The following is a 55,152-nucleotide window of genomic DNA, read 5'->3' as shown; positions in this document are numbered from 1 at the left end:
AAGCTCAAGTTTTTGTTTTCAAGGATGAAAATAATATGAGATTTTTTTTATTGAGGTTTATATTTTATTTTAATTAAAAAAATATTTTACTTTTATATTTTAAATCAAACACACCCCAAACAAATCTTATTTTTGGTAGAAGAGGAAAGAAAATTAGAGAGAAACAAAAACATGTATAACAAAATATATATTATTTTGGTTTAAAAACATGAAAAAAAAGAAAAAAAAATTCACTTTCAGAAATAAACGTTTTAATTTATTTTTATTTCAGATTTTAACTTTTTTTTCTCTCTTTTTTTTTCCTTCTAACAAAACAGAACAAAAAAAAAAAAAAACAGGGATTCTATAGAGAGAAAGAGACGGTATTATATTTTAGCCTTCTCAGAAATTCCACACTCCACTGAGGTGTGAAGGACAACAAAACAATAAAGACAAAAGGGACCCTTCACGCATTGTCGACAACGTAGTCATGAACAAGTCGCTGAAACCAGAAGAACAAGGGTCCAAACATTGAAACTCACTCCCATTTAAGCTGAACAAACAAACCCATTATGGTTCTGGTTTTTTCAGTGTTCCAAGAGGCAAGTTTTGGAATTTTCTGGGGGCTTCGTCTGGATTATTCTTCAATTTGAAAACCCACCAAGGGATAAGCAAGCGTTTCCTCGTTGCAACTTGCAACTTGCAATGCCTACTTCTGTTGCTGACCTGGTTTTGGTACGTTTCCCTCTTCTTCTTCTAAAGTTGTAACTGTTTTCATGTTTTTCTGCCTACTTTTTGCTGAATTGGCGGAAAAATCTTGAACCGTTTGGTTTCTGAGATTATAAAGAAAGAGGTTGAGGGTTGAGAGCTTCTTATCAGAGTTCTTATGTTCAAATCCTTTTCTTCTTTGCTTTGAATCCTCATTCTGTCTTCATTCAATGGCTTCTTCAAACTTGTCCCATGTGTTGTAAAATCTGAGGTTTGATATCTGAATGAGTCTAAATTTTTAAGATTTATTATTATTATTATTTAATCTAGCAATTTGTCTGTGACTACAACATTCTGCCTCTGTAATCATCATCATCATCACCTTTCATTGTTTCCAAATTCCTGAGATTGTTGTCATTATTGTTACATGGGATTTATGTTGCAAGAAGGATCGTCTTCTGTAAATTCTTCACCCCTGCAGTTCTTCTCCATGATGTCACTTTCACCTAGCTTAGGTTCTCCCAACAATCTCTTGTTTAGGGAAATGAAATCCGAGGAAAGGGGTTTATACTTGATCCATTTGTTGCTCACTTGTGCAAACCATGTAGCTGCTGGTAACCTTGAAAATGCAAACACCACACTTGAGCAAATTTCCCTGCTTGCTTCCCCTGATGGGGACACTATGCAGCGAATCGCGACATATTTTATGGAATCGCTTGCTGATCGGATTCTTAAAACATGGCCTGGGATCCACAGAGCCCTCAACTCGACCAGAATTACTTTGCTATCCGACGAAATTCTGGTTCAGAAGCTTTTCTTTGAGCTTTTCCCTTTCTTGAAGGTAGCATTTGTTCTCACAAATCAGGCCATCATTGAAGCAATGGAAGGGGAGAAAGTGATTCACATAATTGATCTCAATGCTGCTGAAGCTGCTCAGTGGATTGCTCTCCTTCAAGTATTGAGTGGGCGTCCCGAAGGCCCTCCTCATTTGAGAATCACCGGGGTTCATCAGAAAAAGGAGATTCTGGATCAGGTGGCTCATAGACTAACTGAAGAAGCAGAAAAGTTGGATATACCGTTCCAATTCAACCCTGTGGTGAGCAAATTAGAAAATCTTGATTTCGACAAACTTCGCGTGAAGACTGGCGAGGCACTAGCAATAAGTTCCATTCTCCAATTGCATACCCTTTTGGCCTGGGATGATGAAACCATGCAGAGAAAGTCTCCTCTTCTGTTGAAAACCTCAAATGGAATTCACTTGCAAAGAGTCCTGCCAATGGGCCAAAGCACATTGGGTGATTTGGTTGAGAAAGATATGGTTAATGGGTACACTCTAAGTCCTGACTCAACCTCATCTTCACCGGCATCTTTAACTACTTCCAATTCAATGAATATGGAGAGCTTTCTTAATGCCTTGTGGGGATTATCACCAAAGGTCATGGTTGTGACAGAACAAGACTGTAATCACAATGGTCCAACTCTGATGGATAGGCTACTTGAAGCTCTATATTCTTTTGCAGCATTGTTTGATTGTTTGGAATCCACTGTCTCAAGAACATCATTGGAGAGATTAAGGGTGGAGAAGATGCTTTTTGGGGAGGAAATCAAGAACATCATTGCATGTGAGGGATCTGAACGAAAGGAGAGACATGAAAAGCTGGAAAAGTGGTTCCAGAGATTTGATCTAGCTGGGTTTGGTAACGTGCCTTTGAGCTACTTTGGTATGTTGCAAGCAAGGAGGTTCCTGCAAAGCTATGGTTGTGAAGGATACAGAATGAGGGATGAAAATGGTTGTGTCTTAATTTGCTGGGAGGATCGGCCAATGTATTCAATATCAGCTTGGAGATCTAGGAAGTAAGAGAATTAAAGGGATATATTGATGTTTTTTTTTCTTTCTTTCTTTTTATTTGTATGAGAGTGTTTTATCCTTATGGTAATGACTATTCTTCAAGATCGTTTTTTTAGAGATACTCTATTCATTGCCTGGTAAAATCCCCACCAAGTAAGGAAATTGAGAAGACAAAAAAAGGGTAGAAGGACAGAAGAAGTAGAAGTTTCAATCGGGGTTCTGTTTATGGTTTCATTTTTTACAGCTAATCATTTTATTTTTTATGAATTATGAACTCCTGTACCCTAACTTGTACCTAGTATATTACATAATATAATGTGTTTTTGTTTATTTACTACTTGTTTAGAATAGTAAACAAATTGTAAGGTATTATTTGAGTTCACCCTTGGATAAAAATAATTTTCAGTCAGATTTTATTTATCTGGTGTGATTTGATTCTAGATTAGTAAGAGTTTATTTTCTTCTAATGAATCAGAAAAAATTGTTATTTAGAATAAGTTAATTTTCAAAATTCTAGGACATTTGTCGGTTCTCTTTCACGAATGTTGCAAGTTGTCTTTTAGTGGATTTAGATGAGTGAAAAAGCATTTTCATATGGGGTGCTCAGGAAATTTAAGTGGTTCATTCCTAATATGTACTATACCATACAATTTGTTTATGCTTTTGCTGCTTTAGTCATAGTGACGAGTGGTTAATGTCATGTTTGAAAGATTAGTGGATTATTGTCGTCCGATATTTCGTGTAGTGGTGACAGATGATCCTATTGGCTTAAATGCTTTTGTCTTTACTATGATACGATGCATCCCAACGCAGGCACACACACCCCAAAATAAAATCATGACTTCCTCCATGTTATCCTTTTCTTGTTATGTTTCATTGTTTTTCTTTTTTGGTTGGTGTGGTGGCTGTTGGAAAATTGGTGCGTGTAATAATCAATTCACAAACAATACATTTAAATAATTGGGGTGTGGTGAAGTTTTTGTCGTTGACTAAAATAAGACACTTTCTGAAAGTGCTGAGCGAACATTTGTGTTGTCAGAGAGGTAGTCAATTAATAATAGCAAGGTAAAATCTCTCATCACATAGACTTTTGTGAGAAGCACCAAGATCAAGAATCCTCCTCTTGAGCTCACCCTTTCATCTTTATCAAAATATATTTGTTTACAACTGTTTTTGACTATACATTCAAACATTTTTCATGGTTGAGATTCTCTAAGGCTTTGATAAAGCTGTAGGCATCTCAATCCTGGAAGAGGAACTTTGCTTTTTCAATTGGTGATAATTCTTGCGTGAATTGGGCGTCAGAATTGATTCATCAGGATTAGCCTTGTTGGGAATTTTTTTTAGGGGGAATCAACCTATTACAAAAATTAATATCCAAAACTTGATATAAAAACATATTTTAGATGCATATTATTACATCGGTATTACAGTTGTGTCCAACCCCTTTGCACGAGATACATACAACATAACGAGTAATACATAGTATGTTTGTGACATGATCTGACCCCTTAGGGAAATATTTTTTAGGAAACCAAATGAAGCCGTGAATTACACAATTTAGGCATTTATTGGTATGATTAGAAATAGAAATATACCATTTTAAGCTTTTCCAATTATGTATTATTTTCCCAATTTTGCCATAAAAAAAAAACAAAGAATTATGGGCACCTCGCGAGGGTGAAACAAGTGATGTTGGCAAACATGGGCCCACAGTTAAGCCTATCCACTGGGGAGACACACAAGCTTTCCTGCCTTTCAAGCATTTGGGTCAAAGACTAAGACAAGTTGGACCAATTATTCAATGGCCTAATCTATCAATACACTGCTTTTTATTAAGTCAACTTGATGTTTTATTAAATAGGCAGTGAGACTTTCATGATTTAATAGGTTTCGCATAAATTTTATCTAATACTAATATAATATATTTAAAATTTTTATCATTAATGTATTTGTATAATTTTTTGAACGACAACGAGAGAAATATAAAGAAAAAAGAAAAAAATTGTAATAAAGTAGCAAAAGCAAAAACAAATTGTATGGTACATATTAGGAATGAACCACTTGCCATTTTTCTAAACGTAAGTTCAAGCTTGAAATGCCAGAAATGGAAGTTATCATTAACTTTGATGTTGTACAATAATATACACTCAGTTTTCTGCTTATTATTAATTTATTTATTACATGTATATATTCCATTTTCAATGCGGTTCTTCCTTCCATCAGAAGACACTTATTCAAGTGGGAGAAAAGTTCACTTCATTGTCTTCGGCAGAAATTTAACAGCTGAAAAACAACAACAAAAAGTTCCATATCATCAATTTTTTTTTTCTTTTTTAAATTTCTTATTGACCACTAGATAATAAACTACACGCATATGCATTTATATATGTGTGAGAGGAGAACAAAAAGAGCGGTAAGATATGAAGTTGAGAAAAAAAGAAAAGATGTGAGCTATTTTGAATAGACAAAGAAAAGATAAAAATAGAATTGTTTTATTCAAAAATATTTATTGTATAAAAAACACAAAATTCATTTAATATTTATATTTTTTTCAATACCATATTGCTAACTATTACTCTAAAGACAATATTTAAAAATTAAAAATGATTTTTATTAAATAAAAACGTAATAAATATATATTTAATGTTGACAATCCATTTCAACTACAATTTTTAATAAAAACGTTTTTGTACTCACTGATTCCTTAGAACAATTGGTAGTAAAACCATTACAAGTAATTTTAAACAGTTAATAAAATGTATTTAATTCTTTAAAAAAATGTATTCGTGGACATACAATACATAACCCTTAACTGTATACAACTGAAAATCATATATAGTAGCATAAGTAATTTATAATTTTATATAAAAACAATTAAAAAGCATGAGTCGAGCAATGCATGGTAAGAATTCCACTAAACACCAGCAAAAAAGTTAGGAAAAAAAGGCTCTTCATGCAATTGTTTTTTATAAAAGACAGATTAAATTAAATTGAGAATAAACTCATGAAAGTAAAACGAGTTAGGTAGAAAATGTTACCTCCACATTGCATTCCGGGGGAAGGTTCAATCCACATGAGCGTCCAACAAAGACAAGCTTTGGAATACTCACAAGGCTTGCAATTTCTTTAGTAAGGAGTGTGCATGCGCATGTGATGAGGACATGACAAGGATTAAGGGTAAGAAACTTTTAGAAAAATTTGAAGGACCTATGGCAAGGACTAGAATAAAGAATGTCAAAGAAATTCTTCAACAAGTGTTAATCATGCTATTTGAATTTAGGTTCAAGTTACAAGTGGAGAAACTTTGGATTGTCAATTACGCCATGTTTCAAGAAGAATAGAGGGTGTCACCTTTGTTGAGTGATTTTATTAGCATTTTGTTAGTTGAAATAAAGGTCCAAACTTGTGTTAAAGTGAAATCAATTCTCTTTGAATTTGCATCATCTATGAACTTGTTTTAATTTGAAAAAATTAAGATTTAATAAGATGGAAACTCTAGGTTGGTGGCTGCCTCTTGGCTAACCAAAAGTTAAGCATTTTTCATATGTTTTTGTGTCTTAATTCTAGTTTTAATTAGGTATAGTGATACCATCCATTGTTGTTATGGGTGATCATTTGTCTTAATTCTAGTTTTAATTAGGTATAATGATACCATTAATTGTTGTTATTGATGATCATTTCATCTTCTCACTTTCGTAACACATTGCCCTTTTAATTTGCTGTAAATAATGTAGCGATAGAAACATTTGTTTAGAGTGAATGACAAATAAAGCGACCGTTTATGCTTTAGGCGGCTGAAAAGAAGCCAAAGGATGCAGATATGAATTTTGGGAGTTGCTATTCTCACCCTCCTTCATTTTGTTATTCTCACCCCTCAAGTGCTTTATATTTTTTCAACACAACAGACTCAAATCATGATTTGATTGTAACCAAAAGCGGAGGAGGGGAAATGGAAAGAGTGTAGGGAAGTGAGGATGGATAATTTTGTCCACTTACATTTTTCTGAAAAAAATGGAGTGACAGTAGCAATTTAGGGGTGTGAAAATAGCAGCTCCATTAATTTTTTGTAAAATGTTTAACTAGTCACAATAAGAGAAATCAACTTAAAAGTAAAAATAATCATTTTAATTTCCTTAAAAAGTAATAAAAAAAACTAATTTTATTATGTTCAAATAATTATCAAGGGAATTTCTTACAACAAAAATGTAAGATGCATATGAAAAATACAATAAAATAAGATGCCCTTGTTTGATCAATCTTTTAGGCTCACTTCAATCTGTTGCTGTCAAAATCACGAGCCCGAAAACTAATTTTACATTCATATGAGGTGTTTGTTAATGCAATGATGTTTCTCTAAGCATAATTATTTTTTATATTTGTTTTCTTTAACTTTTCGGTTCATTAGAAAGAAAGAAAAATCCAAATTAATTCAAAATTCAATCGAAAGATAAATAAAGTTTAATTAAGAATTATTTCTATTAAAGATAAGAAATATTCAAATAATTCAACCTTAATTTTAACCTTCTATACCTCATCACTTGATTAACTATTTTGTACATAACTACTCTAGTAAACAATAGTTATATGGCATTTTGCTTCATTGAAACGTGATTCATTAAAAAGTTTTTATAATTTCACCATTGTAATAACCAAAAATAAGTGTCAAATTCATATTATAAACAAAATAATAGATGTGGCATGAAAATGATTTTGGTAGAAACGTTAATAGATAAAGTGAACGATAGGTGCTTCAAAACACTTGTAGTCTTGTACTGATACAAACGCATGCACTATTCACGCATCATTGTGTCATTTATATTATGCGGCAAAAGAAATAACGGTTGAGATTGCACCAACAAACAATTTATTTTCTCCAATTCGTACACGTGCAATGTTCGCACACTAGTGGTTTCCCCTTTACATGAGAATGAGATGAGATATATACATAAGGAGTAGTAATATGTGGTGTGCTTTTTTTATACGGAATATGTGGTATGCTTGTGACACATGATGACCTTAAGGAAAACTTTTTAATTTGTAGAAACCAAATGAAGTCGTGAATTGCACAAATTAGACATTTATGGTATAATCCTTAAAAAAAGACATTTATGGTGTGATTTGAAATAGAAAATACCAATGATGTATTATTTTCTCAACTTCGCTATAAAAAAAACAAAGGGAGTTATGGGTCCTCGCGAGGGTGAAACTAGTTACAAGAGCATGGCCCACAGTTAACCCTATCCACCGGGGTGACACAAACTTTATGACTTTCAAGTGTTTGGGTCAAAAACGAGGCCCAGTTGGCTATTGCTTCCTGCACTATATTTTTGCTTTCCGAGTGACCAATTTGGACTGTAAAAATACATTTCTAATTGGTTATACCTTTCGGCTTCTGGAATAGTGATTTCGAAAGGTATAAAAAAAAAGTCTGAAAAGGTACAGAAAGCAATTTTTGGAAGCAACCAAGTTTGACCAATTATTCAATGGCCCAATTTATCAATACACTGTTTCTTTATTAAGTAAACTTTATGTTAAATAGGCAGTGAAACTTGTATGAATTTTTATTGTGGAAGAAGAGTTGGAATGAATTTTGATTTTTACATTAAAATTTGTCTCGCGCATCTAACCACCCTCGCGCGGTTTCATTCGCACAAAAAAAAAAAAATGGAGTTCGTTTTCAAGGAATGAATAATGATGATAATTGATAACACCAAATAACATACGTTATAATCTACGGTATGCAAAGAAGATATGGCTGGATGGTGTGGTTCCTTTTTATTCTATCGTTAATTCTTTTTGCAGGTGATATATATTTGATATTTCAAACTGGTTGATTAATCTCTATCCTAATTAATTAATTCCTAAGGCTTGGCCAAGGCTGTGTTATATCCTCTGGCAACGTACAAATAACTTGGTTTTCAAGTATATATTTTTTCATCAGACAACTTCAAAACTTTGACAACATAGTTAACGATTAATTACTTATTTAGTCATATATATATATGTGTGTGTGTGTGTCACACCATATATTGTGATAAGGATTTGTGATTTTCTTAACGTAGTTAATTAACTTCAAGCTTTAAATGGAAGTTATCATTAACTTTGATGTTGTACAATAATATTCACGCAAGTTTCTGCACATGTTATTAACTTATTTATTACATGGATATATATTCCATTTTATAAACAAGGTTCTTGCTTCCATCTCTGAGCATTAATTCTACTGTTTGATATGGAGAGTACTTATTTACTTATTTATTTTTGCAAAAAAGAAGGGTGCTTCGTACATCGGAAGACAGTTATTCAATAATAAGGCAGTGCAGTGCAGTTGGAGAAAATGTTCACTTCATGGCCTTCGGCGGAATTTTAACAGCTGAAACAATAACATCACAAGTTTCGTATGATCAGTTTTTTCTTCTTTTTTTTTTTGAATTTCTTATTGACAACTAGAAAATATAGTACAAGCATATACATTTATATATGTGTGAGGAAAAAAGAGGAAATACATAATATATAGAAAACGGTATGAAAAATTAACCACAAAAAAAAAAAAGAGAAAACTGAACGGAGAAATGAGGTTGATAAAAAAAATAGAGAAAATGTGAGCACGATTATTTTGAATAGTCAATGAAAACATTATAAAAAGTAAAAAAAAAAAAGAAGAAGAATTGATTTATTCAACAATACTCACTGTATAAAAAACAAAAAATATCATTTAATACTTAATTTTTCAATTAACCCTTAAATATATACAACTAAAAATCACAAATGAAAATGTTTTTGTAATGGCAAAAAAAAAATCATAAACTAAATGATGTAACTATTGAAAGGGTATATATAATTAAAAAGGATGAGTGGAGCAATGCATGGTAATAAGGTGTTACCTCCACAATGCATCCCGGGAGGAAGGTTGAATCCACAAGTGCGTGCAACAAAAACGGCCTTTGGAATACTCACAAGGCTTGCAACTTCCTTAGTAATAAGTTTGCATGCACATTGCACATTAAATTTTCTCAGCACTGCACAACACGCCGCTGAAGGCTTGATTTGTGGTCCCGACTTTTGCACATACTGTGAGCACTGTGCTATGAGATCCGTAAGACTTCCTCCACATTGAGCTGAAACCTCTTTTGTGTTGTACATTAAAGATCCAGCAACCACCAATATTGCCAAGGACAAATAAGTGCTATAACTTGCCATTTGTATCACAACAATGCTTTGAAATGCAATGCAATGAGTTCGTGAGCGTTTATATAGACGTGGGAATAGGATGAAATGCAACTTCGATTTTTTCGTATTTTGTTCTTTTAATAAGGTCTTGTTGTCACTACTGCAATGAACAAATGCTACTTCCAAATTCGAATTACCGTGAGGAACTGAATATACGCACATATACCGTAAAATTGAACGTATACGTGAAATTACCCGAATGTCATTCACATACATGCTCATTTACAAAAGGAAAGATATTCATCAAATTAAGGATATAATTGTCATTTCCATACTACTTACAGCAGTACATAGCATTCCTTCCAGTTACAACATGGGACAGCTCAAATAGATCTTATCCTCTTGTATGAATATATATATATATATATATATATATATATCAATATTTCGTTAACACTGAGAAAAAAAACTCATTGTTTTTTTTTTAATTTGTTGTAAATTAAATAGGGAGAGAAACATTTGTTTGAAGTGAATGACAAATCATGCGGCCGTTTATGCTTCAGGCGGCTGAAAAGAAACAAAAGGATTGAGACATGATTTTTAAAAAAAAATAAAATATATATATATATATATATATATATAGTTCATCTGAATAATACAATTAAAGAAAATGCACTTCTTTAACGACATTTATATCTTGCACTCTCACTGTTGCCTTGGACATCTCCCATTATATTTCAAAAAGCATATTTTAAAATGTAAATTTAGATTATGAAATGAACGTTGGAAATATAATGGAAGTTACATGATGCAATAATGGTTACCGGATACAATAACCTTGTTTGATCTATCCTGTAGGCCCAATTCTTTAATCTCTTGCATGAGCCCAAAAACTTGTTTTACTGTTATAAACCCAGTCTACCATATCCTACACCGGAGTGAGTGCAGACAACTGCTTGGCCAGCTTGGGGCACCCAGCATTATTGCTGGGACACAAAGCAGTTTTTGAAAATGCCGAAAACACCCTTATAGGTATTTTTGGTTACAAAATCTCACATCCTTAGAATAAGTTGTTTTCGTTATGATTTTAATATTTTTCATAAGTAACAAATTCAATATCTTTTAAATATTTGTTTCTATTTTTTTAAAAGTTAAACAAATATAATATAACAATATTGAAAATTAATTGTTTCACCAGTCTAATCTTAGTAATAATTAATATATTTTTTTATAAATAAAATCAATACTTAACATTAGAAATCAACAAATATAATTGACAAATATATATTTACAATGTAAACAAAATTGAAAAAAAAACAAATTTAGAAGGAAAAAAATTGAAAAAAAAATATTCAACAAAAAAAACAAAAAAAAAACCTATACAGATCAACAATCTGTATGAGTCATACGGATTGATGATCCATATGGTGTTTTTCCAAGAAAAATGTCATTTTTGTTGGTGACATTTCTTCAAACAACAACATCAAACCAATATCAACAACATCAAATACCCATAAAGGAAGAATAAGAAACACCAACGGAATGAAACAACACAAGGAAGAGGAAGAAGAAGAACCACAGCGGCATAGGAAGTGGAGGAAGAAGAAGGAAAGAAGAAGAACCACAACCGCGCAAGAAGTGGTGGAAGAAGAAGAATCACAACCACGAAGAAGAAAAACCGCAACAAGGAAGAACCACGAACTATTGGGAGAATGAAGGAGACCACGACATGCGTGAAGGAGAACGAAGAAGCAGAAGGAGAGTGAAGGAGACCACCACGAGGAGGAAGAAGCACAACACGAAGGAAAAAAAGCACTGTGGTGAAATCGTATGGACGCACACTATAGTCGTATTTATATTAATAAGGTTAAGGATATTTTTGCCCTTTCACCTATAGTGTTGGGTGTCCGAACAAAATTGTTAGGTGTCCAAAGTAACACCCTGGAGTCCAAATACTTGGATTATCACTTTCTACACCTTCATCAATTGCTGCCAGCACCTCATTAATACATTTTGTTTTAAAATAATTTACATTTATGAGTAAAGGAATAAATGTAAATTATTTTTAAAAATATTTAACTAAAATATATTATCCTTTCCTGAAGGGACCCTTTCGTGGACAAACTCAAATTCATTTTAAAATGGTTTTTCGACCTCAATCTATTATACTATTTTAAAATATTTTTATATTCATTTTTATACTGAACTATTTATTTTAAATATTAAATTATCTATTTAAATTCTTAAAAAGTATCAGGTTAATTAATTTTTTAGACCCTTGAATTTTTTAGATTCTAATTTTTATTCCTTAAAAAAATAATCCATATTTTTTCATTTTAGTGTCTCATTTATTTTACATTTGGGACTAATTTTGAGCAATAAAAATAAACGAGGGACTAAAAATGGAAAAAAAAAGTAAAGGAACTAAAAGTGGTAACAAAAGGTTAATGGATGACTAAAAGTTGTCAAAATATTGAGGGACTAAAAATTAAATCAACCCAGAAATATTTATCTTTGGATAAATTTGATAAAAAAAATGAAAATTTGTGGAAAACTAAAATTATAAATACCTACAAATATATTTTGGTTTACAAAAAATACAATATATGAAAAAAAAACACATAAGTATAATTTCTTTTGTCATTTTACATATTTTTAGTGGGTTTAATATCTATTTTATTAGTTTCAATTAGTAGTTTTTCAATTTTCAATTACCTTGTCACATTAATAATTGTCACTAAATATTATTATGCTATTGGACCAATTAACTGGCATTGTATTGGGCTCATATTCTAAATAGTCATGATGGATTGGGCTATTTAAATAATGCCTAATGAGAGACTTTTGCTCTTATATGATATATTAGTGCATGGATCTTGTGTCATGCAAGAAACACAATATGAGTGGAAAATTTATGATTTTGATAAATAAAAAATTAAATTTAATAAATTAATAAGAGATAATTAAATATATTTCTATAAAAAATAGTTTAGATTTTTTTGGTCAAGCAATGGCTAACTAAAGATATTTTTTTGGGCCCCTGTTCTAAATAACCATGATGGGTTGGACTATTCAAAAAATGCCCAATGAGAGGTTTTTGCTCTGATGCGATATATTATTTAATTGTTGTCCCATTAGATGATTAACATAATATTTTTATATGAAACATTTTTGTGGAAGGTGGTATTCTTTCATTTTTGTTCCTAATCAAATGTTTCATACAAATCTTGTGAAGAATGAGACGGTTCAATCCTTTGCACCAGGTACACAAATTATTTTTTTTGTTCTATTTCAAATGCATATACCATGCTAGTGGATTCATGCGAGATATTGTGATTTAAGTCTTATAGATCCTTTATCATTTGGTATCAGAGCTTAGATAGATACAATTAGTGCCATTGATTTGCTTGGTTAAAATTGAATTGAAGGTGCAAAACGTATGAACCCTAAGTGGATAAAAAATATTCAATTTGGGATATGTTTTCATGCATACATTAAAAAGGATTAAAATGACACGAATCCACCAATCCATGTTAAGCAATGGCAATCAAATAAATGTAGGGCTTTTGCTTATTAGTGAATTTCGATCTATATGCCCCAATTTCATTGTATTCCATCAAGTAAATATGTAGGTAAGTTCATCTTTGATTTGTTTGAAATTAATTATTTAGGTCTATTGATACTTCTATGATCTGTTGAATTAAAATTGTTTGAGGGTTTCCCTTTTACTATGGTATTTGAGCATCATATTAGAAAAATAACAACATTTCATAGTAATTGAAGGATTCCACGTTTTACTGGATATGGATCTCAATAATAAAATCCTGTATTTTTGTGATTGATTTCTCAAAATTGCTTTAATACCTTTCAAATCTTGTCTAGGACTTATTTTACAAGCTCACATGCGACCAATATATTATGAAATCAAAGCATTCAGTGTCTTGTATAACGAGATCAATATAGGTTTCCTTATAAACTCACTTTTTTGCATATTTCTTTGGAATGTAGAGTACCGTAACTTTCTTTAATGGACTATGAAATTAAAAAGGGTTTCATCTTGCTCTTGTTAAGTGATAGTGATTCCCCAAAAATCATAGTGTTTAATCACCTTAATGGAGAGATATTTTTCAAGTCATTGTCACAGGTCTTCCCAACCGATTTCATGATCCATATTCTTACATTTCATTCATATTTCAACCACAGTTGCAATAGATAGCAGGTGCAAGCATGTGAAAGGTGAGATGGTTCAATCCTTTAGACCAGATACACATATTCTATGATTTGTTTGTGTTTTTCTTTTATCTATTGTCGATTGAATATGCTATATTGTGTGCCTATTTGATCCTCTAATTTTAGGCTTGCATTTTTTAATCAAATCATACTAATAATATTGAAAGGAATCATATTTAGGTAAACTACATAATCGAAAGAAAAAACTCAATAGATTCCATATAAAACGATATACATTATAATATTTTTTAAATTGTATCTAAATGACACCAAATGACTTATATTGAAGGCTTCTCTACATGTAGGGATAAAGGAACTCCAATAAAGCCCTAAGAGAGCAAGTTCCACACCATAATATAATTCATGTAATTTTTTAGAAAGCAACTTCTATGAAACAAGGAAAAACATAAAACTACATATATATGTATAGATTCAATATGTGTTTAAATCTACTTTAGGCACACATATTTAATTCTTAAATCATGTTATATTATAAAGAAAACACATGAACTAAATTAGTTGCTTCTATTTTTAATGTGCATCATACCTAAAAAATGCTTCCACTTTAAGTGCGATGTGCATGCATTTATTTTTGTTGAATCATGTAGCTATGGTATAGGCGTTGTAATTTGGAATTTAGAAAGTGACTTTGTTGTTGCTAGAACATCTTTCCAGACCAGGACATTCCTTATTGTAGAAGTTGAAGCATCATGCTTATTTTATTTTTATTTTTTATTTTGAGGAGGGGCTAAGCCCCTAGACCAACAATGAGCGAGGCCAACTGACCCCTATAAAATCAATCCAGAGACAAGAAAGACATTCTAGAGGAGCTATGATAAAAAAAAGATTCCCTAAAGACAAAATAAGGGACATATGAGCTAATCTATTAGCTACAGAATTTTCTTCTTCATAGGTATGAGTTAGACGAACAAGCCAAAATTGAAGCAGGAGATCCTTGGCCATACAAATAAGAGAATTCAAATGATGAGAGTTGGGTTGAATAGAGAAAATAAGATTAACAAGCACTTTGGAATTACTCTCAACCCAGACTTGTTGATACCCCTATTTCCATGCCAACTAGAGACCCAAAATAGTACCCCATTACTCGGCTGTTGTAACAAAGCAAAAACTTAGGTTATGGGAGAAACCAACAATCCATCTCCCTATAGAATCCCGAATAACACCCCCATAATTGACCTTTACCCGAGAATAAGGAGGGAAAGTCCAATTGATGTAATTAACTACATAATTTGTCGATCTGTGACACCCGAGGATGGGATTCTGAATGACTTCACCTGATGCATTGAAAATATGATCAACCACTTAAGTAGGGATCCAAGGTTGAGACGAGAACACAAACTTATTCCTAAAATTCCCAATACTCCAAATAGTGATACCAGGAATAGTGTGGCGATTAGACCCTGCCAAAGTCTTCAATAAAAGATGAATTTAGCTTATGATGCTCATATCCCAAAAAAATAATGGAGGTGGAAGAGGATGCTAGAAGATGATATCCCAAACTTGCTTGACCTTGCTACAATCCCGTAAAATATGAAAATCAGTTTCATCAGCTGAAGCACAGAGAGAACACAAACCTATCAAAGTCATGCCACAGTGGCCACGTCTAACATTGGTCTTAAGCCCTTTTTGAGTGACAGTCCAGAGGAATATGCAAATTCTCTGAGGACCATCCTAGGTCCAAATGTTCATTCAAAGAGGAGCCCGATCTTGGTTGTGCAATTCTTCAAGTAGACAATAGACAAATTTGATAGAAAAACACCCATAAGGAGAAAAGGCCTAAATGGGCTTATCCGGTCCCCTACTAAGATTAGGAGGCGGGCAAGCCTAGATCTCCACAATTATCTCATTAGAAAGAAACCCCTGGAACAAAGGATAATCCCAACCACCGCGGTCATCACAGAACTCAACAATCTTAGCCTGTAAAAAATCATTCGGAATATCATGACCAAGTAAATCAACGAGAATGGTATCTGATGGAAGCCAAGAGTCCTCCCAAAAGTAAATAGAACAACCATTCCCAATCAATAAAAAAATACCCTACTTTAGCAAATTCCAAACCTCCGAAATGAATCTCCAAGTCTGGGATTCATTCCTTGTATGATGAACATTGGGAACAATATCACCCCTCACATTATACTTATTCTTGAGAGCTTGGATCCACAAGGCCTAAGGTTCGGTTAGGACCCCCCAACCAAGCTTCATAACAAACATTTTATTCATGGAATCAAGACTTTTAAACCCCATACCCCTTAAATTGTTGGGTCTGCAAAACACTTCTTAATGAATGGTGTGCCACAATTTATAAGAGTCGAAATCACCCCACAAATATCTCCTTTGCATTTTTTCCAACTCCTAGAAAACCTGTTTAGGGAGCAAGATTGTTTGCATGGAATAGAAAGGGAGAGCTTGGATAACTGACTGGGCGAGGGTTATTCTCCCCACAAACACAAGCTGCTTGGCTTACCACCCTGAACGCTAGGCTTGAGCATGTTCCAAAATATGAGAGAATTTGACTTTAGTCTTACGGCCATGGATCATGTGCTTGCCAAGATATCTCCATAGATCATAAGTATGAGCAAACCTAGACAAATGGATATATAATCTATTGAGATAGAGAGGGCTGAACATTTCTAGACAAAAAGATGAGGATTTTCTCCAAACTAACCTTCGCCCTGGCCGAAGCACAAAACATATCAAGACAATGCTTCACAATATTGATTTGCTCTGTAGAGGCCTCCCCAAACAAAAACAAATCACTTGTAAACAAAAGATGAGATAATTTGGGGCCATTATGGGATAAAGCAATAGGTTTCCTATGGTTTGTAGAGTAAGCTAAGTTGATAAGATGTGTCATTCTTTCCACACAAAGAACATAAAATGTAAGGAGAGAGGGGATCAACCTAATGATTTCTTCTCTGTGGTCGGAAAGAAACAGTTTTAGCTTCAATCTTTATTGACAACCATTTTTTTTGGTTACTGATATGGGATCCCATAATGTGATTTTTGAGCTTGATTGTAAGAATGTTTAAGACAATCTTTACTCAAACTATATCACTTAATTTTATTTTAAGTTCTTGTAAAGATAGATTCAAATTGATTAATATCTTATATATGAGTTTGGTTCGTAGAAAGGAATGAAGTCTTATTTATTGAAGTGATATAAGTATTTTGCAACAAAAAAAGAAGAAGAAAAGAAACTACGTGACTTCAAAGTTCAAGCAGAAATACAAATCCAAGAAAATAAACATATTTTATACACTTCTAAAGATTAAAGAAAAATGTAAGTTTGACATTGAATGCTTTTTTATCCACATCAAACTCGATTAGCATGGTTAAATTGTAAAGACAATTAGCATGCGGACACAGAATGCGGATAAGAAAAGTGTAAGCATTATAAAGTTATACCACTCTTTGGGTGTGCAACATAATGCTAAACCATTCAATGATCTCAAGAGAAAAGACAGCCAACTCATCCAACCAACTAGGAACTGGCCTTTGTCTGAACAACTACTCATTTTTTAGTAGTATTTCTTATTATGAAATAAAATAATCCACAGTATAAATTGAAAATAGAAAAAGGGGTTTAAAATCCGAAGAATTTGTTGTTACTGTTTAGTTTCTCTCCTCTCTCCGCAGTACGCACTACTTGGTTTGACCCACTTTCACTTTAGAGTTTAGAGAGAGAGTCATTCATTTTCATTTCCTTTCAACTTCCACACCCTTTCTCTCTCTTCTCTCTTCCCTCGCACTTAGCTTCCTTCATTTCAATTCCCAATTCCTCTCTTCTTCTGCGCCAAAGGCAGCAGCACAAGGGTTTGTTTTTCTCTTCCCTCATTTTTTTTTTCCTTTTGATCAATTCTTATATTTTGTTTGTTTATTATTCTCTCCCCAATTGCTCATAGAGATCATTCATTCCCTGTGTCTGCGATGGAGTTCGTGGGAAAAACCGTTAGGAAAGAGGTGAAGGGGGTTGGGTTTATCACTGGAACAGTGAAATCCTACGACCCTTCCTCTGGTTTTTTCGAGATCGTTTACGATGATGGTGATTCTGAGGAATTGGAGTCTTCCCAGGTGGCTTCTCTACTTCAATTTCAACCGGGGAGTGTCAAGGCCAAGCCCCGGGTTGGTCGGAAACCTAAGAAGCGGCGCCGCCGCGTTGAGCAGAAGCCGGATGCTGAAGCCAGTTCAGGTAATGTTGGCGATAATTTGGTGGAGGAGGGTAGTGCTTTTAGGGGGGATTTGGATGGAAATGTTTCTTCTGCTAGTGGTGGGGATTTGGATTTAGGGTGTGAGGGGATTGATAGAACCATTGATGTTGATGTTGGGAATGGAGGGAATTCTATTGGCAATGTTAATGGGAGTGTGAAGGAAAACGGGGGTGGAGAGGAAATTGGTTTTGAGTATGGTTTGAACAAGAGTGTCTCTGCTAATGGTAGTTGTGTCAAGGATGGGCTTGATTTGAATGCTAGGCTTAATCTCAATGAGGATTTTAATCTGAATGATGCTTGTAGTTTACCTCTTGACACCGAGGATGGTTTGAATAGAAGAGATTGTATTGATTTGAATTTGGATGTGAGTAATGAAGATGATGTTGGCGTGAATTCGGGTTACCTGGGTCGTTTGGGTGGGGAGGCATTGCAGCGGGAATGTAATTTTGATTTGAATGTCGAGGTGTGTGAGGAAGGTAGGGAAACTCGGTGTGATGATGACGGAAATGGACATTCTGAGGTAGGTGATGCTTTGTTTAGTAGGATGGGGCAGCTCCAAAATGAAGAAGAGGTAAATGTTAATAATAGTTCTGTAGAAGATGACGGAGTTAATGGTAATTTGAATCATGTGTCTGATGCTGTCAAATTGGAGGGAGTTCACGTTTCTGCTGCCCATGCAGCTAAAGATGGTTCTCTGTGTTTGGTTGAGGAAAATGGAGCTGATGATGGCAAAGAGGATGAGGCAGCTATTGATTCTCATCAGATTTCAATTGCAATTTCTGTTAGGGATTCTGATTCTTTGGAGGCTCAGCGAGTTCATTGTCCTTCTGAAGGTGGTGTTGCCATAATTCATGAACACCAAGATGATCCAAGAAGTCCGTGCAAACAAGGAAATAGCCGAAGGAAAAGAAGAAAAGTATCAGATAATCCAGAAGTCACGCCAGAGACAGTTTTAAGGAGGAGTTCTCGTCGGGCATCAGCTAGAAAGCGGGTTTCAAGCACTGTACTAGTGGAGGTGACTGATGATCCTTTGTTGTCCTTGGAAACCAGTGCCTTAACAGAAGAAAAGCCTCTAATCCCTGGTTCTCAGAAATATGAGCAATGCAGTGATCCTCTTCCAAAGCTGCAATTGCCCCCGTCTTCTACAAATTTGAATTTAGATGGCGTTCCTGTTCTTGAACTTTTTTCTATTTATGCTTGTTTAAGATCATTCAGTACTTTATTATTTTTGAGTCCATTTGAGTTGGAGGATCTTGTAGCTGCCCTGAAGTCTGAAATCCCAAGTATATTATTTGACAGCATTCATGTTTCTATTTTGCAAACTCTGAGAAAGAATTTGGAATACCTTTCCAATGAGGGTTGCCAATCTGCATCCAATTGCCTTAGGTATATTTATTTCAATTTTTCATTGGTCAATGGTCATACTACTATACTAGTCAATCTGTTTGATTATGTTTTCCTTATAAGTTCTCCATTTCTATATTTTTACTCTAATGCAGGAATCTTAACTGGGATTTTTTGGACCTGGTTACATGGCCTATTTTCATGGCTGAGTACTTTCTGATTCATGGCTCAGGATTTAAAACTGATTTTGATCTTAAACATCTAATGTTCAGAACTGATTACTACAAACAACCTGTAATTGTGAAAGTCGAGATTCTTCAGCATCTATGTAATGATATGATTGAATCAGAAGCCATAAGGTCAGAGCTTAACAGAAGATCTTTGGTAACTGAGTCTGATGTGGGTTTTGATCAGAATATGTATTTTGACACTGGCAAGAAAAGAAGAGCTGTAATGGATGTGTCTGGTGGCTCTTGCTTGACTGAGGAGAATGTGGATGACACAACTGACTGGAACAGTGATGAATGTTGCCTGTGCAAGATGGATGGTTGTTTAATATGCTGTGACGGTTGCCCTGCAGCATTCCACTCAAGATGTGTGGGAATTGCCAGTGGCCATCTCCCTGAAGGTGACTGGTATTGCCCCGAGTGTGGAATTGGCAAACACATAGCTTGGATGAAATCACGAAGGTCACTTCGAGGAGCAGACTTATTAGGGATGGATCTGGATGGCCGTCTCTATTTTAACAGCTGTGGTTACCTGTTAGTGTAAGTTTAGTTATACCCTTTTTCTGGATAAACTTACATATTAGTGCATCCACCTCTTGTTTTCTACCCTCAGCTTGCCAAATTTTCTTTCATAAGTAACATCAAATTCTTTTATTGGAAATAGTTGTATGACTCTCTGTTCAACTTCTAGGCTGCTTGGCAACTTGTCCTGCTGTTATCCCCATGTATCAGACAAGATTTATGCAGGGCATCTACTAGACAACATATAGCTTGCCTGCAGTTTTGCTTGTCCTTGTGTATTTGATCATTCTTTTCTATCAACAACTGACTCTTTGCTAAATTTAGTTTTTCCATTGAATATGTAATTTGAAGTGGATAGTGTTCTTATCATTGTGAAAAATGCTAACCATATCTCAGATGTCTAAAGCCTAAACTGTTCTGTGCTGATTTTTATCATCTTAGTATGTTCTCACTTTATTTTAATGCTGAAACCTTTGCAGGTCAAACTCATCTGAAGCAGGGTCATTGTTCAATTACTACCACAGAAATGATCTACATGTAGTAATTGAAGCTCTAAAATCTATGGATCCTTTATATGAAGGCATACTAATGGCTATCTATAAGCATTGGGATATCAGTGCTAACTTGAGTGTGGGGGATAGTGTCTTTAGTCAAAGTTCCTGCAAGAACATGCAGATGAAGGGAGAATATTCTACTATGCATACATTTTTAGCACCTTTTACTTCAGAGACATGTTTGGACAAGAATCGGGCTAATGATCAAAGTAAGTTGGACGAAAATTCAACTATTGTTGGTTGTATGCATCTTGGCCAAGAGTATCCAAAAGCTGGGAACCGCCTAGACTCAACGACCACCATAGAAAGTCCTTGTGTTGCTTCTGATGGATCAGCTGATACCACACAGATTAGAACAGGTGTCGACAATGTTCAGATAAATGGGCTCAGTGATTCCCATAGATGTGATGAATCCTTGAATCAGCCAGGAATACCAGAAAGACACCATCCTGTTGGTGACTGTTCTAGGTTAGATGTGGGACGTAAAATAAACTTAAGATCTGTAGGTGCTAGTATTACCCCCTCCACGGACAATAAGGATACTTCAGAAGTACCTTCTGGAATTGACTACATAAACTATTACAGCTTTGCCCGAACAGCTTCATTTGTAGCACAGGAGTTGATGTGTAAATCACCTGAAAAGATGAATAAGATTTTTGCAATGTCTGAAGAAGAAATTATGTCAGACCAAGCAAAGGTCATTATGAAGAAATCTACTAACTTTTGTTGGCCAAGTATTCAGGACCTGAATGCAGCTGCCCACAAAGAAAAATGTGGGTGGTGCTTTACTTGCAAAGGTGAAAATGAAGACAGGGATTGCTTGTTTAATTCTGTGGTGAAGCCTATTTGGGAAGTGCCTAATAATACTTTAGTTGGGCTTCAACCCAGGAAGATCCAGAATGGACGTCTTAGAGATATCATATGTCTTATCTTCTCTCTTGAGGTTCGATTACGTGGGCTTTTGTTGGGTCCATGGTTGAATCTGCATCAAACTGATCTTTGGCATAAGGATCTTTTGAAGGCATCTGATTTTCTTCCTGTTAAACGATTATTGCTTCTTGTAAGGATATGCTTTCTCTCTGTCAATCATTTTTATTGAAGACATTAATATTATGACTATTTGAGTATTTCATGTCTGATTACAAGTTACGAGATATTATTTGACATCATTAGTCAAATCATTTTTGAGCTCTTTGCCCTTTACAATTTTTGTGCATGTTTCCATAAATCTACATAGATGTATATCTTTTTACTATTTTCTCACTGTATGCTTTTTATGTTGCCTTTGACATTAATGAGGTTGAAACTATTATGTTGTAGAATAACTTGATCAACTGCTTTCAACAAAAGAAACACGTCTTTTTTAGTTAGCTGGGTAACATCGCATCGCTGAATATTTCTATTTAAATGTCTGACACTGTCTAATTTTGGATTTTGCAGTTAGAATCCAATTTGCGGCTTCTTGCACTTTCAGCAGATTGGTTAAAGCATGTGGATTCTGTTGCTACAATGGGATCTGCTACTCATATTGTGGTCAGTTCATCACGCACATCTTCAAGGCATGGTATTGGAAGGAAAAGGGCCAGGAATACAGATATTGAAACAAGTTCATCTTCAAACACTGCTAGTGGTTTGGGGATGTACTGGTGGAGAGGTGGCAGACTCTCCCGAAAGTTGTTTAATTGTAAGGCTTTGCCTCACTCCCTGGTTACCAAGGCTGCTAGACAAGGTCTGCAAATTGTTCTCTTTTGTATGTCATGCATGGTTTTTGTGTTAGTAGCCTTTTCATTTCATGGATTATTTTGAATCTATTTGAAATTGTGAAATTCTGTAGGTGGGTGTAGAAAGATACCAGGCATTTTATATCCTGAGAATTCAGATTTTGCACGTAGAAGCAGATTTGTTGCCTGGCGAGCTGCTGTTGAGATGTCAACAAGTGCCGAGCAGCTTGCTTTACAGGTATGATTACCTGGCTTGTTGAGGATGGTCATTGTTTTGGTATATATTTAAGATTTGTTATGTTTTAGAGAAAAGATGGGGAGTACAAATAGTAAATTAATAATCATCCAAAACAGAAAAAGTAATAAACAAGGAATGGAAAGGTTTAAGAATGTAACAAAGTTGTCTATTCCCCTGCATGACATATAAATAATTAAATATTGGGAAATTCCATTGTAACATCGTTGAGCCGAGCATGGCAGAGATGATCCTTATCCCAGAAGAAAGCTAGGGCCTAGGAGCAAAGATATGCTGCTAAATGCAAGGCATTCTGCTTTGACCATATTTGTGAGAGAATTGGGAAAAAAGTAATTCTTTAACTTTCGCCTCCTTATTTTTGCTCAAAACTTTCACACAGTCCAAGTGAAACTGTTACAAAATGAACGGGCTTGCCCAATATTATCCTGCCTCTCCCTAGTAGAGAAAGAGTGAGAAACTGAAATTAGACTTGTTGTCTTCGTTGCTTTTGTTGTAGTGACTGTATCCAAAATATTTTAAAAAAAATAGAGTAACATGACTACCAAAAGGGAAGAGAATGCTGCCATCCAATAGGACCCCAAAATGAACACCAATAATTGTTTGCTCATATGAAGTCAAGGGATGATCTCACATTCTGTTAACCTAAAAAACCTAGAATGAGCATGAGAATTAGAGTGATATATGTAAATATATTGAAATCTTGATGTTGTATACACGTGTTATTCGTATCTTTTGTTCAATGTTACACTCTGAACTTTCATAAATTGGTAGAAGCTGATGAACTTGTCTACTTTTCGTGTAATAAAATAGGTTTTAATCTAAAGATCAACTATTTATGTTTTTCAGGTTAGAGAGCTTTATTCAAACATAAGGTGGCATGATATTGAGAACAACCATTCCCTATATGTGTTGGACAAGGAATCTAGAAAATCAGTGAGGCTGTTCAAAAAATCAATCATACGCAGGAAGTGCACTGAAGGGCAATCTGTGAAATACCTTATTGATTTTGGGAAGAGAAGGGCTATTCCAGATGTTGTTATTAAACAGGGTTCTTTGTTGGAACAATCCTCTAGTGAGAGAAAAAAATATTGGCTGGAGGAGACTTATGTTCCATTGCATCTTCTAAAGAATTTTGAGGAAAAAAGAATTGTCCGCAAGTCCACGGATAAGAAACTTGGAAAAATTCTTGAGATTGGTAGAGTAAACAAGAAAATTCCTCAACAAAAGGGATTTTCATATTTGTTTACCAGATTGGAAAGATCTGATTGCCATCAATGTGGGCACTGCAACAAAGATGTTGCAATGAGGTATTTGTGGTATTCTTTCGTGTTTTGATAAGTTCCTTTTCTGTCACTCTATACATGATTTTTCTTTTCTTTATTGTATTTTAATCTTGTTCATGATTGTTTTGTTTTAGTTGATTGAGGATGAGGCTATGTTTTTTCAAAGTTATTGATGATATTCTTATGTCTGTAAACTAAAGAAGAAAGATTACATGGCTGAGGAAAAAAATCTACAAAATGAATATTCCTTCCCCAAATATCTGCCTAAAACCTTACATGAAAAACGTAATTCAAACTTGGATACTAGTGGTCAGTAACTGTAAGGAACATATATCTGAGAAATACTTAAGCGATGAATCTAATATTGCCATTATAGACAGTATGCTGGATTTTCATTAAAACAACATCATTACATGCATGTGGCCATATGTACGATGATATATTTGTGTTTCTGTAACATTAACTTTTAACAAATATGCATATAAACCAGTACAAAATAGCACTGTAGAAGGATTAAAATTATTTGGCCAAAGATTAGAATGTTCCTAGATTTATGAACTGGCTATTTTTTAATTTTGGGTTTGGCCCAACTTGAGTCAACCGAACAAGAGCTTCTAATGGAGATTTTGTGGAGTGTATTAAATTTCACCAACAAGAGCTTCTTATAGTGATCTTGGTATTTTGTGATTGTGGTTTGAGCAATTGAGTGGTCACTCATTGTACTCTTCATTAAGCATAATGGATTATATGTTTCTCCTGTGGACAGAATAAAAAAAAAGTTCTATAGGTTGAGCTATGATAATTTGATTCGCTGATTATTAGAGGATTGACTGCCATACTTTTTTTATACGAATAAATTTTTATTTATCATTATATATGCACGTACCAATTGTCGTTTTATGCTTCTATCTTGTGTGTGTTAATTATCAAGTGCACTGAGATCTGAGATCTTCCTGCCTTGTTCAGTGTGTAATTTGCCTCAAAATATATACTTATTAATAAATATACCATTTTTTATGAAATTGGCAGGGATGCTGTGAGGTGCCTTCATTGCAAAGGTGTGTGTTTGTCTTTTAATCTGGCATTTTTTCCTCATTATTCTGCTTTGTATCTAGTGAATGGTTTTTTTTTTTTGTTTCACATTTTCTTAACTCCTTTTTATATTCCATAATAATGTATAACTTGTATCTCACTGAATCTGACATTGTTATAAATTATAATTTCAATGTCTTAACATATGGATGTAGTCATCTGTATATTTGTCTTTTAAATGCTTTGTATATGAAACCTTTTCGATGTTGTTGTTTAATTATTGGTAGGCAGCAGGGTTTAGTCACTTTTTTTATTGACATCTCAACATACTCTTCTTGACAGGGTTTGACTTATAATTGAGTTTCAATAGCTTGTATGAAACACTGGTCATTAATTGACATTGTCATATAAGATTCAGCTCATGCATTTTAACTAAATGACAGAGTTTAAAGTCGATCAGAACATAGCCATGTTATAGAACAACAAACCAGCCTTATCTCACTAGATGATGGGGTTCGCTACATGAATCAATTAGAAACACCATTATTCTCTATAAAAAACATGGCTGGATTATGAGGTGCCAAAATGTGTATAAGCTTTTTTTTCTTCATAAGAAAAAAGAGATTTGCATTTTGACATGCTAAAGACTAGATGATGTATCTAGATTGATGAAGAATTGGATAAATTTGTGATGGAAGCTAGAATTTTTTTCTGTAACCTCTTTAACATGAGCAATAATCTGTGTATGTTTCACTAAGTTTTGATTACTATTTGTTTTCTTTATCAAGTGATTACTATTTGTTTTATGCTGCTATCTAGTGTTTTTTCATCTTTTAATGTTGGTTATGTTTCATAAACTATATTTGCACTTCAATACCTCATTATCATTTTATAATTTATAGGATATTTCCACAAGAGGCATGTCAGGAAATCAAGTGGCACAAGAACCACTGGAAGCTCTTATTCATGTCACAGATGTCAAGATGGGTTGCAAGCAAAGACTAATACTAATAAAAGGAAAGTTGACTCAAAACTGCAGAAGATTCAAGCAAAGAAACGTAAAATTGTGCCTTCAGTTTGTAAATCATTGAACCTCAAGGGCAATAAAAAGGCATCGAGTAAGAATAAGATTCGACAGGTGAGATCTCGAAACAGTAAGAATATCCCATCAAGTATACCTCTTCGCCGTTCTACTAGGAAGGCCAAATCGTTGTATATGCATAGTCAATTGAATGGGGGACATAAAAAAGGAAAGTCAACTAAAAAGAATGTGGGGCGGAAAAAGGGAAAGCAAAGTCAAACCAAGAAGGTGACCCCTCAAAAGTCCAAGGAAACTACTGATCAATATAAGAAGTTGCCAGTTACTACTGCACATAAGAAGAGAACAAGAACCTGCAACAGTTATTGGCTTAATGGTCTTCAGTTGTCTAGAAAGTCAAATGATGAACGAGTAATGCTGTTTAAAGAGAAAAAGTGTGTTGTCTCATCTGAAGATTTCTCTGGCTCTGTTGATTATCCTAAATGCTGCCTTTGTTGTGGAAATGAATGCACCTTGAATTATATTGCGTGTGAAATCTGTGGAGGTGACTACTTTAATTCTTATCTGTTTTTCTTCCTTTTGGGCTAGGGGATGGGTGAGGAAAGGAGAAGCTAACACTTGTTGCAAGTTAACAAAATAATATTGTAAATGTCTGTACATGTTTACTACACCTTTTGAACATCTATCAAAATATATTTTGAACATACTATGCTATTATGCAGATTGGTTTCATGGCGATGCTTTTGGGCTCAATGTGGAGAACACCAGACAACTTATTGGATTTAAGTGCCATGTTTGTCTTGATAGAACTGCTCCAATCTGTCCCCATTTGAAGATTAATGCATTGTCTCGCACTGAAAGCAATGCTGCAATTGAGTGTGCGGAGGAGTTATCTAATCCTGTTTCTCTACAACCTTTAAGTGAGGTATGCTTGCCTCTTTTAAATCTGATTTGTTGTTTGACCTGGAGGATCAAATGATAAAAGGTCAAATGAACAAATCATGCATTTTTTTATAATTTATAAACTTTTGGATGATGAATATGTCTAGTGTTTGTCATAACATCTGCACATCAGTTTTCCTAAAATTAGAAAATATTTATTACTGGTTTATCCACATCTGTTAAACTGGGATGTAGTTGTCTATTAGAGGATTTGATGCTCGAGTTGGCTATAGATTTAGCCTAGACATCCTATATTCCTATTCAATTATGTGCTGTGGTCCAGGAAATTTTTGGGCGGTATATCTGCACATATTGGTTTGCTTTCAATGATATAGGAGAATGTAACTCCTTTATTTTCGAGGGGCAAAACTTTTAAAAAATTATCTAAAGAATTTTGTTTTGTTGCACTGTGATATGTGGTAGGAATAACTCCTATCTAGAGTGAGATTATGCGCAAAATGAAAATTTGGAGAAGAGATATCGTATGTATTAATTATTCTTGAGTAAAACAGTGAGCAAAAATAGGAAGAGCTACAGTTGCTCCATGCCAAGGAAAGCTAAAAGCTGAAAAGAGGAAAATTTGCATGAATCTCTCCCCCCTCCAATTCCTCTACTTAGCAGAATTCACAGATCTATTCCCTCTTTCCTATAACTATCTTTTCCCGTCAAGATCCCTTTCTTGGGTCTTTGAGAATATACGTGCAGGGCCTTTTTAGTAATCAATGTTTTTAAAACTGGACTAGTTGGTTCTAGGTTTAATGGTTTAACTGTGGTCGAACTAGTATTAATATTAATATAATAATAATTATGAACCCATTAAAAGGTTTAATGCTTTTAGTATCGTATTAACATAAAATGGTGTGTATTTTAGCTTTTGGTGTAGTAAAATTAATGAATTTGTTGTCAATTTTCAACTCAGGATGTGTACATTGTTGATAACATCTACATTATTGTTTCTGTATTTCTATCTTCTTTGAGAAGATGACATAAAACCTTTTTGTAGTTTTTATATCATCAGGTTTATAATAAATGATTGAAGTGAAAATTTCACTTGTCATTGCAGATCCCTTGCAATTAAATACTGTTGGCAGTCATGGATGAAATCTTCACTGTGCTGGTATTATGATACATCTGTTTTTGTGGAAAGATACATATTGATACAGCTAGTTAGTAGATAATGGTTTACAAAAATTGGGTCCAGATTCTTCAAGGAGAGGTTTTTATTCTTTAATATGAGGAATCATTTGGGTTAAGCTGAAAATGTTGAATACAGTAGTTGGTGAGGAGCCTTTTAGTGTAACAGTATTGAATCAGCAAGTCAGAAGTGGTATACCCCTGTTCTTTTCAAAATAAAATTGCTGGTAGTTAAAATGAAGAATTTGTAGTCTTAAGGTTGTGTAGTGTGTACAGTTTCTTATGTTTGATGCTTAGAAACTAATTTTTATCTGTGGTTCTGTGGTATCTTATAGACAAGTTGCTATATTGTCCCCTGTGAATGTTCCAAATTCCAATTCTATCTGTGGTTGTACATTTTGTCAAACTTTTTATCTGTCAAGTTATATTGTTTGCCCCTTGTGAATGTCCAACTCTATTGTTTGTTGTACATTTTGTCAAATTACCCCATCCTGCTAAACACTTAAGTTTTTAATTTATTGATTATAGATACCCAGTTTGTGCAAGATTTTTATACTTGTTTATCTTCATTGCAGGTTTGATGATTTGCATTGAAAAAGGACATGGCGGGACATCGGATGCCAGCTTCTTGTAGGGTTGTTTTTCTTCATGCTGGATTTGGTGGCAAATGATTTTTTGTTTATATAAAAAAAATTGTCGTTAGACAGGTTCACTGTAGGAGGAATGATTGGTTGATCCGGCTTTTGCTCTGTTGCCTTCTATTTCAACTGCCGTCGAAAGGGAAAGAAGAATAATGAAACAGGCATATGCTTCGCTCAAGAGGCTGAAGATAATTGTAATCAGGACATAGTAGAGTATATACATCAATTGCATTCATGATTGTTATTCTAACCCATCAGCATTCATTGTAGCATTCTTTAATGTAGGGCCTTTTCTTCACTAGAACTGATTTCACTGATGTCTTATCAAACTCTTTTGAAAGACTGGAGTATAGCAGATCTCAGTAAAGAGAATATTGTTCATTGCAGATAGTAAATAGAATCTTCCTCTGTAAGAGATGTTTCTGCTCGTTTTGTCGTTGTCTTGGTGAAAACTGAAGCATGGGGGAAAGGGGAATTTCCTGGGGTGTCATTGACCAGTTGAAAGTTATTTTCGCTTTCGTGTCCACCCGAGTTCCAAAGTGTATATGCATCAATTTAATATGCTGATTCCAAGTGCAACAAATATGAATTGGAATTGTAGTTTATTTTATTATTATTTAAATCTGGTGTCTATGTAGATCTTTTCATACACAAAATGTATTTTATTTAAATTAGTGTGTAATTTGTGTTTGTCACTTTAGCGCATTAAAAAACAAAACAAAATGTCTTACTTTTGCATATATTTAAAAAACCTTTGTTTGTCTCTCAAAGAGTAAAATGTTAAATTAGTTTGTAGAAGGTAGAAAATTTGAAATAAGTCCTTTTATTGATATATATATATATATATATATATATATATATATATTAAATTAATTAATTATTTTTGTAAGTCTTTAGAATTATGTTAATATTATCACATAAGTTATGAATTTTTTAAAATGAGTGATTTACACCTTTTGGGATGGTTATTTTAACTTTATTACTTCCATTAAGGTGACAATTTTTTGCACTCACTTTTTTTCTTATTCACAAAAGAAAAGTGTTATGTTATCCTTTAAAAAAAAATTAAAAGTATGTTTGATAGGGAGAGAAGAAATATGGGGAGGGGAAGTGGCAAGTTAGGGGAAAAAAAGAGAAATAAATTGAAAATAGAGGATGTTTGGAAGAAGAGAAATAGAGAAAAATATAGGATGTTTGTTAAAAGAGATATAAAATGAAAATAGAAAAAGAATATTTGAATTAAAGTGTTTTGTTAAGTATGAATCATTAAGTTGAAGTATAAAATTATGTAATTATCTTACAATTGTGTGTCTTATATATTATTATTTTTAAAACATAAATACACTTTTTCACAAACAGGTACTAAAAATATGGTCACATATAATCGATTTATATCCTAGCCATTTTTTATATGCGGCACCACGGAAGGAGAACGGAATAGTTCTAGCGCAAAGAAAAAGTGAGAAGTATGCAAAAGGAACAAAACTCAAAACGGTATGAACGAGGACACGAGAAGCAGCAAGATAATTTTGCAACATTGTTCAAACAGGGCCAATTTCCTCTCTTTTTTGTTCGTGAGAGAGTGGAATTTCTGCACCACGGGACCCACTAAAATTTTAAATATTTCTCATGTATTTCACTCCTATCAAACGCTGAAATTTTGAGACTTTTGCGTTTTTCCCCACTTTTCTCTCGTCCTACATTTTATTTTGTTGCTGCCAAACGTGTGTAAAGGATGACAATTTTATTAAGGAATTATTTCAAGCTAAAAAATTAGAAGATAAAAATTTTATCAATTAAGATCCTCTACTATTATAATATGCAAAAAATATCTTAAGCATGCGATTAATTCACATGTTAGTATAGAAAAAAAATATGTTGAAAGATGTCAATTCTATTAATAAGTCTTTTTTTATCTTTAGAGATTAATTTTTGGTTCTCAACTAAAAAATATCTTAAGTTTGTTGGAAAAAAATACAATATTAAAAATAAAACAAAAAAGAAAAGTAACTGTAAATAAAAAATTAAGTATATAATTTGGTCAAAATGATATATTTTTTATATTTTTATAATTTGTGAAAAATAAATTAAAAACACTCTTTAAAAAAATACATGTAAATTTAACAAAAGAGTATTATCATTAGAACATTATTTATATCATTATTTGTTTGTGATAAATATAGGATAAGATAACACGATAACGTTATAAAAATTGTTATCAAGTATGATTTTAAATAAAATAAAAAGTTTATTTTATTCTACTCTTATTTTATTTGATCATATGTTATGTACTAAATACATCCTTAACAGAGACTATCATGTCATATTATTGCCACAAAAAAATATCGTCCACACTGTTAAATTTTAAAAATTAGATGAAACATTATTGGAAGATAACAAAAGAAAGATAAGAAATATTTTTATAAACTTTTTATTTTGATTCAAAATTTGAAAGAAAAAAAAAGGGAACTAAAATCCTCCTTTACTTGATTTCGGCGCCACCCGATTAAGAAATTTGGAAGAAAAAACCTTTATATTAAATTATTATTAAGTTACTTATTTCTCCCTTTTTATCCTCTAAGATTCTTCTCATCTCCATTTAGATTTGTCCAGACCAAATCAATTAATGATAATAATTTGTTTTTGGCACGCATCAATTAATATAATAATATATCATTTTCATCACTTGAAAAAAAATATAAAAAATATTTTTTGTCATAAAAAAGATTGAATGCGGGCCGAAAAGGAAAGCAAAGTAGGGTTACCCAACCCGTTTGGGGGACGGCGCCTTTGATTGCTATTAGCCGTTGGCCGTTGCGTTGTGATCTTTTGTTGCAACGTTCAAATTATTTGAACAATTTACGCAAATAGGGTTTGGTGAATTCCGCAACGGCTAGTACAATCTTTTTAAGCCACACCTTTTCTCATCTCATTCATTCACCAACACAACCCTCTTCTTCTTCTTCTTCTTTTTCTTTTCCTCTCTCTTTGCAAGAAGGAAGATTCAGATTCAGATATCACTATCTTCTAATCTTTTTCTTCCTTCTTTCTTTCTTTCTTTCTTTCTGCAACTCAAAATTGTTAGTCGTTCAATCCTCACAATATGGCTGCCAATAATAATATTCATGGGAACACTGAATCTGCTCAATCCAACATTGCTCCTCCCGCTAAGCAGCCTCTACATCCTGCTAAGGCTGTTGATTCTCAATCTGTACTCAAAAGGTTTTTCTTTCTTGCATATTTTCTCTCTTGTCTTTAAAATAAACTTTCAATTTCATCTCTAAAGTTTTATTATCTTCTAAATAGTTTTTATCTCCAGTACATTAGAAATCATTGATGAGTATTATAATACTATCCATCTAATCGATAACTGAATGTTGTAAAAAAAATATCAATCAATTTAGAGATTAAACTGATGTATATTCTCAGTATTTAAGGATAATATATGAGAGAAAGAATAATGCTTTAGGGACTATATTTCTGGTTTATTCGTTTTGTCTTTATATCTAATTGGTTCCTTGTTTTGTGTTGTTAAACAGGCTGCAATCTGAATTGATGGCTTTGATGGTAAGAAAAGCATATACAATTGGCTTTGGCATAATTGAAATCAATAATGAATGATTTAATTTTGTCTAGTTGTGAGAAATTATGCTGATTTTTGTTTGGATTTGTTAGATGAGTGGAGATTCTGGGATATCTGCGTTTCCTGAGGAGGACAACATATTCTTCTGGAAGGGAACAATAACAGGAAGCAAAGATACTGTGTTTGAAGGCACAGAGTATAAGCTATCACTCTCCTTTCCCAATGACTACCCTTTCAAGCCTCCAAAAGTCAAGTTTGAAACAACCTGCTTCCACCCCAATTTTGATGTGCATGGCAACATATGCTTGGACATACTCCAGGTTATTTGATGTGACAATTTGTAGATCAAATATTAATTGTGTTCTTCCATTCATTGTCACTCTATATTCTGATGTGTTCTTTTCTTGTGATCTTTTGTTTATTTTTATAGGATAAATGGTCATCTGCTTATGATGTCAGAACAATTCTTCTTTCCATCCAAAGTCTGCTTGGAGGTACCTCACTTGAAAAAGCACTCAATTTAAATTTAAATGCTCTCTCGTGTTTGTTTTCTTTTTTGTTTTTGTTTCTTACTTCTTCTTTTTTTTTTGTAACAATTTAGAGCCAAACATTAGTTCACCACTAAACCAACAAGCAGCACAGCTTTGGAGCAATCAAGAAGGTAACAATATACATCTTTGAAATATTAATGAGTTTGAATGTTTAAAGAGCTAAAATGAGTTTGCGATGTGTTTTGGGTGTACAGAATACAGGAAGATGGTGGAGAGGTTGTACAAATCTGCAAATTGATATCAGTCTTGCAGGAGAGAAGAAGGGTCCATTCCTGTCTGCTTCGGAGAAGAGAAAGGGATGAAGCCATTATTTGTTTTTAGGGTGTCCTTTTCTGATGGGCCTGCTTTTATATATTACAATTTACGAATTGTTGCATGTTTCTCTCTTCTTTACAATTGATAGTTAAAAAAAAGATTTCGTTTTTCCTACATTTGTGTTCTTTGTGTGATCATGTTTACGAATTAAATTTAAGTTTTAACAATCATAAAAGACAATTTTGAGGTGTTTAGGGCTTATTGAAATTGAAATAAGCGTTTGTATAAACACTTTCAAGCACTTGTTAAAATAATTTGGAAGTATTTTATATAAATTGTTAATTTTTTTTTATAAGCTGCATCTCTATTTTTAGAGATTATTTTAATAATTTGATGACAATGTTTCAACGTGGGATGAGCAATACATATTTTATTTTAAGATAGTATAAATATTAATCATTATTTTAAAAATTTCATCGCAATGTTTCAACGTGAAAGTCCATATCTTATTGATAAAAAATATTAATCAGATTATATCTTATTTTCTTAATTTTAAAAAATACAAAGTTAATTGTAATTTATTAATCAATCGATGTAAATAAAATGAAAACAAAAAACAACAAAAATTAAAATTTCCGGATCTAAAAGTTCAAGGAATTTAAAATGATTTATAATAGAGTATTTGAAAAAATATTTAATTTTTGGTATTTTTATGTCATTTTGATTGACTGAAATTTTCTCAAAAAAATATAGAATTTGAATTTTTTTTTCGAAGATGCTTATTCTAACTCACGTTTTTGTTCACAACTTTTTTTCGCTCAACACTACAACTAAGGGTGACCAAAGTTTTTACGGTCGATATCGACATAAGTTGTTTGTTTTTCACTCATGGGAAATTTTTGCTAATGTCGGCCAATGATTTTTTTTACCATTGTCATCCAGGTTTCTTCGGTTGATGTTGACCAATGATTTGTTTGGCCAATGTTGGCTAGATTTTGTCTACTGACATCAGTCATGACTAGAGACACCTGTCAAGTATTTTCAGCTGACGTCAGCTAGGTTTTTCCAGCTAACATCAGCCAAAGTTATTTTTAGCCAATATCGATTAAAATTATTTTTTAGTCGATGTTAGCTAGGATGTTTTGGCTGATGTCAACTAGATTTTCTTAGCCGACGTCGGTTAGGATTTTTTCGCTGACATCGACTAGGGTTTTCTGGTTGACATCAACCAGAGCTATTTCTTAATCACATTAGTTAGTGTTTTTGGTTGATGTTGACTAGGGTTTTTTCTGCTAACACCAGCTAGGTATTTTTGACCAACATCGAGCATGACTATTTTTAGTAGACATCGACTAGGTTCTTACAATTAACATCTACTAGAGTTTTTTCGGTTGACATCAATCAGAGCTATTTTTTAGTCAACATCAACCAAGACTATTTTATAGCCGATGTTGGGTAGGGTTTTTTGTCCGACATTGGTCAGGGCTATTTTTTAGTCAACTTCGACTAGGGATTTTTTGGCCAATGTTGACCAATGATATTTTTCAGCCGACATCGGGTAGGTTCTATTGGTCGGCATCGACCAAGTTATTTTTTAACCAATATTGGATAGATTTTTTTGTCAACGTCTGCTGGGATTTTTTAGGCCGACATTAACTAAAAATAGCCTTGGTCAATGTCGTTCGAAAAGACCCTAGCCGGTGTCGGCAAAAAAACCCTAGCCGACATTGGTAAAAAAAAAATCTAGCCAACATCGACTGAAAAATAGACTCAACCAACGTTAGCCAAAAAATGGCCTCGACTAACGTCAACTGACAAATATTTCTGGCATACTTCGACAAAAAGAAAAAACTCTATTTGATGTCGACCAAAAAATAGTCTTGGTTGATGTCGGTTTAAAAACATCACTAGTTAGTCAGACAAAACAACCCTAGTTAAAATTATCAATATTTTATATTTATAAATTATTAAAAATTTAAAATATTTTTTAATTAATATTTTAAAATTAGTTTGTATTTAATTTCTATAAAATTTAATATTAAAATTTCATTTATTCAAAATATAAAATTGAAATTTTACAGGAAATTGAATTATCTTATCTAAATAAAGAATTTAAAATAAAAAAAATTTAAATTGACTTATCCAAATAAAACATTTAAAAAATAAAAGAAATTAAAATCAAAACAATTCAAATTTATTTTGAAATTCTTAATCTAAACATTCTTGATCTAAACACAAGTTAGGAAATCCAACGCACATGACAGAGATAATGTGCTGTACAAGTTCCCCAGCGGAATCAATTTTATAATCTCAAAATACACTGCAAAAATATAATAAAACGTACCTTTTTTATTGGAATTGAATTTTTCAGTTACGTATATAATTTATAGCATTAATTGAATTAATTATTATATAAATTACCTTTTAAATAGCAATTTAATTGATTATGATGTTAATTAATTGTATCATTTTAATTCGATTGTAATTAAAAAAGATGTTTATCCTGTGCCATCTTCGGGGAATATACTGAGTGGGATAAGTAGTGGCTGAGCCATGGGTGTTCAATTTTTGTGAGATATCACGATTTCTATATGAATATGGGTTCTGGTTATAATCTTCCACATAGATGAAGTAAGAATTTGGCTTGTCAGCGGTTTATGCTTGGATGGATGGGTAAATTGTGCAGTTCGTAGAGTGTGCTGGCACATCTTGACTTTCCTTTTTAAAAAAAAAAGATAACTTATTTAAATCTCATAATTAATTGATTATGATACTAATAGAAATTGAATTAATTATTATATAAATTATTTTTTATTATTAATATAATCGATTATGATATTATTTGTACCATAATTAATTCAATTCTAATTAGAAAAGGTAAATTGTGTAATCATTAGTTTCAATTTAAAAGTTAATTTAAATCATAATCAATTTAATAACTATTAAAAGTATAGATAATGAAATTATGTTATATATTTAAATCATAATACATGTATTTGGGTTTAAACTTTAGATATAGGATAAACTCCTGATATTGAGAATTACATGTCTTGAGTGTAAAATTTATAAGATTAATTCAAGATATTATTGAAAATAAATTTGTATATATACGATTCAAGTTATCATGTAATTAATTCTAATTTTAATAATAAAGTATTATTTTATTTTTATTGTTATATTTACCATTTGATTAAATGGTCCATTTTATAACGTCCTTATTTAAAATCAAAGACTTGTTACTATAATAGAGATTATATAACGAGAAACAAGTTTGTTCTAATTTTAATCTAAATCATTATTGATCATAGGATTATTGTAAATAAGATATCAATAATCCGGATAGATTAATATATATGTGATAGTATTTATTGGATAAATATTAATAGATCTCATTTATTAATTTACATATATATATGAGTCACATGTTGATGTAATCATTGAAGTGACTAAATTGAAATTTTCTAATTGTTAAAATTTACTATAAACTGTAAATATAAAATTCTTCTCAAGAAGAGATATAATAGTTTTCTTTGACCTCAGATTGCCATAGTGATTAACAGGTTATTTGTTGTATTTTGATTAGGGACACCTAATGCTTTAGAGCACTTGTTCAATGGATATTGGATATGATTTAATACTTGTTGAATCAATGATTAATTAAGAAGGAATTCATCAACTCTTGATAATGAGTTCGAGTTCTATGAATAAAATTATATTTTGGCCAAAAAAATTAAATGAAAGAAGAAATTAATTTTTTAAGTCATTACGAGTTAACTCAAAAGGGTTTGACAATAATATTATACTCTAGAGTTAATCCAAAGTTGTAAAGATGAAAAAAATTATTATACTACTCTTATAATGGTTCTTGAAAGTAAAATGCTACTTCATGTTATCTGAATGTTAAGGAGTGTTGCTAGACGCCTACCTTGATTAGTGTATTAATTTGATTAATATATTACCGGCTTAGTATTGAACCTACGGGATCACACACAAACGAGTGTTCTAATCTTTGTTAAAGAATTTATTTTAATATTTGATAATTAATTAAATTAAAGAATTTAATATGATCAAATGATTAATTGATTTCAAAAAGGTGGAATATTATTATATTTTTGCTAGCACTGAAAATATAAATAATATAACATTTTATGAAGGAAGAGAAACAAACATGTATGATTTTGTATTTGGAATTTGAGTTAAAAATACTGCTAGATACAAGTTTGATTTGGTCAATTATTAGTTCAATTTAATTGTTAATTGGTTAACAAAAATAGATAACAAAAATAATATAATTTAAAAAAAGATACTATCAATAATGATTTTGATTTGATAAAAAAATTTGTTATCATTAGCGTGTTATAAATAGAGTCTTGGACTGCACACCGATCCTAATATCACTTCTCTATTCTTATTTTTCTACTCATCAGAGTTGTTGACAAATAATTGGGTGTAAATATACGTAGAGTCTTTACACTATTCAAGAATTTTTATACTTCAAGAACTCATCAACAAGTACATCTTTTAACATGTCATATGCTTATAATATAATTTAAATACAAAATAAATGTTTTTATTCCGCAATGTGTATTTTTTAAACACATTTTTTCTTACAAATATACCAATGGATCTAATAATAAGTGGCTTGATAAAATAGATTTTCATATTATCTTAAAACTTTAGTTTAAATTTGACTCAATCTCATAAATTATCTTAAGAGCTAGTAAAGGTTATTTTGTTTCCATCATATCATTAGTACGTCTCTTGCAATATTTATACCATGTCGTAGAAAACATTGGAAATGTGTTCAAAAAAATTGTTTGAGACTTGGGAGTATACAACTAGCATTTTTGTATTTGTTTTTAATAAATTCGTACATCCAGACAAGGAAAATAAAAAATAAAGAATTTGCATAATTTTATTAAATATAAAAGACTACAAATAAAATATCCTAATATTTTTAATCTCTTATTAAAGGTTAAAAACGTGTATAATGAGAAATCAAAATCACGTTATTTTATTAAATATATTTAGAAACAACACTTTTATGAAAAAATTGAATAAAAGTCATAATATTTTAGAAAGGAAAAATATATCTAAACCTATTAATTATTTTTTATGAGTCCTGCATCTCTGCAAAACCTATTTTAATTAATGATCATGGATTGAAAAACAGAAAAAAGTATGTAACAGAAGTGCCAATAATAATGTTACTTTTATTTATTGTAAACTAATCTGAAAAAAGAAAAAAGAAGATAGGTGTGGTGTGAGGACTTTTTTACTAAACAAGAAATAAAAAAACTATCTACCAGAGTAGTTTTAAAATTATTTACATCTGGGTTATTTTTTATTACCTAGAATAAAAAATAATATTATTTTAAATTGAATTTTATACTCACTTAAGAGGAGGTGTTATCTCCAGTGGAACATTCTATTGTTTTGAATAATTCTTATTTTTCCTATTATATTTTCCTAGAATTTTTTTTACTATCTTTTGTGATAAGTTTTAAATATATTTTATAAATAAATGTTTTTACTTTCATTTAATATTGAATATAAAAGATAATATGAGAATATAATAGGATGATTTAGTATTAATCTTTTTTTTTTTTACTTTTTTTATATCGATTGCTCCACTATCCTAGGTAGCAAAACAACACATGTCTAATAAACAATTTTAAAATCATTTTATTTTGTATATATATTTTTATTATTACTTATTTTTGTAAAAAAGAAATGGTGGTATGAGTACGGTGCGTGTGTTTAGCTTTAGTTATGCGTCAGTGAGCAGAGGACAGCTAAGCAAAACAGCTGGACTTAGCGGAGGCCAGCTGGCATTGTACGAATCCAAATACGGAGTTACCGTCGCCGTTTCTGTCTCTTTTCTTCTTTTCCTTTTCCTTTTCAAATACACACACGCACCTGTCTCTGATCTTATGTATGCTATCACTACTCATTTATTACTATTAGTTTTTATTTTTAAATTATATAATAATAGTAATCGATCTCGTCCTCTTCGAGGTTGGGGACCATAACACGAGTGTACTGTATGCACTACACGGACCTAAATGCCCTAAAGTCATCTTGGATTTACAGTCTTTCCCTTCCTTTGGTTTTAGTTGCTTTGAACGTTGGTTGACGATGATTTTCTGAGAGGGTCTTGTTGGTACTTGCAAGTTGGAATAATAATTTAAGATAAATAATATTTTCATATTTTTGAATATGTAGAATATTGATAAATTTATTTTTGAAAGATAAACATTTAAATTTTAGTTTTTAAAAGTTAAAAAATATGATTAATTAATTCATTCGTTAACTTCTCTTCATTGTCGTTATTGAAAGAGTCTGCATGATATAAAAAGACGAAAATATCATAAAAATAATTGTCATGAATGCAGACAAAATGTCAATAAATTTTCATTGGACTAATTTGTTAAATATCTCAAATTTCATTTGATTTAAGGGTGGAATATAATTTAATCTTTATTTCTCTTCCTTTTTTATCGTTACAAACATAACATTATAATAAACACTTAATAAAAAAGAAAACAAACATAATAACAAATATAATATTGATTAATAAACATAATTAGTTTGTTACTCTAAATTTTTTAATGTGACAATACATTATCCAAAATATGAGATTCAAACAAAAATGTAATGTCATTAAGTTAATCCTTATAAAAAATGAGACCTAACTTGATTTTGTCACTATCTAATGCTATCAAAGATAAAATTTTTTCAAAATAAACATTTTATTAGTGTACTAAAATAAATAAACAGTGGATTAATCATTGCAAATTTTTCAATCACAAAAAAGGATAACATGTGAAAATTAAATTATATTTTACCCTTAAATGAAACGAAAGTTGGAGTCTGATAAATTAGTTTAATAGAAATTTTCTAACATTTTGATTTAATGGAAACTTATTAACATTTTGATCCAATCTATTAAAGGAGCCATGTTGACAATTATTTTTGTGAGATTTTCGTTCATATGTGTTACGTAGGCTCTTTTATTAGTGATAACAAATGAAAGTTAACATATTTATAAATTTATCGTACCTTTTCACTTTCGGAGACTAAAATTTAAATTTATATTTTTTTTGGATGAATTTGTTAACGCATATTTATGGAAAAAATAATTATTTATTCAATAATTTAACTATAAAAGGAAAGAGAAATTATTGACACTTGTAGTAATTATTAATTTATTAGTTAAGAAGAAAGAAAGGAATAAAGGATAAGCTTATCGCTTTGTTCTTTGTTATTTATTAAAAACAAAATTAGAATAAATCTTCACATATTTAATTGAAAACAAAAAACATCAATCAATATGATTTTTAAAAAAATGTTAAAGCATCAATCATTTTAAAATGAACAGAACACTAATTTTCTTGTTTGCATATATCTCATATTTATTCTTCTTTTGTTTAAATGAAGAGATAATAAGAGAGAAGTTGAAATTGAAATTAAAGAGAGAGAGTTTTAAAATTGTTTCTTAAAACTTTTTTTTTCTTTTTATGCTATTTTTAATCCAGTGAAAGAAAATAATCATTATTTATGTTTTTTTCTTTGATAAAATGTAGCGTTAATGTTTGATCTTACTTTAAACAAAATTGTGTTTTTTTAGGTTACCAAATTTGTCATATACTAAAGATATTTGAGAGAAATAAAAAAAACACAACACATGATTTTCTAACACTATTAAATGAATTTTTTTATGACTCATAAAAGAACAGAGTATCATCTTTTTATTTATTCTTTAGTATGATGAAGAATATGCATTGAAGAAAGAATGGTTGTACCATCAAACAAGTGGATAGTTTGATTGTTCCGGATTAACAAGTGGTTTTATGTTTGAGTTTAAGTTGAATTGTTAAATACTTTTAGTGAAAATTTTATGACGCTCATAATGGTCTTACTTCATTCAAATATGATTGTTTTTAATAAAAAATAGGCATGATCTAGACAAAAGAAAAATTATTTACTATATGTTAGTTGATGAATGCTAGTGATACTTTCTTTCATATATTTTCTCTACAATTGATTAGAATATATTGAAAATCACTAAATTTAATAAATTTTATTTTTCAATTAATATTTTTTCTCATGATTTATATTAAATGAAAAACAAAACCTATAAAATAATATAATTTTCAATGAATTATAACCAATTAAAAAGAGAATTTCCAAAAAGAGAATGGAAGAGGGAGTATGATTAGCACTCCTCATGTTAATTTTATTAAAAAAATGTTGTTGGAACTATTTGAATTAATCAACTAAATACTAAGTCGATCGAATCATTTAATTTGTTTTTTTCTCTCTCTTGAAATTAAAGTATTTTTATAATTAAGATTACCAAAATAAATTTATCTTTTTCAACAAAATTTCGTTCATATGCACCATAGGTGAATTGAATTTCTACTGCATGCTTGATAAACTAATCTATTTATCAAGCGTGCTACACCTTTTTAGTACCATTTAATTTTTTTTAGCAATATAGTAACTTTTAAAACAAAAAAAAAAATATGTTCTATAAATGTTATTGGGTAATTTAATTCAACTCTTCAATTTAAATAATTAAATTGGGTGAACATGAGTGAGCAATCTTGAAGTTGATCAGTACCTAATTCAACTTTAACAACATTGCCTTTCATGGTCAATGATGAAACCGGTAACGGTGAGTGCACTAGAGCAGTGTCATAAACTGTTTTCTAGTTTGAGAAGGAAACCTGTCAGACAAAATATTCAACTGCAACTTTCAATTCAAGTAATGTGAATTGGATACTCCGAAGACCGTAATATCCCCGCACTTACATGTTACAATGACAAATGTTGAACATTTTTCATGTGACATACCGACATTTACCCCTTGCAACTAAAAAAAAGACGATAAAAAATATCAACTTAAATTATAGTGAAAAATGAAACTATTAATTTTAATTAAAGAAAACACTACTTATTTATTCTATCCAATAATCAAATATTTTCTCATCACTAACTTGTCTCATTCATCTCTTATTTACTACTAATTGTTACTCGTAGTTAAGTGTTAGATTCATCGGTTAACAATGAGTCATGTATGTAATTAATAATCATTAATGTCATATTTTTTTTATCATTTGACGTGGAATATTCATTTTTTCTCTTAATATTATTTTATCCTTCACAAGATTCAAATAAAATATTTTATTTAAGAGGATGAATTCAGAATCACTCATACTATCGAGTTAAGGACTCATTGGTTATTAACATCGTATTAAAGCTAGTTTATGTATTTTGTTTTTATAAATTAAAGACTAATACTTGGTTATTGTCATTATTCAAAAAAGAAAAAGGTTGAAAAGAAAAGAAAAGTGAGTGAGAAAGACACACTCGAGTCGAGCGGAAGTCAAAGCTGGAAGTGGCAAATGGTAAAGAGTTGGGAACGAGAAATCCGAAATTTTGCAATATATGTCGGGGACAAATCTGTCATTTGACTCTCCACATGTGTTCCTTCCAATTGCTTAAATAGTGCTGCGAAGCCGCCGCGTTTCTCTTTTATTCTTTCTCTTTCTCTCTCCATTCATCCCTCACTTTTCCGTTAACCGTCGCCGGCGTGGGTTCGCCGGAGCGTAATGCTATCATCTGCGGAACTTGAACTTCTTTTTATTCGATTGAGTCGAGGATAGGGAGACAGCGTGCATGTCCAAACGGAGGAAGCGGCGGCGCGGTGGGATGTAGTTTGGTTTGGATTTGATGGGGAGAGTGATGGTGGGAGTAGCGGCGGGGTTGGCAGCGGTGGCGTGCGTGGTGGCGGCGGTGGCGGTGGGCCGGAGAATGAGAAGCAGAGGGAAGTGGAAGAGAGTGGTGAGAGTGTTGAGGGAGGTTGAGGAAGGGTGCGAGACTTCGGTTGGGAGGCTGAGGCAGGTGGTGGATGCTATGGCCGTTGAGATGCACGCTGGGTTGGCATCAGAAGGTGGTTCTAAGCTCAAAATGCTTATAACATTTGTTCATAATCTCCCTAATGGGTAATCTAATCTCTTCGTTAATTCCTTTCTGCTATGCTTCATTGCCATTCATTTAATCATACTCTTAATCTTGTTTTCTTTGTTGCCACGGGGAATGATTTTGTTAACTTGTCGATGTTTGATTGGAGCATGTTGAGTTCCACAATAGTACAATGTTTTCCGGTTCCTTTCCTGTCCCTTTTTTTTATTATTATTACTACTACTACTACTTTTTTTTAGGTTAAATGTAAATATTTTTTTCGTCTTTTAATTTATGAAGATGATTCGATTTAGTACTTATAATAAATATTTTTTTTATTTATAATCCTTCTAAAATTTTACAAAATAATGTGGTTTTAATTTTTCATCAATTAAAAGAAACACGTGTAACCAGAAACTAAAATTATTTTATTATTTTGTTAAATGCAGGTACTTAAAATAAATATTTTTTTATAGGGAATACAACGAATAATTACGGTGTTTTGTAGGACAAAATATATGTATTTTTATTTTCTGTTTCCACTTCTATTATGCATATATTTTATTATATATTGTTTTGAAATATTTACATTTGTCAATTTGCTCCTTTGACTTTAAGTGTTTCATGTATCCTTTGGCATTCGTTTTTTTTTTGGCTTTATTCCTTGTGAATTCTTGGTTGATGTACATGTACCATGCATGAAATTTTAGAATTGGTCAACTGGGATTTCTGTTAATACTATAGCATCATTTTAAAAATTTAGGAATTGTTCCTAAATTCTTGTGCATTACTGGGAATCGGAGATTCACCTAGTGGAATCTAGAGATGGTGCTATGAGCATCCACCGTGCACTTACTATTGCTATCATTTCATTTAGTTAGAGAAGGTGATGTTTACATCTTATTAACATGTTTGAGCATAACTTTTTAACTAATTAAGAAATTTAGTTGACGAGTATATTCGTTTATATCCCGTCCGCATACATGTTTGGTGATAGCATGGATTAAATATTAAATTGTTTTAATCATGTTATTCTTTGATCAGGACTGAGAAAGGAACATATTATGCACTAGATCTTGGGGGTACAAATTTTAGGGTTTTGCGGGTTCATTTGCATGGTCAACAATCGTCTGTTTTGGAACATGAAGTAGAGCGACAGCCCATTCCTCAACATCTAATGACCAGCACAAGTGAGGTGACTTAAATGATCTTCTACCCTTTTGGTGTTTATGTGGCTTGCTCTTTTCTCTTTGGAGTATGGGTTCTTTTAGTATAATAGAATTAGAATGTAATTGATTTTGCTGCTTGCAGGATCTCTTTGATTTCATTGCTTCTTCATTAAAGGAATTCATTGAGAAAGAAGGAAACGCTTCTGAGCTTTCGCTGGACAGAAGAAGGGAACTTGGATTCACATTTTCTTTCCCTGTGAAACAAATGTCTGTTTCCTCTGGCATTTTATTAAAATGGACAAAAGGGTTTTCCATTGTAGATATGGTTAGTTTGTTGGCTTTCAATCTATTTCAATATGAAAAACTTCTATTCAGAGAGATCTTGTGAAATAAAGGAGTTTTTGTCAAATACCAAAGCTATATATTTGAATTTAAATAATTTAACAAATATTAAGTGCAAAAACAACTGTTTGTTGTCAGGTAGGAATGGATGTTCCTGCATGTATGCAGGAAGCATTGACAAGAAAAGGACTGGACGTGCGGGTGGCTGCATTGGTAAGGAATTCTTTCTGTTTGCTGGGGTTATGATCATTTTACATTTTTTGTGTTGTTACCACTGAAATTTGTTTCTCTTTTGTTGTCATTGTTATGCAAGTTGGGTCAATTTCCAATATCACTTCTTCCTTTAATAAATTATATTGTTCTAGGATATACTTTATGTTCTTATAGGATGTCTGAATTTTGCCCTTTGTTACCATTATGTTTATCTCTATGCTTCCGCTCGTTGGGAGGTTTGACTTATTTTTGCATGACTTGTTTGGTGATATGAGGCAATTGTATATTATTGCATATCCATGTGGTTATTGTCTTTATGTGTACTGCTTTCTATAGTTGCATTCAATTTTTTTTTTTGGGAATGAGCCAAATCTGTTTCAAAACACCAAGTGTTGTGTTTTAATTTAGAGGGTATGATTTTTAAGTCCCTAATTTCATACTTGGAACACTGTCATGTATAATAAACTCTTTTAGTTTCATTGTATTACTTGAGAAACATGATTGTGTGTTCATTTTAATCAGGCCAATGATACTGTTGGAACATTAGCTCTTGGACATTATAATGACTCAGATACTGTTGCTTCCGTAATAATTGGCACTGGTACCAATGCTTGCTATTTGGAACGGGTTGATGCTATTATCAAGTGTCAAGGTCTTCTTACAGCATCAGGATACATGGTACTGTTCATGTTTTTTAATTTTCAATTTTGTTTATTGTCTATTGTTTTGAGCTTATTATAACTCTTCTGTTTATTAGGTTGTAAATATGGAATGGGGAAACTTTTGGTCATCTCATTTACCAAGAACATCTTATGATATTGATTTAGACTCTGAAAGCCCTAATCCAAATGATCAGGTTAGGTTCTGTTGCTCACGAATCCAGTTGCTTGATTCAGGATGACTCAAATCAGATTTTGGAAATTTTGATGTAGGGTTTTGAGAAAATGATATCAGGAATGTATCTTGGTGACATCGTGAGGAGAGTCATTCTAAGGATGTTGCTAGAGTCAGATATGTTTGGACCTATTTCTTCCAAGCTTTCAATACCCTTTATGTTGAGGTGTGTACTGTATCCAAGGCATGCATTGTAAATATAGATAGCCAGACTAACAACTGAACATGAATGCATATATTATTCAAATCCTAGAGTTTTTCAAATAATTGTTAGGATTTCATTTATTTATAACCAATTTTAGTGCCTGGTACATGGTTAATCAATTATTCTTTTATTTTTCTTTTTTCTTCCAATAATAATTTTTCTGAAAAGTTCTCAGATTGAACTAGAAAAGTGAATTTGCTATATATTATGGCTAGGTTGAGGGGTTCATTGCTGGAATGGGTTTCGTATTGTCAAGTTTATAATCTTCCGTGGTTAATTATTCGATCACTTCCATTTCTCGGATTTGACATTGATTTCTTCAACTATTTCCTTGTGCTATTTCAGGACTCCTATGATGGCTGCCATGCACGAGGATGATTCTCCTGACTTGAGAGAAGTAGCAAGAATCCTTAAAGACATCCTTGAGGTAAACAAGTCTGACACCATATCTTTTGTCCTTAAAAGTCGATCAAGTCTAACAATCATTCCTTATGTTTGGCCTTGTGCTGTCTCAGATTCCCGATGTTCCTTTGAAGTTAAGAAAAGTTGTGGTGAAGGTGTGTGATGTGGTGACTCGCAGAGCTGCGCGATTGGCAGCTGCTGGTATTGTTGGTATCTTGAAGAAGATTGGTAGGGATGGAAGTGGTGGCATCACAGGTGGACGTAGAAGTGAAATGAAAATGAAAAGAACAGTTGTAGCAATTGAAGGAGGTTTATATTCTAGCTATACATTGTTTAGGGAGTACTTGCATGAAGCTTTGAACGATATATTGGGGGAGGATATTGCCAAGCATGTAACTCTTAAGGTCACTGAAGATGGATCAGGCGTTGGAGCAGCACTGCTTGCTGCCTCGCATTCATCCTATGATGTGGATACAGTATAGCTATATATTTTATATGCATACATGTAATCATGTAAATCAGAAAGAATTTTTTCCCCTCTTTTTTATTAATCTCTGTATAAAGGAAGGTTCTGTCTATTCTTTATTAAGATCATTAATATTAATATTATTCTTGTCAATTTTTTATTAGTAGGAAATCTTTAATGTAATTCTTGTCAAGTTTGGATGTGACACAACAGTACTATTAGCCATTAAGAAATCTTAATTGAGTTAGCGGGTTTAGGAAATGATTGTTTATTAAATAGTCGTTTGTATTTCAAGAATATATTTCTGTTACAGAACAAGAATTTGATTGCAAATATACAAACAATTTATTTTTAAAAAAATGAGCTTGATATTGTATACTCGTTTGTTTTCATAAGAAATCTAGGAATGATTTTGCGTTTATTACGTTTTTTTTGCCTTTACTCTAGTTTGCCAAAAATGTATACACGTATCCAAATATCCCAAACTATTGGCATTTGACCCAAATGCAAGTGGTTATGGATTGGATCATACCAGAAATGATTGTAGTGGAGCAAGAAATTTATAAACAATGGTGCAAGTAATATTTGACATACCATTTAACAGTTGATTCAATACATTTTGTTTTTAACTATGATCTAACATGACCAATAATAATTAGGTCTAATAGAAAGAATTATTTTATATAACATAATAAATTAAAGATTTTTTAAAAGAGAAATGTCTATATTTAATATCTAATCTATCAATCAATAATAATTAATATAAATGATACTGACATGTATTTATTGATTAAGTGATCTAAGTTAGAATTCTAATTGACCTGAAATAAATTTTGTTGAAAAGATAATTTCCTTTACACTCACCATTCTAGTAGGATTGTCCCGCCGGAAATTAAAAAAATCCACATTTTAACAAATGAAATGCATTTTAAACGTAGTTGTGAAAACGACAACGTACTTTTCCACTGGACGAAAACGGAGAAGGAGAAGAAGCAGAAGGGCGCAAATTGAGAGAAGATGAGTAGGAACGATTCCAAGTACTTTTCCACCACCAAGAAGGGTGAAATCCCCGAGCTCAAAGAAGAACTGAATTCTCAGTACAAGGTTTTCTTTCCATTCTCCAGATCCATACACTTTCTCCTTTCCTTTTCGTTTCTCGATTTCATTTTGGACGCTTCTCCCGATCCTTCGCACTGCATTTTCGATTCCTTTCATTTTGAGCTTCAAATATCTGAGAATTCGCCAATACGTAAACAGCGGCTGAATGAATATTCCGATTTATACAAATGTTTATTGATATTTTAGCTTTAGTCGTCTTCGTTTATGTTTTAAATTATGATCCCCGCGGATTTAGTGTCTTAACTTATAACTTCCACTGTGCTATGATTTTCACTTAATAACCTATGCAACCCTTTGCTATGTTCCTGTTTTCCTTTTACGAATTTTATTGTTAGCGTATGTGAATTTTGTTAGGGTATTATATTACATTACTGTATTGGTAAGATTTATTGATGTTCTGATTAACAGCTGATCACAATGAGATTGCTATTTCACTGTTTTGAATTGGTGGACATGTTTTATTTTATTGGAAGTCCCTGTCTCTCTTTTGTTGCCATAATTGAAAATTGCTTGCAAGGAGGTGTGGGAATCTTACTTCTCCTTTTCATGTTTTGTAGGATAAAAGAAAAGATGCCGTGAAAAAGGTGATTGCCGCAATGACTGTCGGGAAGGATGTCTCGTCATTGTTCACAGATGTGGTGAATTGCATGCAAACGGAGAATTTGGAGCTGAAAAAGTTGGTTTACTTATATCTGATAAATTATGCTAAGAGCCAGCCTGATCTTGCAATACTCGCAGTGAATACATTTGTGAAGGTAAAAGCTGGAATTACCTTTACTTTGTTTGTTTGTAACTTTGTAAATTGGTTTCCTCATTCCTGGCTTCTCTCCACCATATTTTTCCGTTTCCCTCCCTATCCAGTGCTGCCAACTTTTATACTATAACTTATATTTTATCATGTGTATTTCATTAACCCTCAGGAAGGTTTCCCCCCCCCCCCCCTAATAGAGATGTTTATTGAAAACTGATATCATAGATTATAATACTCATGAACTGAATGTTGTTCTCTGACTCTCTTAGACGGAAGCGAATCTGAATTTGTTGCATTTATTTTTATTTCATTTTATATAATGATGCACAGGATTCACAAGATCCAAATCCTTTAATTCGTGCCTTAGCTGTACGGACAATGGGCTGCATCCGTGTCGATAAAATTACTGAGTATCTATGTGATCCCCTTCAAAGATGCCTAAAGGTACTCACACAGTGCTGTTATAATTCTCATGTGTCTAGTATTGGGTTTGAAAATTACACTGTAGATTTCTTATTGTGTTAATAATGGTGACAAAATGTTTTTAGGGCCACCTATTTGTAACCCTTACTTGTATGTGATATGTTGACAGGATGATGATCCATATGTTCGTAAGACAGCAGCCATTTGTGTTGCAAAGCTTTATGATATAAATGCAGAGTTAGTGAGGACAGGGGTTTTTTGGATTCTCCTGAAGGATTGATATCTGATAACAATCCAATGGTTGTAGCTAATGCGGTAGGCAGCGCTTGCTGAAATTCAGGAAAATAGTAGTAGACCCATCTTTGAGCTCACTAGTAGCACACTCTCAAAGCTCCTCACTGCTTTAAATGAATGTACAGAGTAAGTTTATGTTTTAAATATTTGTTACCATAATTGAAGTTGAAAATACGTTTGACTTTAGCTATAGTGCAACTCCTCTTCCTCTAAGATCAAGGGTGCAATAGTTGGTAGATTCTGATGCTATCTTGAGCAGCTGGTTTACTTATGATTTTGTTGCCTCAGGGCAATATATGTTAACAAACCAATCTTTGTAGAGGTTATAATATAATAATAGAAAATGGGGGAGACTGTCTTGACTCTTGAGGAAGCCGTGAGGGAATCTCTTGTATCATAAGACCAAAAAGTTTCACTACATTATTTTGTCTAGTTGATTGTGCTGTTTACTAGTCATTGCTTTAGCTGTCATCATCTTGTCTTTTTCCTAATCCATCTTTGAAGTTTGATCACATATTGCTTCAATGAATCTAACATAACTTGCTTTTACTTAATGTACCAGATGGGGTCAAGTTTTTATACTGGATGCTCTTTCTAGATACAAGGCAGCTGATGCTCGTGAGGCAGAAAACATAGTAGAAAGAGTTACACCGCGGTTACAGCATGCCAATTGTGCAGTTGTACTATCAGCTGTTAAGGTGATTTTTTTTTGAAACTTTTCATCTTATGTTTCCATGTGTCAGTGCGAATCCTTTAGAAATTACATTTTGCCTGGTTTACTAACCACAGTATATAATAACATGTAGATGATCCTTCAACAAATGGAGCTCATCACCAGTACTGATGTTGTCCGGAATCTTTGCAAAAAGATGGCTCCTCCTCTTGTGACATTACTCTCGGCAGAACCCGAGATACAATATGTTGCCCTGCGGAATATCAATCTTATAGTACAAAGAAGACCAACAATTCTTGCACATGAAATTAAGGTAGTGGACAGCGGTTTAAATTTTAGTTTGTGAACTTTTCAGAGTTATAATAAATTTATAATACACTTGGGCATTGGTGAAAAACTTCTGTACCCCATTGTGGAGGATGCAGTGATATTGGAGCTGTTATTCTGTCTGTAGGTGTTCTTCTGCAAGTACAATGATCCCATATATGTGAAAATGGAAAAGTTAGAAATTATGATAAAACTCGCTTCAGACCGAAATATAGATCAGGCAAGCTTTACTTTCTTTTGGTTTGTGTTTCTCTCCCCATCAACATTTTTTTTATTTGGTAAAAACTGATTTCTAGTGTTTTTAGTGAAAACTGCACACATGACCAAAGATGTGTTAATTACTTATCCTATCCCATGTATAAGACTCATTCTTTAGCCATTTTAGTTCTTTCATTGTTATAGTTCTGTTTTGGAGGATAATTTACCCTTGTACTTTCTTCCTGCTCTTTAATGAAATTATCTTCTTTCTATTGAAAACAAGCTATCCTTTTACATTAATGAAACTAACATTCCATTTCTTCGTTTGACAGAATTGCAGCTTTATCATTTGTGTATCCATTTAATTTAGTAGAACTTCTTTTCCCTGGTAAAACTTTTTGGTCCCTCCATCGTAAAACTTTGATATACCAAACATGAATCACTCATGACAGTTTTTGTTGTAAAACTTTTGGTCCTTGCAGCTTTATTCTATTTGGTATATTATGTATGGGATCACTTTTGATTTTTGTTGACCTTTTGATAATGATATTGACAGGTTTTATTGGAATTTAAGGAGTATGCTACTGAAGTTGATGTAGATTTTGTTAGAAAAGCTGTCCGTGCAATTGGTCGTTGTGCCATCAAGTTAGAAAGAGCAGCTGAAAGATGTATTAGTGTTTTGCTTGAATTGATCAAGATAAAAGTAAACTATGTGGTTCAAGAGGCTATCATTGTTATCAAAGATATATTTAGAAGATACCCCAACACGTACTACTACTATAATCATTTCTTATCTTTTTCTTTTTTTTGGGGGGGGGGAGGGAGGGAGGGAGAAAAGAATTCAAAGTGAGCATTTATTATCATATTCAAACTTTATTTTAACCTGTTTCATTTTTGCAGATATGAGTCCATAATTGCAACACTTTGTGAGAACTTAGACACCCTGGATGAGCCTGAAGCCAAGGTTTCTGTGTGCCTTTGTAATTGTCATTTTTGCATTTGCATGCATATGCTTATCTTTTCATCCACTTTCCTTTGTGGATAGGCATCGATGATCTGGATAATTGGTGAATATGCAGAGAGAATTGACAATGCCGATGAGCTTCTTGAAAGTTTCTTGGAAAGTTTCCCTGAAGAACCTGCACAAGTCCAACTACAATTGTTGACAGCTACTGTAAAACTTTTCCTTAAGAAGCCAACTGAAGGCCCACAGCAGATGATTCAGGTCCTGCCACATAATGCATGTTTTGTTCACAAGTGTGTGACTTGTTTTTTCAATTCAAATGGATATATTTGGTACTCTGTCTTTTGGTAGCATTTCTCTACCTTTGATCTCCTCAAACTTTCATCTGTGAATTATAGATAGGGTTAACAAGCAAGATGTACTGACCTTTCTCAAGCAAAACCAAGATGGAAATACCCTTTTTACCAAGCATGTAAATCTATTCATTCCTTTCCCTCTTTCTTGATGTGTATATAAAAAAAATGTTTGTTTTATTGTCAGTTGTTTTATATCTTAGATAATTGTGTGCTTTCCTTGTTTTAGAAACTTTTATTGTTTTTCTACTACAATCACCAATGCACACTTGTTTTCTCCATGTTATGGTCTGCCATCTACAAATGCATCATTTTTTTTAAAGACAAAAAAAAAGAAGGAATCCCAGCATTATTTGAGAGTGGATCTTTGAGATTTATATATAAAACAATTCCCAGAATTATAGTAACCCAATATGAAAGACAAACCTACCATCCTATCATCCCAGCATTATTTGGTTTAAGAGTCTCCTTTATATTGTTCCATAAAAATGCTAGCAGTTGTTTCATGTTTATTCTTCATATTCTGCTATTCCAAGTTTCACTTTATTGTTAATCATCACAGGTTGTTTTGAACAATGCCACTGTTGAAACAGATAATCCTGATTTGCGGATCGTGCATACATATATTGGCGTCTCCTCTCAACTGACCCCGAGGTTTGATTACTTGATTCAGAATCCTGTCTCTTTTGTCTAGCTGAATTTAACTATTAACTATTTACAGAGAAGTTAGTCATTTGTTTTATCATTCTGTGAAAAGTATTAGGTATACACACTATGATTGACCATTTGTCAGTCATTGATTAGACTTCAGTGCCTAAGCACATGCAAATGATAGTTCCCCCCTCAAATTATTGTTATTTTTTTCAATGTCTTTTTTGGACACCAATTTCGAGTTGTACTTTTTATGTACCTTGCTTATCTTTTGCAGGCAGCTAAGGATGTTGTGTTAGCTGAGAAGCCTGTGATAACTGATGACTCAAACCAACTTGATCCTTCTCTACTTGATGAGCTTCTTGTCAACATTGCTACATTATCTTCCGTCTATCACAAGCCCCCAGATGCATTTGTAACCCGCACATACTTGTCTGCCCAGAAAACCGAAGACGATGACTATCCTGAGGGAAGTGAAACAGGGTATTCTGAGTCACCTGGAAATCATGCTAATGGCCCTGCTTCACCTCCACCTACTGCACCTGTGCCTGATTTACTTGGTGATTTGATGGGCACGGATAATAGTTCTATTGTTCCTCCCGATGAGCCAACTACTACTACTGGGTGAGTGAAACTAGGAAGTAAATTGGGGTTTACTCATGAAATTTCCTACTGTAATATGCTATGCCCTTTAGAAGTGATGCATTTAATTTATTTTATGATTAAAAGATTATTTCTTTTGTATAGAAATAGTGATTACTGATAATGTTCGTGATGTCACAGTCTATTAATAAATATTCATACTTTTTCCAAATGAGTTTGGGAAAACCTATCAACATTCGTAATGATTGATCTGTTTCAGAAATCTTCATTACTTTGCATTTTATGAAATCATGGTCAATTAGATCTTTCTGATCTGCATGCAGACCTCCATTGTCTATTGTACTTCCCACCTCAGTTGGTCATGGTTTTCAAGTCAGTGCACAGCTGACCAGGCAAGATGGTCAAATATTTTACAGCATGTTGTTTGAGAACAATACTCATGTTCCACTTGACGGCTTCATGATTCAGTTTAACAAGAACACATTTGGTCTAGCAGCTGCTGGGCCCCTCCAGGTTATTATTGCCTAATGCCCATATAGTTTTACTTAGATATTTCTATCAAAATAAGTTCTAATAGATGACTAGTTGCCTTTCAGGTTCCACAATTGCAACCTGGAACCTCAGCGAGGACACTCCTTCCTATGGTTATGTTCCAGAACATGTCCCAAGGTCCTCCTAGCTCACTTTTGCAGGTTGCTGTTAAAAACAACCAACAGCCTGTGTGGTATTTTAATGATAAATTCTCATTCCATGTACTTTTTACTGAGGATGGTATAATGGAACGTTCCGCTTTCTTAGAGGTATTATTCATTTGATCCTTCAATAATGCAATAAACTTTTGATTCTTTGGTGTATAAAATTTTCAATTTTTTTCTTTAATGGGACTATTTTTATACATGTTACAAAGAAGGCTGACGATAATGTGAGAGTTTGTACAAATGCAATAACTTTGCCCCTCTTTATGAAATTGAAAGCTGATTATTAACTGTATCACAGACTTGGAGGTCCCTTCCTGATTCAAACGAGGTTTCCAAGGACTTCCCAGCCATTGTGATTGACAGTGTAGAAGCGACACTGGATCGACTAGCTGCATCAAACGTGTTCTTTATTGCAAAGCGCAAAAATGCAAACCAGGATGTGTTTTACTTCTCTGCTAAGATCCCTCAAGGGATACCATTATTAATTGAACTTACCACAGTGGTCGGAAACCCTGGCGCCAAATGTGCAATCAAGACACCGAGCCCTGAAATGTCAGCATTTTTCTTCGAAGCCATCGAGACTCTTCTCAGGAGCTAACATTACCACTATTAGTATTTTTTACTATGTTGTCATTTTTTCATTTAATTTTGTTTATACATTGTTTTTGTTAGCATCTTTGATAGATAATTTGGAAAGGGGTTGTAAGTTCGAATTTTTTTTACCCTATATATAGCTGTGGTCTTGTGGACAGCGTTTGTTGGAAGGTTGGATGGTTTGTGATATTCCGCTTTATTTGTAAAAACAATGATTACTTAGATGCTATTAACATTTTGTATCAAATGATATGTTCTTTACATAATCATCTCATTTTGAAATTGGCTTGCTCTTGGAGAAGTTGAGAGGATCAAGAGAGGTTGAAACTGAACAAATACATGTCAATAATAGAGTAAATTAAATTCTCTTTCCTTCGTATGTTTATGTTCTGCAAAAACATAGTTAAAAAATTTACTGAAAACTATAAATCTAACTAGAATTTGAAAAATTAGTTAGTAGTACCAAACTTTTAAGTTAATTTATTAAATTATAAGTATTTGACAAAATTTTATGTTAAAGTAGTTTAAAATTATAAAATAATATAAATGATATATTTAAAAAGAATAATAAGAAAATTAAATAAACATTTCA

General features: G+C 32.5%; 4 protein-coding genes and 1 pseudogene across 7 annotated transcripts; all 5 read left to right on the top strand.

Annotated features, from left to right (window-relative positions):
- The first annotated feature begins 379 nt into the window (after positions 1 to 379).
- LOC100814131 (scarecrow-like protein 3) lies at positions 380 to 2,866 on the top strand. Of its 3 annotated transcripts, none has more exons than XM_006590714.4 (2): positions 389 to 714; positions 1,137 to 2,866. In XM_006590714.4, the coding sequence occupies exon 2, from the start codon at positions 1,178 to 1,180 to the stop codon at positions 2,543 to 2,545; it is 1,368 nt and encodes a 455-aa protein (XP_006590777.1). In that variant the 5' UTR covers positions 389 to 714; positions 1,137 to 1,177; the 3' UTR covers positions 2,546 to 2,866. The 3 variants fall into 3 exon arrangements, with proteins under 3 accessions (XP_003537745.1, XP_006590777.1, XP_006590776.1); XM_006590713.4 differs by having other exon boundaries at positions 1,134 to 2,866; XM_003537697.5 differs by having other exon boundaries at positions 380 to 2,866.
- Positions 2,867 to 17,531: 14,665 nt separating this feature from the next.
- Positions 17,532 to 29,258, top strand: LOC100800973 (DDT domain-containing protein PTM). Of its 2 annotated transcripts, XM_006590712.4 has the most exons (12): positions 17,532 to 17,773; positions 17,863 to 19,554; positions 19,668 to 20,279; positions 20,741 to 21,875; positions 22,256 to 22,544; positions 22,650 to 22,774; positions 23,639 to 24,099; positions 25,105 to 25,133; positions 26,010 to 26,690; positions 26,869 to 27,071; positions 28,152 to 28,205; positions 28,798 to 29,258. In XM_006590712.4, exons 2-11 carry the CDS (start codon positions 17,888 to 17,890, stop codon positions 28,164 to 28,166), a joined length of 5,217 nt encoding a protein of 1,738 aa, XP_006590775.1. In that variant the 5' UTR covers positions 17,532 to 17,773; positions 17,863 to 17,887; the 3' UTR covers positions 28,167 to 28,205; positions 28,798 to 29,258. The 2 variants fall into 2 exon arrangements, with proteins under 2 accessions (XP_006590775.1, XP_003538947.1); XM_003538899.5 differs by lacking the exon at positions 28,152 to 28,205 and having other exon boundaries at positions 17,535 to 17,773.
- Positions 29,259 to 31,774: 2,516 nt separating this feature from the next.
- LOC100527864 (ubiquitin-conjugating enzyme) lies at positions 31,775 to 33,426 on the top strand. The gene is made up of 6 exons (NM_001251712.2): positions 31,775 to 32,085; positions 32,403 to 32,430; positions 32,539 to 32,766; positions 32,877 to 32,940; positions 33,048 to 33,107; positions 33,192 to 33,426. Exons 1-6 carry the CDS (start codon positions 31,967 to 31,969, stop codon positions 33,233 to 33,235), a joined length of 543 nt encoding a protein of 180 aa, NP_001238641.2. The 5' UTR covers positions 31,775 to 31,966; the 3' UTR covers positions 33,236 to 33,426.
- Positions 33,427 to 42,761: 9,335 nt separating this feature from the next.
- Positions 42,762 to 47,065, top strand: LOC100813589 (hexokinase-3). The gene is made up of 9 exons (XM_003537696.5): positions 42,762 to 43,262; positions 44,266 to 44,416; positions 44,533 to 44,715; positions 44,871 to 44,945; positions 45,468 to 45,623; positions 45,703 to 45,801; positions 45,878 to 46,005; positions 46,390 to 46,471; positions 46,560 to 47,065. Exons 1-9 carry the CDS (start codon positions 42,991 to 42,993, stop codon positions 46,926 to 46,928), a joined length of 1,515 nt encoding a protein of 504 aa, XP_003537744.1. The 5' UTR covers positions 42,762 to 42,990; the 3' UTR covers positions 46,929 to 47,065.
- A 757-nt stretch (positions 47,066 to 47,822) lies between these two features.
- LOC100813048 (beta-adaptin-like protein C) lies at positions 47,823 to 54,829 on the top strand (annotated as a pseudogene).
- Positions 54,830 to 55,152: the final 323 nt, after the last annotated feature.

This window comes from Glycine max, chromosome 11, assembly GCF_000004515.6.
Source record: "Glycine max cultivar Williams 82 chromosome 11, Glycine_max_v4.0, whole genome shotgun sequence".
In the NCBI taxonomy this organism is placed as follows: domain Eukaryota; kingdom Viridiplantae; phylum Streptophyta; class Magnoliopsida; order Fabales; family Fabaceae; genus Glycine; species Glycine max.
This window is presented reverse-complemented; position numbering and strand designations above follow the sequence as displayed.

Excerpts from the sequence above, each read along its gene's own strand:
- LOC100814131 (XM_003537697.5), top strand. The coding sequence starts at position 1,115 with ATGGGATTTATGTTGCAAGAAGGATCGTCTTCTGTAAATTCTTCACCC.
- LOC100800973 (XM_006590712.4), top strand. The coding sequence starts at position 17,888 with ATGGAGTTCGTGGGAAAAACCGTTAGGAAAGAGGTGAAGGGGGTTGGG. Across the intron at positions 19,555-19,667 it reads TCTGCATCCAATTGCCTTAG|GAATCTTAACTGGGATTTTT; the intron begins GTATATTTATTT and ends ACTCTAATGCAG. Across the intron at positions 22,545-22,649 it reads TACCAAGGCTGCTAGACAAG|GTGGGTGTAGAAAGATACCA; the intron begins GTCTGCAAATTG and ends GAAATTCTGTAG.
- LOC100527864 (NM_001251712.2), top strand. The coding sequence starts at position 31,967 with ATGGCTGCCAATAATAATATTCATGGGAACACTGAATCTGCTCAATCC. Across the intron at positions 32,767-32,876 it reads TATGCTTGGACATACTCCAG|GATAAATGGTCATCTGCTTA; the intron begins GTTATTTGATGT and ends TTATTTTTATAG. Across the intron at positions 33,108-33,191 it reads GCTTTGGAGCAATCAAGAAG|AATACAGGAAGATGGTGGAG; the intron begins GTAACAATATAC and ends TTGGGTGTACAG.
- LOC100813589 (XM_003537696.5), top strand. The coding sequence starts at position 42,991 with ATGGGGAGAGTGATGGTGGGAGTAGCGGCGGGGTTGGCAGCGGTGGCG. Across the intron at positions 43,263-44,265 it reads GTTCATAATCTCCCTAATGG|GACTGAGAAAGGAACATATT; the intron begins GTAATCTAATCT and ends TTCTTTGATCAG. Across the intron at positions 44,946-45,467 it reads ACGTGCGGGTGGCTGCATTG|GCCAATGATACTGTTGGAAC; the intron begins GTAAGGAATTCT and ends CATTTTAATCAG.